Here is a 72,089-nt window from a genome sequence, read left to right as displayed (position 1 = left end):
ATAAGAATAGCAATAATAATAATAACTGAAATTAATGCAGTTTGCAAAATATTATATATTATATTGTGTGTTGTGTGGTTTGTCTTTCATTCTCAAAGAGGACCATGGCATCAGGGAGATGGTGACATAACTTGCATTGAACTGGATTTAAGTGAGGCAGGGCTGTACAAAGTCACCAGCCTCACTTTCTCCTCCAAAGCCATCTGGGTCCAGTGACCAGATATAAATCAGGATGACTGGAGATGGCCCAGGATGTTATAAAGCACATAATTATATGCATGATATAATAATTTATACAATGTATACTTTATATAAATATGTAATTATAGAAATATTATATATTGTATCACACATTGTGTTAAATTATATATTACATAAAATATAGAATACATATTACATAAAATATAAATAGAATATGTAATTATGTAGTACATTATGTATAATTATGTATAATATATAATGTATAATTATGTAATATATTATATAACATATAATATTTTGCAAACCACATCAATATCAGCTATTATTATTACTATTTTATGTAGCTAACATTTACATGATATATATTATATTATTTAAATACTTCTATATTTTATATAATATATAACAATGTAATGTGTAATAGAATATGTAATTATATAGTATATTATATATTGTGTAATATTTTGAAAACTATATCAATATCAGCTATTATTATTATTGCTATTTTTATATAGTTAACATTTATATGATATAAAGTTTGCAAAGCACTTTTAATATATTATCTCATTTGATCCTCACAAACAAACCTGTGAAGTGGATATTATTATTATTTTCATTTTGTTTTTGTTGTTCAGTCATTTCAGCTGTATCTGACTCTTGCGGACCACATTTAGGACTCTTGGTGACCCCATTTAGGGTTTGCTTGGCAAAGATACTGGAGTGGATTGTCATTTCCTTCTCCAGCTCATTTTACCAGATGAGGAAACTGAGGCAAAAGTGACTTGCCCAGGGTTACACAGCTAGTAAGTGTCTGAGGCCAGATTTGAACTCAGGAAAATGAGTCTTCCTGACTCCAGGCCTGGTACTCTGTGCACTGCAACCACATAGATAATATTAAAATGTGGTTTTCTAAGCCAGATGAGTAAATTGAGGCCAAGGGGCTAAGTTGATTGTACAGGATCACGTAGCTAGTAAATATTTGAGGGAGGGTTTGAACTCAGGATGTCCTGACTCCTGGTCTAGCAAACTATCTACCTGGTTGTCATTAGTCATGCCAGACTTGTTTCGTTGCTTCAAAACCATTGTGATTTCATTCCCCCACCAATGAGGGTCGTAATGTCATAGCATTTTTGGTGGATGGCTCTTCATAAGTTGCTGTACCAGCCTGTGCTCACTAGAGTAGCCTGGAAGAATCCAGGATAAGCCAATTTAACAACTGATCATCCGATGCTGCCCTTTTTGTGATGTATGGTGCTACAATCTGGGGACACACAGACAAAAACAAAATTTGTTTTGTTGTAGTTGCCCTCAGGGAGCTTACATTCTGTGAGGGGATGCAGCATTGTAAACAGACACATAGATATGAACAATATACAAAGTCATTTTAAAAAGGAGAGAGCACTGATGGGGTGTGTGTGTGCGCGCGTGTGTGTAGAATACCTTTCCTAGGAGGTGGTCCTAAGGGGACCTTTGAAGGTTGTGCATTCTCCTACTAGACAGGCATGCTTTAATGTGCTGATACATGCAAAAGAAGTGCTGGTGAATTTGGGTAGGAGGGTTGCTGAAAGCCCTAGCAGCTAGGGACCCAGGAAGGATTTTATATCAAATGTGGTGCCAGAGCTGGGGTTTCGTAAAATGCTATCATCATTGATCTAGAATTGAAAGGGGCCTCAGAGTCCAACTCCCTTATTTTACAGCTGAGTAAACTTAGATCCAGGGAAATTAAGTGGTTGGTCCAAGGTCACACAGATAGTGAACCCTAGAGGTGGCATTCGAACCCAGATCTTCTGACTTCAGAGTCATTTGAAAGGAGAAAAGGATTCTAAGACTCAGAGGGAAGAAAAAAAAGTATTCCAGGCATAATAATTCACTTGGGATCAGTGAAGGCCTTTGGCACCTATGTGACTGTTGATCACAGGCATTCCTTACAAGAGGTATGGTTTGAAGTCTTCCCAAGCCTGGATATAGTGCAAGTGCATACGGCCCTGCTCAGGTGTGGTTACACTGGGAGAGGGGGCAGCCTCATTCTTGGAGTACTGCAGTCCTTGCTTCCAAGATGTATGGAAGAGGTATATGGGTAGAATATGGGGATGAGATGGGGAGGGGCTGGGTGGGGAGAGGAGGAGAGACTATGCCAGAGGAGAGAGTCATGCAACAGGGTTGTAAGGTAGGGGTGGAGGCCCAGGGCTGGTGGAAGAGACAAGGCAGACCCATGTTTGCACCATGTAGTACAGGACTGGCAGGATAGAGGACCACTGTGAAGAAGATGCATGCCTCTAGATACGAGGCAAAGCCTTGGGCACTCCATGGTAGTTGCATCTCTGGTGACACCTCTTCCATTCTCCATTCAAAGACTGTTGATAGTGTTCAGCAATCACCCTTTCTTATATTATGGTAGAATACAGTTCTCCTGGGTCTGGAAACTTGAGTTCATCAAGGGCACCTAAATTCTTTTATCTCTCCACTTAGCCTGGGTTTGAACCCCCCGTTTAGTCATATGTATTCTGTCCTTTCCAGTTTCTCTGGGTCATTCTCTTTATAAAAGAAAACAGAAACAAAATAAGATTTGAATGGTTCTGTCTTTTCTTTATTGTCTGTTATCATCATTACCATCCCATTCCCTCTGAGCAATGGTCTTTCCCCTTTTTTCTCCTCTTCCTCTTCTTTCTCCTCCCCTTCCTTCTACTTCTCATTCTTCTCCTCATCTTCCTTCTCTTCTTCCTCCTCCTCCTCTTCCTTTTCCTCCTCTTTTTCCTCCTCCTCTTCTCCCTTCTCTTCCTCTTTCTCCTCCTTTTCTTTTTCATCCTCCTCTTCCTTTTTCTCCTTCTCTTCTTTCTCTTCCTCAGTAGTGATTAAAAATAACACCTCCTTTTATTGGCTTTAACTTTACTTGCCAATGTTAGCTCATTCTGTGCTTTGGCATTTCTGACACTATTCTAACAGAAATATGCCACATTTTTGTATTTGTTCTCTATTACCCACCTACCCTTGCCTCCATCTTCTTCTAAATCATCTTCTAAAAAAGCCTACACTGGCCAATAAATTCCCTGTGTTGTATATCAGATTCTTTATACAGCTCTCCTTTTCCTTCCTCAAGTGAATAGTTTCGTTTTGTGTCTTCAGAATTTCATACTTCAGAATTTCCTATTTCTCCTAGAATTTTGTTTCATAAGGTATTATGAATTCTTTCTCAGAACTCTTTGATATCTGTTCTCCTAAAATCTGTGATAATGTTTAGATTATTTGATTTTTCACTTCATCTCTATCATATATTTTAATATGAATTGGTTGCTTATGTCAAAGGTTATATCCAACTATCAATTTCTTCTTGGAAAAAAATTGGTTCCAGATTAGTACTTTTCTTCATTGGAGTTCCTCTACCAATCCCATGATTAAAATATCATGGAAGTGACCCAAGGAATTGTTTGCTCTACTTTGGCAATGAGGAAGATACAGTAGCCATCTAGATAATTGAAGTATCCTATCCTGCCTCCACACCAACCTTGCAGACTGTGTCCTGAAGACTTTGCCAACAGGCAAAGTGGTCTGTACTACAGTGGTCTGTAGCTCTACTTTTGCTTCTATTGTTCCCTGGAAAAATGCTGTTCTGTTTCCTGGATTTCCTCAAATGTTCACACCTTCTTAATATACAATATTAATTCATATCCATTCCTACCTTTTTTTTAGACCTATTCCCTTTCTTAAGAAGAAGATATATTCATTCATGTGTCTCATGCTACTTAGTATTGGTAATATGTATAATGTCAAAATTCCCTTCTTGAATGACAATTTCTAGTTCATTTGACTATTACACACATTTTGTGCATTTATACCTAAGCATCTGATGTGACAGGCTTTGTTGCTGTCTCCTTTCTCAGATTTTGTCTCCTGTGAATTTCGAATCATCTCTATAGCTATTATTTATTCTTCCTACAGTGTAGCTACTGCCTATGATATCTACCCTGGCAGATAGACATTTTTCTCTTTTTCAGTTAAAGCTCATTTGATGAAATCTGGAAGAATCCAGGCGAATACTTTAATATTTTAGCTATGGTTCAGAAATCTAAAACCCATTATCAGATGCTATCTTCTTACCCAGATATTCACTTCCCAAACCTGCTTTTCACTCAGGACACTCTTGCCTTCAACTGGCAGAGGTGATGAAAACATTACCTGTGTGTCTATTTTTTTGTTTGTTTGTTGCCTATGACTTCATAGTCTCTATTAATGCTTTGTACATTCTTTCTGACAATATCATTTGTGGCAATTTGAAACCCCAGACACAACTAATACTGTCCTGTGATTTGATGAGTTTTGGATGGTTTTCTATCTCATCTTGGATACATGCTCAAGAAGACAGGAGCTGTTCCCATTGTTATTAATAATTGGTCTACCAGTAGTACCTTTCAACAAGACACTACTACCTATTGCCAATGGTCTTCTTTCTCTGGCTCTTTCTGATTGATCTTTTACTTGAGCACACTTTGTAGACACATCATTGACTTTTGCATGATAAACAGCTACTTTTTTTCTCAGAGGGCCTGGCTTACTCCTTCAGCAAGAGACTAGTATTTATTACTTTGTGCCAAGTGTTTGGTGGACATTTTCCCCTCCTCTGTTTCATAATCTTCCATCCATCACCCTCCAAACTAGGTCAGATTTTCCTTTTTTGCCTATGTAGATCTTTTATATTGATTGAAGTTGGGGGCAACTCTTTCCTGGGAGGGTTTTATAACCAGGAGAGGTAGGTAGTTTATTTAAATGCTGCATTCCATGAAAGTTATGCAACTACAACTCACATTTCTGTGTTAGTCCAAACCCCAAGGGAGGGTCACAAAGAGTCAGACACAACTGGAATGATGGAACAACAACATCTCATATTCTACTAGCTTAGTCTGAACCCTTACATTGCCACAGCTATTGCTCTAATGCAGGCCCTCATTAATACCTTCAGCAACAGTTTCCCAAGAGGCCTTCCTGCCTCCACTTTGCCCCCCCCACTCCATCCTTCAAGCTGCTGTCTGACTTCTTCCTACATATGTCTTATTTTGACATTTTATGCTCAAAAATATTTAGTGGCTTTCTCTTACCTATCACGTAAAGTTCAGACTCCTCTGTTAGGTGCTAATGGCCTTCTATTGTTAACTGGCACCCAACCTCTCCAGCTTTATCTTACACTACTCATCTCCATCCACTTTACTCTCCAGCCAAATAGGGCTAAGTTTTAACCTCCCCTGCAAAACAAAACAACACTCTGTCCCCTCCTGCCTCACACCGTTCTTTATGCCTGAAATGTCCTTTTTCTCCCTCTTCATCTATTTCATTCCTACCCATCTTTTAAAATCTAACTCAAATTCATGTCCTCCAGGAAGTCTTTCCTTATTTGCTCCTGTTGGTAATAACCTTACCCATCCAGGCTTTACACAGCACTTTGCACTTGTCTTATGCACTTTTTGTTGTTATTTTGTCTTTTTTAGTCATGTTTGACTCTCTGTGACTCCCATTTGGGGTTTTCTTGATGAAGATATTGGAGTGGTATGCCATTTCCTTCTCCAGCTCATTTTACAGATGAGGAAACTGCGGCAAACAGAGTCAAGTGACTTGCTCAGGGTCATACAGCTAGTAAATATCTGAGGTTGGATTTGAACTTAAGTCTTCCTGACTCTAGGCCCAGTGCTCTATGCACTGCACCTCCTAGCTGCCTATCTTATGCATTTCTCATCCATCATTATTATAGTTACCTGTGTATGTATCATATAATAACAACAATAACAGCTAACATTTATATAGCACTTTAAGGTTTGCAAATTATATTTTTTCTTAATAGATTCTCACTCACATACACAAAGCACTTGAGATAGATGCTGCTTTTACCCTCATTTTACAAATGAGGAACTTCAAAGCTGAGGGTTTGAAGACTTGCCCAGGGCCTAACAACCAGTCAGTGACTGACGCCAGCTTGAAATTAAGGTCTTGATTCTCTCTCTGGTGTTCTTTAAGGTGTGCCATCTCACTACCACCTACTAAATTGCAATGAGCTCCCTGAGGTCAGAATGTCCGCCACGGCTAAACTTGGCAATGTCCCTTATCACCAGCTTAATAAAAATGTGTTGAATAAAAGGATGAGCAAATGTATCAGTACTGCCTAAAACCCTGCATCCAAAGTGAAGTGTACGTGAGGCAATTGTGTGGATGATTTAGGCATTCTTTCTGAATCTGGGTCCTATGGGGGACCAGTTTAATCACCAGATCATGGCATGCTGAGGGCCCCTGGGCCTAGGGTTTCCAGGTATGAGAATGGGCTCTCTGGCTCACAATCATCTTCTTGTAAATGGGAAAGTTGGAGTTTAGCAAGAAGGCAATCATATTTAATTTTCTTTGAGAACTGCCATTGCACTTTAAGCACATACAGGGGTCCTGGATCACCCCAAAGACCTCTTCCTTGTTCTCATTCCCCTTTCATCACATACAAATGGAGAGAGTTAGGCTTTGCTGCCTTCAAAACTCAATATTCATTCTCACTGCAGAAACAAGCTGAAAACTGCCTCTCCCTGAAAGCTAGGCAGAGAAATCTGAGCTATTGTTTTCCAGTCTTGGAGCCTGACAAATCCCTCCAACAGGTCTAAACTCCAAGTGGACTTCAATCCCAACCAGGGAAACAGGCTATCTCCTAAGTCTCTTTGGGCAGGTGGGCTTTGAACACTGCATGACTAGATTTCATTCCTGGGAATAAAATGGGTCACAGATGGCTTGCAGAAGCAGGAGACAGTCACCAAAGATATTTTTTAAATGCTAAGGAAATAAACAGCATCTTGGATTCAGGACTACTTCAGAGACATTTGGCAAGGATGGAATTTATTATTTCAGTGATTTATCCAACAAGCATTCGTTAAGGACTTACTATGTACAAGGTACTATATAAATTATAGGGGAAATATAATCAATAAGTCTTTGTCCTTGTCCTTAAGGAGTTTCTAGTCTAATAGGGAGGCTTAGACTTCGGGTTGGATGACAATACAAACTAAAATATAAGTACATCATATTTTTGAGTCCTTCAAGAGTTATAGTGAACCTCTGGCATGGAAAATCCCTCCATCAATATATACCAGCAGCTCCTCTATAATTTCTAAGCCTTGGAGAGTCTCTTGGGGCACTAAAAAGTTAGTATGTGTTACAGGCAAGGCTTAAATCTGTCTTTCTGCCTTCAAGGACAGCCCTTACTCCACAATGCTGTGCTGCTAATATTAGTAGTAATTCACATTTGCATGGTGCTTTAAATTTTGTAAAACACTTTCCTCACTTAGTCTTATGACTAAGAGGAGTATGAAGTACAATTGGTTACAATGAGGAAGCGATAACAACAGCTCCTTAATTCTGTTTGTTTCTGACCTTATTCTAATTGCCATTTCTAGCCCTAATTCTGTTTCATGGAGGAGGCAGCTTTTGAGTTGAGTCTAGAAGGATGGATAGGATTTCAACAGGCCATGATAGGGTGAGGAGAGGGCATTTTGGGAAGATGGATCAATATGAGACAACCCACTATAGAGATTCTAAGAGACAAACTAATTTCACTACATGCCTAGCAGAGTAAAAAGGATGACAAGAGATGGAAATAACCCATGTTGGAGGGGCTTTAGGAAGACAGGTATACCAGTGTCCTATTGGTAGGCCTGTGAATTGGTTCAACTATTCTGGAAAACAATTTGGAGTTAATGATCCTAGAACAGTTCCTAAGAAATACCTTCTCTTTGACCTAGATCTCTGATTGTTAGGCATGTATCTGAAAGAGATTAAAGACAGAAGTGAAAGTCCCACATGCATCATGATGTTGGCGGCAGAACTTTTTCAAAGCAAAGAACTGGAAACAAAGTAAATGCCCATTGATTGGGGGATATTTAAAGTAATGATGGTGTGTGAATGCAATGGAATGTTTCTGCGTCATAAGTAAAGATGGCTGAATTCATAAAATTCAGAATTCAGAAAAGAAGACATCAGAAAATTCAGAATTCAGATTTCAGAAAATTCAGAAGAATTCAGCAAGAAAATAATGGGAAGATATGAACTGATTCAGAATGAAATAAGCAGAACCAAGGAAACAATTTACAGAATTTATGACTAGCACAATATAAATGGAAAGAACAATAAACTTAAATGGAAAATTATATAGTTATAATGACCATCCAAAGGACAATGAATGAAATGTAGTAGGAAGAAACCTGACCTGGGAGGTCAGGGTTCTAAACCTGGGTTCTAGTCCCAGCTTCATCACTCAACTCATTGTGAAAACTTGGGCAGATTTCTTCCCCAGTTGGGCTTTTTCATCAGACATGAGATTCCTCTCATCCCACATTTCTCTAACTGGTACCAAGAATGTTACATGTAACTGTCTTTCTTTTTTTGTCAGCACCGTAGGGTTTGTAAGGGACTTTAGATATTATTCCAACTTCTTCATTTCACAGCTGGGGACACTGAGATTCAAAGAATGGCAATACACATTGCCCAAAGTCACATAGCAAGTAAATAATGGAGATGGGTCTATAACCTAAACCTCATTATTCCAAGTTCATTGATCATTCAGGCCCCAAAGCTGTTATGAAAGGAAGAGTTTTAAAGAGTAAAATAAATGACCCTCTTTATATATCCAGAAAGACAAGATTTCCTAATTCACTTTTTCTGTATAGACACAATCTCCATGGGGCCTTTCAGTGAGCACATTCTGTGAAATTTGTGATGAGAGTGTTAATCTTTGGTATAGTTGTTAGGAAAGTATTTTATAAGTCTTAAGGTGCCATATAGATTTCATGAATGAGATTGTCGATCGAACAATTGTATGTCTTATAGTAGGTCAGATTATCTGAGTAGGGGATTACTCCCTTTCTCTGACTTCTACTCTTGGGGGAAAAGGTTTTCCTTTCATGACTGCAACAAGAAGAAATAATGAGAAAGTGGAAGGCAATTACCTCAAAATCCCAGCTAACTCACAATCTTTCCTCTCCAATAGTAATAAACTCATTTTTGTTTTGTTTTGTTTTGGTTTTGTCTAGGATAGATAGGAGGCACAGTGGATAGAGGGCCTGGCCTGGAGTCAGGAAGAACCATCTTCCTGAGTTCAAATCTGGCCTCAGTCACTTAGTAGCTGTGTGACCCTGGGCAGGTCACTTAACCCTGTTTGCCTCAGTTTCTTCATCTATAAAATGAGCTGGAAAAGGAAATGGCAAACTATTCCAGTATCTTTGCTTTAAAAAAAAACAAACCCAAATGGGGTCATAAAAAGTTGGACATGATTCAACAGGAACATTTTGTCTAAGAATGGCCTAGTTCTATGTTTTTCTTACTCTGCTTTTGAGAAGCTATAAAAATATTAATTAATAATTCTCTCATCTGTGCAACTTCAAGCCCCCATGCTGGGAAGGTCCTAGAAGCTATAAAATCTATGCACTATATCTTCTTTCTCCCGGGTACTTTACCATCTGTTTCCTTTCCCTCTGTGCCACTACTACAAAAGGACACACACACACACACACACACACACACACACACACACACACACCCCAATTGTTATCCATTTTATTTCAGAGAAACCTAAAGTAAAGCTCTTAAAAAACAGAGATCAGGAAAACAAGTTCATTGCTCTCCCAAAGGAGAGAACAGTGAGAGGGAAGCAAAGAAGAGGAAAATATATTTTCACCAGCTCTGCTCTCAGTATCATGAACAGCTTCAGCCACTCTGCATCTGTTCCACCTGGTTTCTGCATAGCTGGGCCACAATCTTTATCTCAGTGTCCCAGCTTTATCTCCCCTGCTACTTAGCTCTTGATGAGGGTGACGGCCATAGCAGCTTGCTCATGCCTCATCTTCCTCTCTCTCATGTACAATGATGGGCTTCTCTCCAACTCTAGTCCTTTATGCAGCTCTACTGTCTCATATCTTTGCTTCCCTCTCTCTCCCTTTCTTAGGGATGGGAAAGAGAAGATTAGTTCTTCAAGGACTCACTAGGACAATAGTGGGGAATTTCAGTTGGCCAGTAGAGGATAGCTTCCATGTCCTGATGTGCAGCTCAATTGTCATGTAGAAGCATTATAAATTAGTGCGAGAGTGATTTTCCAGTAGTGGGAGAAATGCCAGAACTGGTACAGTGGAAAGATTGTTGGTTTTAGCATTAGAATACCAGGGTATGAATGTATTTGCCATACTACCAACTATCTATGATCTTGGATAAGTCATTTAACTTTCCTTGGGCTATGTTCCCTCATCTGTCAAATGCAGCATTTGGGCCAGATGACCTGTAAGGTCCTTTCCAGCTCTAGAGCTGTTATCCTATGATCTCATTTATGATCCTTTGAAACCCAGACTTCATTTTCCTTTCCTCTCAAATAAAAGGATTGGGTGAAATAACCTCTAAGCCCCCCTTTAGCTCCAAACTTCTGATCCTGCCAGGTGATTGGAGCCATTCCTGAGTGACTGATGGTGTGGTATGAATTTTAAATACACCAACAAACTAAACTCAGACAGCCTGGAGGTTTCCAGACTGGAAGATGATAGAGAACATTAGAATCATAGTTCATAGGGTTAGCTGATAGGATTTAGTGATGGGCTCAGGAGTGTGCTCATAAATGTTCAACAATTGACTTGCCAGGGGCAAGAATGTATACATGATACACTTCTGAATTTAATCTGCATTATTACCATTTTTTCCATCATATTTTTAAGGCTAGACAATCAACAAAACAGTAAGTCAAGCTCCTGTAATGTTTGCTGTGTTTTGTAGTGTTTTGCTGATTTCTGAGATGTAAATATTCATGCTGAAAATTGAACAATGATCCCCTTGTTGGTATGAGTTGGCCCCAGCACACCACAGGTGTAAGGGGTCTTAGAGATAGTTTAGTACAACCAACCACTTTATAAATGACGTCGCTGAGGTTGGGAGCCTCACACCAAAACTTTGAGTTGAACCTAATTATTCTGATGCCAAATCAAATACTCTTTCTGTTGCCTATGGGCATATATGTTGACTCTTGGTGCCTTTAGGAAATGCCTAAGACTTTGAGGACCCAGGCTAGGCCTTATGAGAGGACCTTGTAAGTACTAGAATAGGTAGGTTGAGAGGCCTCCAGTTATGCCTTGGGCAGTTATTTTGTGATTGCTCTGAGTATAATTATCCCTTTTAAAAATATAACTAAATATAATGATGTATATTTTTTAAAAAGATATAGATTTAGATACCTATTTTAAAATATAAAATGTCTCTTCATTAATAAAATGATAAAAGTCAGCTTCATTTCAACAGTAGTGGGGGGGGGTTGGCTAGGAAGAGGAAAAGAAGGGATGCCTGGAGCCATATGTACACGTGGGTTGGAAGTGATTTGGGCAACTAGAGACTAGAGAGCAAAAGCAGGGCCTTGACCACAGCACATTATTTGAACATCGTGGCAGCTTTTGTAGTTTTAAGACTGCCTCCTCTATGCCTCCCATGTCCACCCCAAGCTTGTGTGGCATTGTGTGGCACAATGCAGAGAGTGATGGGTCTGCATTTAGGGATACTCTAGGTTTGATTGAATCTCTTCTCTGATATTAACAACATGAATCATATTAAGCAAGTTATTTGACCTCTCTGATTCCAAATTTCCCCCTCTGTGAAATGGAGATTATATATACATATACACATACACACACTGACATAATTTATAATGAATATTGCTCTCACAAGGCTATTGTGAATATTCATCCTATAATTTCTATAGCATTTTAAGATTTGCAGAATTCTTCCTAGAGATAAGTAGTTAATATATTATTTTTGTAATATGAATGAACATAGGAGGAAATCGAGTCAGAGAACCCATCACTTGCCCTTGGCATCAGAGCTAGTGTCAGAGCTAAAATTAAAATCTAGGGCTCTTGATCCCAGGTTCATTGTTCCCACCCCATTATACCAGGCTGCTTTATCTTACCACATCCTGTTGCCGTACCAGATGTGGGAGGCCTGATAGTCTGGGGAGGGTCATTGACCACTGGTTGAATGGAAAGGTTCCAAGTGAGATCCAAGGGAAGATTAAGAAAACTTGCCTGTCATTTCCACCAGAATGAAACCTCCATGACAGCACTCAAAGATTCTGTGTTGTTGTTTAGTTGTGTCTAACTCTTCATAACCCTGTTTGGGGTTTTCTTGGCCAAGATACTAGAGTGATTGGCCATTTCCTTCTACAGCTCATTTTATAGATGAGGAAACTGAGGCAAAGAGGATTCAGTGATTTGCCCAGGGTTATACAGCTAGTCTGAGGTTAGATTTGAACTCGGGTCTTCCTGATTCCAGGCTTGATGCTCTATCCACTGCCCCACCTAGCTACTCAAAGATGACTAATTAACAAATGGCTAAATGTTGAACTGAAGAGTCATCTTAGGAGAGTACTCAGAGTTGAGTCCTTCCCCTGTTCTGTTAAACATTTTTATTGGTGTTTTACATGATTGTATAGTTAGCATGTTTATTAAATTTTCACATGACACAAAACTAGCTTAGCTAGAGCTTGCGCTTAGAAGGACAGAACGATCTCAGTATATCAGCATTATGGTACAGTGGGATATTTTCTAGGTATGGAGTCATAGCATCTGGCTTCAAATCTATCTCCTGCAAGCTGTTGTTTGTTGTTCGTCCACCCTTCTTGAAGCCGATCAATGACATCAGGAGGGTGATGTCTTGACCTGCAAGTGAATTGGATTTCAGTGTGTCGGGGCTGTGCAAGGTCACCAGCCTCACTCTCTTCTCTGGAGCCATCTGAGTCCAGTGGCAAGACATAGGTCAGGACGAGTGGTGGTAGCCCCAGATGCAGTGAGAGACCTTGGCCTTTTAAAGCTAAGGTCTTTCCCAAATCTCAGTTTGTCTGAGGCAATGCTTGGGCAAGCTGTTTGACTTCTTTTTACCCAATTCTGAAGTGAGTGGGTCTTCAAAGTCTCTTCCAGCTCCAAATATTTGATGCTTTGAATCCAAAGAAATCTTTATCAATAGGGATAAACGTAAAGTCATGGGGTCATGGATATAGAGTGGGAAGGAACATTAGATGTCATCAAATCCAACACCCACCCTTGCTCCCCAATTTTGCCACTGAGGATACTGAGGCCTAGAGAGGTTTAGGGACTTGCCTATGGAACATTGGCAACAAATAGCAGAACTTGAATTCAAATGTAGATCCTCTGCTTTTGAATTCAGCTCTCTTCCCTATGCTTGTACTTGAGTTAAAAAAAAATCAGTGTCACAAGTACAAAATGGAGGTGGCATCACTTGACAATGGTTCATATGAAAAAGACCAGAGGGTTTTTGTAGCTTGCAAGGTCAACATAATTCAATAATGTGACCTGGCAAAGCTAATGGGATCTTTATGCTTCCAGTCATATGGCCTACATCCAGAAGGAAGGAAGGAAAAATCCCACCATCCTTTGCCTAATTATTACTATGATTGGGGAAAGCTGAGTATAGGCACAGAACAGGGGACATTGAGCCAGGTGACTTAAATATGAAAGTTCTGTATAGTGAAAATAACAGGATTTCAAGTCAGAAGACCTGGTTCATTGATAGTCACAGTGTGCCTAGACGAGGTGGCAAGAGGAGGAAGGACGTCTCATGGCAATGGGATCCTAGAGGTCAGAATCTCTGGGTACAACTAATGAGTAGTTGCACACTCTACTGAAACATGGACACCACTGCTAAGTCTGGTGGAAGGAATATCCTGCCTTACTTCAAATGGGGTCTTAGTAATGGAGATGGTACTATTTGATAATTAGTTGGAAGAACTAGAGAAGATTTCAGGGAATATGATCATATGTTTCAAGTATTACAAGAGCTCTCATGTGCAAAAGTAAAATCAAATCAAAAAGAATTTATTAAGGGGTTACCATATACTAAGAGTTGTGCTAAGTGCTTAGAAAACAAACATAAGCAAGAAAACGGTTCTCATTCTCAAGGAAATGACATTCTAATGGGGGAAGACAATGCATAAAAGGGAGCTGAAAAGTGTGTGCATGGTGGTGGGTGAGGGGGAAAGGTGCCCATACAGGGACAAGGTGGTGAGGTATGGAGAGTTAAAAGCAGAGCCAGGAGATGAGTGAAAGATGGTTGCCTGGACACTTCCTTGAAATGGAGAGTACAGGAAGAACTAACTAATGGGAGTAGAGGGATCTTCCAGGGTGAGAAGCAAATCGATGCATGAGGATGAATTCTGGAGAGTCAAGAGTAGACTTAGGAGAGGAGTGAAAGAAGAGGAATTAGATTTGTTCTTCTTGGCTCTAGAAGGTAGAATTAGAAGCAATGGTAGAAATCGCTGAGAGGGAAATTGAAGCCTGGTACATGGAGAAATGTTCTAACAACTAGAGATATCCAAAAGTGGAATGGAATGCTTATGGAGATAGCAGACCCCCCTCTCCCATAAGGTCTTCAAGTGGATGCTGTATGACTTTTTGGAGATATAGAGTAGATTCCTGCTCATTTATAATTAGGATTTCTGAGGTTTCTTCCCATGTGTGATCTGAGGATTCACTTTACGGAAATTTAGTTTACATATAACTCTTGAGGAAGGCAGCTTGATAGCTTGGAAAGAGCCCTGGATTTGACGCTGGAAAGCCCGGCTCCTGTTCTCGGTTCTGCTGCTTGCTAGAGGTGTGATCAGCTGCATGTTGCTGCATCTCATTTATTAAAGTGGGGATCATCATACTTGCATTACCTTACTAGCAGCTTATGAGCCATAGATGGCAAAAATGATGTGCAATATTATTCTAATCACCACTTTGGTTGTTACTGTCCCAAGTGGGGTCCACCTATCTGGGTCAGTGTTTTCCCATGATAGAGCACAAGGAGTTAAAAGTTGGGCCACAAGGACTTTGGCTAATGTCAAAGTGATTTATACTGTACATTTTCAACCAAATGCAGAAAAATTTAATTCCATAACCTAATTGTATTTGCTCTGGCCAGTCAGCCATGCCTGATTTGGATAGAATGACAGACATAGAATTTTTCTGGGATGACAGTTAGGCCTTAGCTGGGCTGCCTTCTAGGATAATTATTCCATTTATATTGAGATGAGGAAGAATCAGCCTGTAGGTATGGGATGGGGGGGTGGGTTGGTGGTGCTGGGGAAGAAGGAGGTCTGAAGAAGAGAAAAAAAGGAAAACATTAAAAACTCTTCCAATGAAAACCCTGGATGATGGAGCTGCTTTTTGTGTTTTTGCTTCCTCAGGGGACCTCACATTAACTAATGGAATTTACATTTCATTTTCCTATACAGACATGCTGTCATTCTTTCACTTTGGTCCCTCACAGGCAGACTCCAAAGAGCAGATAAAATACTCTCAAGATTCTAAGAGGTAGAAAATGAATGCTTTGAAATGCCATTTAACAGAGCTGGGAAAATATTTTACAGGGTCATCCCCTACTTTTTGGGTGGCACCTGGACAATTTTTAAGTGCAATGTTTCATTCACTTTCAAAGACAAAGATCAGTTTCTTATGTATGCTTATGAGGGACTTGATGCCATTGAAACTTGTTGTCTGAGCTTTTGGGATCAAGATTTTATAGAACACAGAGGTGAACCAGGCATGGCTTGCCCTCTAGGAGACCATAGTCTGAGTAAGACAGAGAAGGGGCAGATCTAGATGCTGTTTTATCACATATGTAGCACTTTAAGGTTTGCAGAACACTTAACAAATCTTAGTGTATCCTTACAACAATTCTGGGTGCCATTATTATACTTATTTTACAGATGAGAAAACTGAGGCAGATAGTGGCTAAGTGTCTTGCTCAGGGCACAAGGCTAGGAAGGGTCTGAAGTAAAATTCAAACTCAGATCTTCCTGAGTGCAGGTTCAGTGCTCTATCCTTTGCTCGACCTACTGGTGTTACCGAAGGGATCATTGATCTAGAAAGGGAAGGCACAATCTAATCCAGCCAAATGATAGAAGCAGGATTTGACATCAGGCCCTCTTATCCAAAGCCGCTGCTCTTCCCCCTTTGGACTACAGGTCGGGGGGGAAACAGAGAAAGAGGAGACCCAGGTTCTATCCTCAGGTAGTTCAGCCTGTATGAGAAGGAAGGACTCAGACTTATGGGACAATTTGAGAATTATATGGGAAGAGAATATTACTTACTAGGAGAATATGTTTTACAAATGACACATTCTTTAGAAATTCAAGGAAGAGAGATATTGTATAGATTAAAGTGGTCAGGCAAAATTTTCTGGGGGAAAGTAGAAGGTGTGTGTGCTTGGAAAAGGGCAGGGGAATATTTGTAGACTATTGTAAGATAGATGTGATATGGGCTAATTAATATAAAGACATTAATTAATTAACATAAAATTAATTAAATTAATATAAAGCTTGGCTCTCTTGTGGCACAAGTAGACATTAGGTGATTTGGTCCACCATCTTTCAGGGGAAACTTCACTTTCTGTCTTTGTGAGGAACAGGAGTATGGCTGTGCCTGGATGCTTGCTCCTCACCTTCCCTATCTCCAAGAGAGTTATTAAGTTGGAATTATATTTGTCTGCCACACCTCCAATATTGGTGGACTAGGGATACGATATTTTGGAGCTCAGAGTGAATGGCATTTTCCCTGATTGTTGGGGGGGAAGGGAAGGACAGAAATAGTACTTAGCTTAATATTAATAGATCCCTCCAACGATCATGGAACATCATGGATTGGCAGTACATATCTTTATGAAAGTAAACAGTAAGCAGAAATCAGTAAAATTACACAGGTTAGGATAAACACAAGAATCCAAAAGGAAGTGAGCTCTATAGCTTGAGAATAAGAACAGATACCTCAGCAGAATTAAGGTAAGAGTGATATGTGGAAGGAGGTAGCATTTGGGAAGGCGTCTTAGCAGGTGTTGGAGGGCTGGTGTCCCCTACACATCTGCAGCTCCAAGGGGTCCTGATAGTCATTCTGAAGCTCACACCTTGCTCCCCTTGACCGCCTCTCTAAACATCTTCCAACCATCTGAAGAAATCCCTTCTCCACTCAGGAAGCATTACAGTGCAATGTTCCCTTGGCCAATCAGAAGTCACATTCCCTTATATGTTCTTAGTGAATGGAGGTCCCCGGGCTTCCTGCCCAATTCAATTGGGTGGAGGTGTTAAATTATCAAACAGAAAAAAATTGAATTTATTTGATAGGTAAGATCCGGATAATTGAAAGAAGGGAACACTTCTAGGATGGGAGCATGAGCAAAGATATAGTGGTGAGAATGGGCCTAAGACTGGTTCATTTCCCCTTCCAGATGTCTCTTTCACAGAATCATAATATCATAGCTTTAGAGCTAGAAGGGACTTTAGGAATCAAAGGATGCAACCCCTTTCCTTCACAGAGGTTCAGAATGAATGAATGAAGAAATTATAATATTTGTTAAGCACTGATTGTATTCCAGGCACTGTGTTGAGCACTGGGGATACAAATCAGAAAGCAAGGTTCTCCCTCACCTCAAGAAGCTTCCACAAAGGGGAACGAGAAAGAATGTGTGCAGGTGGATGTATGCACAAGTAGTGAGGAGGCTGGATTTTCTGCAAGGCAAAAGTGCACTCATCAGAATCCAGAGAGGTGAATTGACTCAGGTATCAAGGACAGATCTGCAATTCAAACTCAGGTCCTCTGACTCCATATTCCAGCCCTTCTTCTGGTAGCCCTACCACTCTGAATAGAGTAGCTTGAATAGGAATCAATTGTCTGTGACCTCACTGTCCCAGTAAAATAACCGTGCTGTCAGAAGTGTGCTAAATTGGGTTACATATTTCTGGGACACAGGGGAATGAGGGCATGCCTCCCTTTAGATAAACCTGATGTACAAAGATTCACATTCACACCATAGACTAATTCTTTGGAGCTGGGGGATAATCATTTAGTGGTTTATTAAATGTAGGCTATCAGTTCTTAACTGTTCCCCTAACTTCTGAAATGAGAATCATCTGTCCTGTGTCCAAATAAGCAAAAACGCTTTGGAGGAGTGAGGTAATCACTTACAGTGGAAAGAATCATTTTGTTTTGTGGTTAGTCTATACCTGGGTTTCAGTTATTAGAAAAAAGCGCTGGATTTGGAGTAAGAAGACTCAGTTTCTAGTCCCATCTCTGCAATGGATTTGTTGTGAGACCTTAGGCGAATAATAATAACTAATAGGTTTCCCCATCTATGAAACAAAGATGCAAGACTGGGTAATATTTTAGGTCTCTTACAGTGCTCAAAAAGCAATATACCCAGTCCAAGTATTATTATTATTGTTATTATTGTTATTGTTATTATTATTGTTATTGTTGTTGTTTGGCTGCTCACTCCTACTCCCACTGATCTCTTTCCCTTCTGGGTCTGCTACCAAGGGCCTCTCTTTGAAGACCATGTGTTCCATTCTTGTTTAACTAACTCATTAGCAAGTCTGTGAATGACCCATGGTCAGCACCACATCTCTTCCCTTCCCTGCCCCAGTCCTCTCTCTACAGGACAGCACCTTTCCTTTTCCTTCTGTGTTTCCCCAATCCTGAGCTATCTTAGGGGAGGGGCTTGGTCAGCTCCTTTTCTGTCTCTTTGGACTATGACATTTTTGAGTGAAAGCCCGGTTCCTACTCCTCCTCCATTCTCCCCTGTAGTGAAGTTGAGTTTTGGCCTGAGCATAAAGCAGGCTCCCAACAGGTGCTTGTTACATTGAATTACACTGCCCTGAATTGGTTTGAATTGCTATTAATTGGAGAAGTTGTGTGACATGGTGAATAGAGAGTACGGAGTCATGAAAACCTGGGTTTAAGACCTTCCTTCCATGCAAACTAACTGCAGAGCTGAGAGTTGAAGCCAAGTGTCCTGGCTTGTAATCCACTGCTCTTTCCATCACCCCTGCCCTTTTCCCCCCTTTTTGGTCCAAACCTTTTATTTTATTGGCATAGATAACTCCTGCCAAAGAAATCCCCTTCACCAGTACAGATTGGCCACTTGTCTGTAACACAATCTCAGAGAGCAATCTAGGGCATTAAGAGGTCGAGTCACTTTTTAATGATTCTATAATTAGTGTGTGTGTGAGAGTGAGGTCTTCAACCTTTGTGATCTTGGAGGAGTCACTTCTCTTGTTTCCCCATCTATGAAACAAAGGCACAAGACTGGGTAATATTTTAGGTCTCTTACAGTGGTCAAAACTTCTAATGCTTCTGGACACAAAAGAACAAGATTGTGGCATTCCTTCAGGGAGGCATTTCTTCCTTCCAACCCCATGACTCTAGGCTAAGGTCGCCTTGCTGTTTCCCCTGTGAGAAAATTAATTAAAGTCTCTGAAAAAGGTCCTGTAAGTGTTTACTGGTATTATGTTCTCAGTATTTATTTGGAATACAGTTGTAGAGGGTTGTACTAATTAATTACTTTCTTTGAGTCAATACTTGATTGTTTGTTGTTGTTCATCCTTCCATCTGGAAGAGGACCAATGACATCAGGAGGGTGATGTCTTGGCTTGGATTTAAGTGAGGCAGGGCTGTGCAAAGTCATCAGCCTCACTCTCTCCTCCATCACAGTCCAGTGGCAAAACAGGTCAGGACGACTAATAATGGCACAAGACTTTATACCCACTGGCTGGATACCGGTATAACAGGACAGTTCCTTCCACCCTGGCAATCTCTCCTTTCCTCTTCCTCTACTACACTTGGGTTCCACATAGGGGAAGGGAAATATACTCAGCTCAAGGTCCCATTCCATTGCAGACTCTACTTACAGATGAGGGAAATCTCCAGATTTCAAATAATAAAGGATTTGATAGATCTATAGTAACAAAGCATAGCTAACAGGAAAACCATGGTATGTGAAACCCTTTCTTAAGCCCTCACAAACCAATGGAAAACAACTCTCCACACAAATCTCTTTCCATGTTAGGAGAGAAAAGAAACAAATCCTGAGTCATGGTTGAGATGGGGACATTTCACACTCTGAAGTATCTGGAAGGAAGGCTGCCTTGTATTACTACTGGAATTCTTGTTCAGTCATTCATTCATGCTCATCTCTTTATGACCCTATGGACCATACTGTCCATGGGGTCTTCTTGGCAAAGAAAGTGGCATGGTTGGTCATTTTCTTCTCCAGTGAATTAAGGAAAACAAAGGTTAAATGACTTGCCAAAGGTCACACAGTTAGCAAGTCTCTGAGGCTAGATTTGAACTTGGTCTTCCTGATTCCAGGCCCAGAGCTCTATCCACTGAGCCCCAGATACCTACTGCTGAAATACCTGTAGGTATTTCTTTGCTGGAACAACTCCAGGGAGTTTCTTGCCTTCTCATCCATTTCTCTGAGGAAACAGGAAAAAAAAAAAGGCTTCCATGAGAGGCTTCTAAATCAGTATTCTGAGCTGTCAGTCATAGCCAACTCCTTATCTGTAGTCATTGCTCTGTCCTGAAGTACCACTATGATCCCAAGCTTCTTTTTGGCCACCTGAACAAGTCACTTGAACACTTCTTTTGGCTGATTCTGCTTCTATAGCTATAGCTTTTGTTGTACCAGGATTTTTGCTTTGGGGAAGGGGATGAGTGAGGACCATTTGTTTAAAGTAAATTTTTATTGATAGCTTTTGTTTTTATATTGCCTGTACTTCCAAATCTATGCCTCCTTCATTCCTTGTAATAAAGAAGACAAAAAAGGAGGAAGAAATAAATGTTCAATAGAACTAACCAACTGATCAAAAAAGTCTGGTGTTATATGCAGTGCTACACACCCTTGAACCCCTGACCTCCACAAAAAATTGAGATAATGCATCTTCTCCCATCTTTGCTTTGGGCCAAGCATTTTTATTATAATTTTGAAACATTCAATTTTGATTGTTTTGTTGCTATTGTTATGTCCATTCTCATTGTTGTAGTCATTGTGTATATTGTTATCCTGGTTCTACTTACTTAATTTTGTATTAGTTCATGGAAGTCTTTCTGTGCTTCTCCACATTCATCATATTGATTTTTTCTTACTGCATAGTAACATTCCATTACATTTATGTGCCACAGTTTGCTTAGATATTAATCTAATTTATTTCTAGTTCCTTCCTATCACAAAAAAAGGTTTTTAAAAACCAAGTATTTTAGTGTATGTAGTATCTAGTAGTGAAACCATGGTTCAGCAGGTATGGACATTTAGTCACTTTATTTGCACAATTCGAAATGTCTTCTTAGAATAATTGGAACAATTTATAGCTCCACCAAGAATGCATAAATGTGTCCATCTTTCTGCAACTTTTCCAATTTTGACCATTCCCATCTTTTGTCATCTTTTCTAATTTGCTAAGTGTGGAACCTCAAGGTTGTTTTTGATCTACATTTTTCTTTTTCTTAGTGATTTTTAATACTTTTATGTGATTGTTTACAGTTTGCAATTCTTTTCTGAGAACTTTTTTCTCATATACTTTGCCTACTTCTCTGTTGGGGAATGGATTTTGATCTTATTTATTTCCATTATCTGTCCCTGTATCTTGGATAGATATCAGATATTATTGGAGACATTTGTTACAAAGGTTTCCCCATCTCTCCTAGTCTATTGTTTCTCTTTCTATACAAGTTGTATTGTTTTTATTCATGTAAAAGCTTTACAATTTTATGGACTTTCAGTATCTGCATTTTATAATTACCTTTATCTTTTCTCTCACTAAAAATTCATCCCTTACTCATAACTGTGAAAGGTGTATAATCTGCATCTCTTCTAATTTTTTAAGATATGATCTTTATATTTAGGTCACATTTATTTTGAATTTATTTTGGGATATGGTATAAAATTTTGGTCCAAACCTAATTTTTGTCAGATTATTTTTTCAGTTTTCCAGCAATTCTTGTCAAATGGAGAATTCTTTCCTAAGTAATTCATGTTTTGAGGTTTATTGACTATTGGACTAATTCTTTCTTTTCTGTTCTGTTAGTCTATTAAATTTTTTTTAAAAAATCAATACCAAGAGATTTTGATGATTATTGTTTTACAATGGTAGTTTGGGGAAGGGGGAAGTGTTATTTATTAGGGGCCATTGTTATGTAGCTGGGACCAATAATCTTTTAGAATTGGCCTTATCAAGGTCATTCTAGGAGCACGTACCACAGTGTGATAGTTAGATTTGTTTAGAACTCTCTGGTTTGCCTAAATGTCATCAAAAGGAAACACTTAGGTTTCAGTAAAGTTCCTTCTTCTCTTCATCATTCTAGCCACTTTTATGTTGTGTTTTTCTTTGTTCTTTTCTGTCTTTTGCAATGATTTCTAGTTCTTACTCCCATCAGGGTTAGGATGACTACTTTTTATTTCTTCTTCTCTGCTTCAGGTTACAAAAAGTTTGACCACTCCTGGGATCTTGTATATTCTCTGAGGCTAGCAAAAAAAAAAATCCACTTACTCCTGCTATTCCATTCCTTTGAGGTCTGATCCTAGAATCCCGTTCTATAAAATGGGGATAGTAATAACATGTACCTCACAGGGTTGTTGTACCTAATGAGATAAATTTTGTAAAGCAGTGCCTGGCCCATGGTAGTAACTTAATAAGTACTTGTTTTCTCCCCACATCCCTTTTCTACATAACATACATTTGAAGAAGGATATCATATCCATCCCCTGTTCCACGGTTTCTTTTCTTCAAACTAAACACCTCCATTTTCTTTGATTAATTCTTTTATGGTATGATTTCAAGTTCTCTCACCATCTTGGTCCCATGTCTCCAAACATTATGCCACTTTTCTATGTCCTTCTTAGAATCAGGTGCCCAGAACATAGCACATTACTCCAACTAGGGTTTGACTAAGGTAGAGTATGACAAGGTTATTGCTCCCCATGATCTGGAGACTTCTGTTCATGCATTATTTTTCTGAGCAGTTGCATCAAGCTGTTGGTTCATATTGAGTTTGTGGTCATTAAGCCTCAAGGCCTTTCTTTTTTACATGATTGTATCCTAACCAAAGTCTGTTCCATTTTGCCTCTATTCATGTAATAGATTTTTTGATGCCTAAATGGAATGAGATATAGAAAAATTGTGAAAATGCGGAAGTTCTGTACAAATAGAAGATATTGTTATTATTGTTAATACATTATGCCCCATGAGAGAGATGGGAAGAGTGTTATGGGATGAGTGGTTCTATCTGGAGTTGGAAGGCCTGAGTTTACACCTCAGCTCAGCAGCTTACTGTTTTCATGACCTTCTGTGAATCACTTAACCTCTCTAGATCTCGTGTTCTTCACCTCTGAAAGGAGAGGTTTAAACTAGGTCATCTCTGAGCCTCACTCTGGTTTTAAGGCTAAGCTCCTAGAATTACCATGATAAGTAGCATGGAAAAGTTGAGGAAGCAGTAGAATGGAAGGGCCTTGAGGGCAGGGACAGTGTTTTCGCCCTTCTTTGTATCTTCAGCACTTGGCACAAAACGAGTGCTTAATAAGTTATTATTTATTTACTGACTTTTGGAGGGAGAGTCTGGATCCTGTTCCAGATCTGCCACTAATTCAAAATGTGATCTTGGACAAGTCTCCTCCTCTCCCTGGGATTGTTTTCTCCTCTGTAAAATCATGGGATTGCACAATCTTTTCCAGCTGTAACATTCTATGGTTCTAAGATTTTTTAAAATTTCCAAAATGTAGGAAAAAAGAATCCTAGCCTTAGGATCAGGTCATCTGGCTTCTTCCAGCCCAAGTTTAAGTGCTAACTGGGCAAATCATTCCCTAGTTTCCTCATTTGTCAAATTGGGAGACAAATTCTAGTTCTTTTTTCTTTCTTCCCTTCCCCTCAGTTTTTCTAATGGAGTCAGCTTAGTATAGTAGATAGCGTTCTGGACTTGGAGTCAGGAGGACCCAAGTTCAAATACTGCTTCAGATACTTAACCTGGGCAAGTCACTTAACCTTCTTGGTCTCAGTTTCCTTGTTTTGTAAAATGAGGATAAATATAACAGCCACCTCACAGAGCTGTTGTAAGGATCAGCTAAGATGAGATAGGTGAAATGCTTTGAAATTGTTAAATAAATGTTACCTGTGCCTACCACCTCTCTCTGGAGACATTGTATAAAATGATGAAGCTGTCTAGCTTCCTCTTATACAATGTCTTCCAGCTTATACAATGTCTCTGGAGAGAGGTGGTAGGCTCATTCAGCTCAGACATCCTGTGACTGAATGTTTCTTTGGAATAGTGCTTTGAAAACAGCCACATGCTTGTTTCTGAAGAAAGACACAAACCTTATTTGAGCACATGAATCACACCCAACCTGCCTGGCTTTGAATTCAACATTTATTAAGTGGGTACCGTATACAGACCTCTCTGCTTGGACTAAGGGAGATATAGAGATTGACTAGACAAGACATAGTCCAGAACCCCATGGCATTCGTTGCTGAGTAGGGAAAATATGCCATATTCTAGGTGATCTGTGATTTCCTTGGATGGGTACTCCCTCTACTGTAACAGATAGAAACCTGTGTAATGAATGTCAATTTTGTTCCAACTAAGTCTTCTATATTCCCTCAGAATACTAGGGGTCTTTTCCTTGTTCTTGTTATAGAATCTCAGAGGGGCCACTGCACCATTAGGGCTGTCCATTGATTGTCTGTCATGATCATCAGCCCATCTTCTTTTCCTATGGATACATGTCTTTGCAAATGACTTTCATTCACCTTGCTTCTTACATAAAAGTTGTCAGTACCATGCTGGAGCCTGCTTATACCCCTGCTGAATTTTCTCATTGTTATTGGAGGTGTTTGTAATTCTAATTCTTCTGAGATGGTATTTTTCTGCTAGCTACCAGAAAATACTGTTGTTTCAGATTAGTTTCTGAAGGGGAAACAATTTGAGATCATGGAAAATGTGAGTGCATCTTAGCCTCCTGCTTAGTAGACTATACACACAAATAACTAATACAGAATGGTGCATGATTTAAAAACATTTTATTTTTTAATTTTAATTTTTAGTTTTGAATCTCTCCTTCCTCCATAGCGGTACATGATGAAAACTTTAGAGAAATAGAATGCTATATGACATCTCAGGGAGGGAGGAAAGATCATTCTTGCTTTGGAAAATATGAGAAGACTTCATGGAGGAGTTGGCATTTGAATAGGATTATGAAGGCTAGGCAGAATATCAGCAGGAAGAGGTAGAGAAAAAAGGGTATTGCAAGTATATAAGAAGCAAAGAAAGAACTGCCAGAGCAGGGGTGTGTCTTGGGGACACAAATATATTTATTTGACTGGAGCCTAAGGGAAGAATACAGAGGGGGCTAGTTGTGAGAGATGAGGTTGAAAAGGTAGGTTGTAAACAGGCTGAAGAGTCTGGACTTTATTCAGGAAAGAATGGGGAGACATTGAGGAATTTTGAGTAGAGGAACAGTCACAGGGCCAGATTGTGGCATAAGGAAGATTATTCTAAAAGGAGTGTGAAGAATGGAGTGAGATACTAGAGGCAGAGAGACCAGTTAGGAGGTGATTCCAGTAGCACATGTAGATAGATGGCAATGAAACCCTGTGCCAGGGTGGCATTATTGGGATGTGAGAAGCAGCCCATGGTTCTCCCTTTGTCCGAGATTTTTATTCTTACTGCTCTTCCTTGCACCACTCAGACCTCTTTGGGGAGATTCTCTCCTGCTTCCTCCTCTCTGTTCCCTGGAAATAGAATATCTACATTTAGGATGTGTCTGTGCAGGGCAATTCTCTATTGGGTGTGTTGTCGTTCAGTCATTTCAGTCGTGTCTGACTCTTTATGATCCCATTTGGGGTCTTCTTGGTAAAGATGCTGGAGTGGTTTGGTATTTCCTTCTCCAGCTCATTTTTACAGGTGCAGAAACTGAGGCAAATAGGGTTAAATGACTTGCCCAGGGTCACACAACCGGTAAGTGTCTGAGTTCAGATTTGAACTTGGGAAGATGAGTCTTCCTGATTCCAAGCCTAGTGCTCCATCCACTGGATGCCCCTCTATTGAGTTTAACTCCTTACTAGATATAAACTTCTTAATATCAGCGAAGTTGACATGATATCAATAGCTATTTTCTCAGGACTTTAAAGCCTATTTTATGGTCATAAAATCCCTGTGAAGGAAGCATAGCAGGGAGTATTATTCCAGTTTCATAAATGGAGGAAATGGGATTCAACAAGAGAAGTAGCCAAGGTCAGATTTTTCCAGCTAGTTAGTGACATGGCAAGAATTAGAATTCCTGGCTTCAATTCCAGCTCCCTTTCCACTACCCCACACTGCCTCTTAGTCACTTTGGGATGTTTCTGAGGACCAAGCACATGCCCTTTGATGTGGTAGAGGACTCAGTGAATGGTAATTAAATTGGAATCTATGCAGAGTGATACAGGCATAACATTTAGAGCTGGCAGAGACCTGAGAGCCAATTGTCTATCTTATATATGAGGAAATTGGATCTTAGAGTGTGAATTAACTTGTCTAAGGTCATGTAAGTAGTAACAGGATCAGGATTAAAACCTAGGTCTTCTGATTCTAAATCCAGTGCTCTTTCCAGGCCAAATCAAGTGATTTTCCTAGTACATATGGGAAACAGAATTTCTGATATTGCTTCCAAACCATCCCCCCTCCACAGTACACTTTTTATACTTCCACATAATCCTGCAATATAACTCCAGGGATAGGAGCACATTTTGTAAATATACCTAGAGAGCTGTGCAAATATAAGAGGTGGTTATTCTTCTGTCTCCTCCATCCCACTCCTCCTTCACCTAGCACTTAGCTCTGTGTATAAGAGATGCTCAGTTAAGGGCACTGACCAATTGGCTTTGCCTAGTGATTGTCAATACAACTTGAGACGTTATCATCTTGATTAGAAGGAAGTGATCACAGAGAAGGAATGTGAAGATTTTTTTTGAAAAGTGTTAGTGCTCATTACTGACCATGGTGATTTTGAAAAATTTAGAATATTATATTCTGATTGCAAAGCGACAAAAGTGGACTACTCAACTCCCTACAGTGAAAGATTCATTAAGCGAGATGGCATCCTAAGTATTCATTGAATAACAGAGGAGGAAAGGACATCGGAAGCCCTCTAGTCCAACTGGTGGTGCAGCTAGAGTGCTGGGCCTGGAGTGAGGAAGACTCATCTTCCTGAGTTCAAATCCAACCTCAGACGCTTGCCAGATGTGTGACTCTGGGCAAGTCACTTAACCCTGTTTGCCTCAGTTTCCTCATTTGCAAAATGAGTTGGAGAAGGAAATGACAAACCACTCTGGTATCCTTGCCAAGAAAACCTCAAACGGGTCACAAAGAGGCAGATGTGACCAAAACAACTAAACATAAACAACAACAGTCCAACTGATACCTGAACAATAGCCCCTTTTACCCTATACCTGACAAATGGTCATACCGCAGCCTTGGTCTGGGGTTCTCCAGGAGGGGGCAGCCCATTTGACTTTGGAATAGTCACATTATTCAATCATTTTTCTAGATTTCAAACCTAAATCTTCTTCTTTGTAAACTGTAAACATGGCTCTTAGTTCTGCTTCCTGTGGCCAAGGACAATAAGTCTAATCCTTCCTCTCCTTTGTTGTTGTTGTGTTCAAAAAACTGTGGCTTCTTACGGCTTTTTTTTTTGTTTGGTTGGTTGCAAAGATACTGGAGTGGTTTGCCGTTTCTTTTTTCTCCTACTTTATATCTCTTTAAATATTTGAATACAGCAATCATATCTCCCTTAAGTATTCTCTTCACCAAGTTATCATTTCATTAGGTATGAGAAGTTTTAAGTAGTAAGTGTGCAAATTAACTCTGACAGACAAATGTACTTGATCTGTCTATCCATTTTTCTATCTCTCTCTCTAGTTAGCTATATTGATTCCTCCATGGCTCTGTGTTTTCCCCAAGCCCACTTTTAGGGCTCCTCAGGCCCTAAAAATACCTTATATTTGTTTTGAATATATTTCTATATACTTGCATGTATACATTTGAGAGGCAGGAAGGTAACAAAAGAAAGAAAAAAATGACCTTGGAGGCGAAGGACTGGGTTCATGGCTTACCTCTACTACTGTCCACTTACACTTATGTGAAAGCCAAGTCACTTTAATTCTCTAGATGAAAGTCTTAGTTTTCTTATCTGTATGTAACAAAGAGAGTCCTGGCCACCAAAAGCCCAGTCCTGGGATCATAATGTACCACACAGATACTTATTTCTTTTTTCATTAAAAACATTATTTATTTATTTTAAACATTTTATTGTCTTTTTAAATTTTTTATTTCCAAATTCTCTCCTCCCTCCCACACTATCCCTCACCCACTGAGAAGGCAAGAAATATGAAATTAATTAAACATGTGAAATCATGTAAAACATAGGTGAACCTATTCCTCAAAGTTTGTGATGATGTGGAAAGGAAGGGTGCAAGAACACCTGAAGGTGGTTTGTTACTGTTTCTGCTCTGTTTACTGCATGATGAAGAAAAGACCTGAGCCTGAACTAATGAGAATGTATAAAAAAGGCCCATTGGAGAAATTCTCTCTCTCTCCTTTCTTCTGGCCACAGATAGGCCAATTCTGAGCTCTGGAGGCCCAGTGGGGACCAACCAGAATGCCCTTCTCTCCACTAGGCTGCCCCATAGGCTCATGGCTGCCCAGGAAATCCTGTGTTTGGTATGGGGTGTGTCTTCTTTCCTTTGGCACGGGGCCTTGTGAGACTTTAAAATGGTGGAGAAACAGAGATTCTTGGTGGAAATCTGCACCAAAGTTTGCCTGCAGCTGAACCTAGGGCACTGATATAGCGCTGGGGAATGTGCCTGCATGACCTAGCCAGCAGAACATCCAGTAGCCCAGATATTGTGTTCCACAGGAAGGAAGTGGCTCATTTGGTGGCCAGGACATATTTGGAAGTGAACTTGGTGAGGTGACTGCTTTGTAGCAACCACTTTAAGTTTGAGCTCACTCAACTCAGGGACTGATGTAATCGAAACTGGTGAGTGTACTACCAGTTCAGGAGATGCTTTTGTACTTATGTTCTTGCTTCATCTTCTCAGTAAATGTCACTTTGTAAAAGCTGGTTGATGCTAATTGGTTAAACTAACAGTTGGGCTAACCAATGATATTGACAATATTAAGGAAATATTAACTGCCACTGGTCATTTATATTTTTGGGGAACACAACAGAACAGCATTAAAATATCTCCCCATCCCCTCAGGGATGAACTTTACTTACTATGAGGACCTGACCTGCCAGTGCAAGTGTGAATTGGGATAAGGACCCTGAGAGTTTATGTAGGTTACATGTAAAGTGAAGAGGCTATGCTAAATGGCCTCTAAATCTGCTAAATGGCCTTTAAATCTATAACCCTAAGATGTAATGAATGAATGAGATGATGCTTTAACCACAGGTTTTTTCCTGACTTTATTAAATGCAGGATTGAGTTTTCCCCAAGCCCACTTGAGAAGAGAAGGATTTAAGGGAGAAATAAAACTGACATATAGAACCGAACCCTTCCTTGGGCAGGAGTCAAGGGGACAGGGAGCAACATTTTAGCCAGTAGTCTCAGTAGAGCAGAAGCACTTAAGACATTAGGGAGAAATATATGGCAGTTTTCCACTTTACATTCTTTTCTCCTCCCAGGGCCTCAAGGACATGTGTTTTAGGCTTAGATGTCTATATTGGAGTTTGTGTTTGGCATTTGAGGCTCTTTATAACCTGGTCCCTTCATCCATTTCCAGTATTGTTATACTTTGCTTTCCTGCATGAACAAACCAGTTCCATTAGTCTTCTTGCTGTGATACACGTGATACTCCATCCCTTTCTCTCTGTGTTTGTCCTTCATCCCTAGGATGCTCTGCCCCCTTCCCTCCTCCTCTAAGTTACTCTGACTTCCTTCAAGACTCAGCTCAAATCCCACTTTCTGCAGGAGACCTTTCCTAGTACACCCAGCTGCTAATATCTTCCCCTCTTAGGTGCCTTCTAACCACTTTGCATTTCTCTTGTATGTACCTAGTTATTTACATGTCTCTCTCACTAGAATGTAAGCTCCCCTAAGGCAGGGGCTATTTGTATCTTTCTTTGTTTCCACAGGCTTAACATTGCGTTTGGCATATAGTACGAGATTATTTAATTTAATTGGCTTAAGAAATACTTGTGGACTAACTGCATGCATACACCTGCAAATATGAGTACGTCAACATGAATGTGTTGGTGTGAGGTGTGTTTGTGAATGCGCCTCATTGAATCTGTATCTGTATCTGTCTAAGAGAATGTGTCTGTGTGCACCTGTAAGTGTGTGTTCAAAATGGTGTTCATCTATGAGTGTGTGAGAGCACATGTGTGTGTATAAGGGTCTCAGTTACAGGTTGTAGTCAGCCTCTTCTTTGTAGCCACCACCTTCACCACTGAGACACCACTAGGGAGAGCATCTGTATGTCTGAGTCTGGGAGTGGGTGCTTATGAGTATGTGTAAACATTTGTCCAAGCTGGTGTTTGAATTGAAAAACTACTCCAGGGTACATAGATGTGCCTGGAAATCTGGGCCTGTGTTGATGTTATGATGGTGGCATGTGTGAAAGTGTGTCCACATCACACCATTAGCCTAACATTACATGCCTGTTAGGGATTGCCTTGTACCCTTAGGCTTCCATACAGAGCCAGAACAAGGTTCAGCCAACTCAACAAACTCCCTTAGGCAGCTCTGCAGGCATATACAGTTCCCTGTAGGGAACCCAGCCTGCGTGTGAGTGTGTGTGTGGTGTGTGTGTGTGTGTGTGTGTGCTCGTAGGCATACACACATAGGCATACATACCTGCCCGGGTGTGGAGAGCAGCAAGCAGGTGGAGGCGCAACAGGAGGTTGCCTTGATTTGAGTAATGCAGGATAGCGCCCTGGCCAGTGGAGGTGGTGGGTGGTGGGAAGGGGAGGTTCCGGAGTTGCTCCCAGGGCCCACCCTCAGCCACCAGAGCCACAGTCCATCAGTCCATTCTAATTCCCCCCACCCCCTTCCCAAAGCCAGCGCTGCAGCGCACACGCCACTAGGAGCCACGCTTCCTGAAAAGGAGCTGCCTTAGCTCCCTCCCCCAGTCTCTTCCCCCCCCCTTCTTTTTTGTTCTCCCCCTGTACCCTCCTTCTCTCCCAACACATCGCTATAAACCGAGAGGACCGAGAGTCTCCAGAACAGAGCTCAGCTAGCCCAAGTCTACAGCTGCGAGGGGGCGCGCCAGCCTCGACACCTAGCCATCTGCCTGCGGACCCAGGAATCCTGGAGCCTGCAGAGCTCTGGAGCACCCAGTCCAGCCCAGGAGCCCCTAGAGCACCATTTCCTCGGGGACAAGACTGGCCCGCAAGTTCAGGCAAGTGCGTCGGATCTTTGCTGACTGCCTGATCCTCTCGTCAGTCATTCTCTCTTCCTAAGGTGATCTATTTGCTTTTCAGTCCCTTTGCATCCCTCACCCACGTTCCTCCCGGGTCCCTTTAGGTTTCTTTAGATATCCTTCTGCCCCCGCTTCTCCTATTACCATTCTGCCTGCTTCCTACAGCCCTCTTTGCCTCCCTGGATTCCTTTTCCTTCTTTCCTATTTTCTTTCTTCCTCCTATTTTCACTTCCTTTTTTTTTTCTTCTCTATTTCTATTCTCTTTTCGGTGTTTTATTAGCCTGGCTCCTGGCCAAGCCCTTCTGTCTCTGTGTTTTCTGGGGCGGGAGGGGGGACACACAAAGCTCAGGGTTTGAAGCCTAGTTCCCAGAGGTGTGACAGCCTGCTCACCCCAGCCATCTCCATCCCCCAGTATCAGGAGACATCTCAGGTGTATAGGGAGTCCACCTGAACTTTTTTGGAAGTAGGAGAAATATTGATTGTGTAACACTCTGGAAGGTCAAGCTAAGGGTGTTGGAAGGAGAACGTGCTTTTCCTTCTCCGGCTCCACTCCGCAACACCTCCCACCCCTCCTCAATACCCCCATCTTCCTGAGCCTTTTACCGTGTGGAGCAGGTGGTTTTAAAGGACACCAAACCAAACAGGTGGGAGTAATTTTGGGGGCCGGTGTTGGAAGTGATTGCAATTCCGATGAGAGGGGAGTTTTCTAGGAGAGGGGACCGGCGTGAGGCCAGCAGCAGAACGGAAGAGGAAAGAGGATTTGTGTGCGGGTTTCCATAGGAGTACAAAGTTAAAGGGTGGGGAGAGAGGGGGGAGCAAAGGGAGGGGGAGTGCTGGGGGCTCTAGCTTGAGATCTTGCTGCTGAAATCTCTTTTCCTGAATTTGATTCATCTTCATCTCCCTGAGACCTGCTCCTGCCTGTGAATGGTGATAAGCTAGTCAGCTAGCAGGAAGGCTGAAGTAATTCTGAGTTGGAGGCAGACTGGTAGAGGTTATGAACTTGCACAGGAGTCTATAATTCTATGGGGACACATAAAGATGGTGCAGCAGATGGGTGGGAAGGTCTGAGGACCAGAGTTCAAATGCTACTTACTGCTACTTACTGGCTGGGTGACTTTGGACAAGTCCTTTTTTTCTGAGCCTCCTCAGTTTCTTCATCTGTAAAATGAGAAGTAGAAGAGGTTGGACTAGAAGATCTTAAAGGTCCCTTAAATCCTGTGAAAAGAGATTATATATGTATGCTATGGATTAATGGCAGAACACAAAATATTCCATTTTATACTACACCTGTTTGAATGTGTTTGTTGCATGCTTCTGTTGGCTCTATGAAAGCACAGGCCAGCCCTCCTTTCTCCTTCCTTTCTACCCCTACCTGCCCACACCCCCACAGTAGGCACTTAATAAGGGTTTGGCAAGCTGACTTGAAAATGAGTTTCACTTCCAACTCATTGCATATTAGCTAGAGAACCAGTATAGGTTTAAAGGTGAGACTTTGATAGCATAGCATAGGACAGCCATGATGGAGAATACGTTTCAGAGACTGTTTCTTTTTTATAGAAAATGCCACCAAAGACAGTAAGAGAGGAGGAAGGGAATTTCCCAAGGCCCCCAGATGAGCACTATACTAGAAATCAGGTCTCCTGATCGCCACTCCAGTGCTATTTCTACTATAATATGCTATATTCCTTTTCCTTTCTTCTATCTCCTCTCACTTTTTCTTTTTCCCTCTCCTCCTTCTAACTTTCTCTTCCCCCTCCTCCTTCTCTCTTTACTCTGTCCTCCTTTGCCTTACCCTCCTCTACTTTTTTTCTCTCACCTTTTTCTCTCTTTTGAGTACTTTACTCTCTCTTTCACTCCTCTTCTTTTCTCCTTCTCTCATCCCTTCTTCTCTCCAGGTCCTTCTTTCTTTTTGCTTCCTTCCCTCTGTCACCTTTCCATCCCTTTTCCTTCCTCACCTCATCCCTTTTCCATCTCTTCTTTTTTTGCCCCCTCCTTTTCTCTTTCCTATTCTTTTCACTCTTTCTTCATTTCCCCCCTCTTCTCTCCCACCCTTCTCTATCCATCTTCTACCCTCCTGATACAACCCCTGAACTTTTTTTTTCTTTTGGTAAGGCAATTGAGGTTAAGTGACTTGCCCAGAGTCACACAGCTAGGGAGTGTTGTGTGTCTGAGGCTGGATTTGAACTCAGGTCCTCCTGACTTCAGGGCTGGTGCTCTATGCACTGTGCCACCTAGCTGCCCCAAATCCCCTGACTTTTCTAATCCTGACCTTTCCTTATCTCCTCTCTTTCTGCTCTTCTCACTTGGAAGCCCATCTGTATCTTGCCAGTGGTCTCTGCTAGTTGATTTGTTTGTTGATTTACCCTCTTGTTTGGGGGCTTAAAGCACACATTATTTTGCATTACTATGCCCTTTCTATGTAAACTCTCTTAGGACAGGGACAAGGATGGTGTCCTAGATCTCTTTGGTGCACCCCACAGGGTTCAGTAGTGCTCATGTGGTGAGCACTTGCTGCTTGCCCACACACTAAATAATCTCCTACTGCTGGAACCTGCCTATGATAGAAACATTGCTCTGGGGTGGTCCCCTTCTAGTGTTCATTGGTGAGGCTGGCATTTGGGTGTTTGTTTGGCAGTTCAGAATTCTTAGCATAGATTGATTTTTACCTGACTAGCATTTCTGATTTGGACCTCTCTGCAATGCCAGAGGTGCATCTATTAGACTGCTGAGGAAAGATGTAATTGTGAAGAATGATTATCATTATCTTTGCCATGAATTTCCAGGAAAGCAGTGTTAAAGCTTTCTTACCATATATGTTTAGACTCTATTGTCTTTATTTTTATTTTTTCCCCAATTTTTAAACATTTTTACTTAAAGTTTTGAGTTCCAAATTCCATCCCTCCTTCCTTTCCCTTCCTCCGCCCCAGAGAGTAAGCACTCAGATATAGGTTATACATGTGCAGTTACGTAAAATATTTCCATATTAGTCATTTTGTAGAAGATGACTTGAATAAAAGAAAAAAATGAAAGTGAAAAATAGCATGCTTTAGTTTGTATTCAATCAATATCAGTTCTTTCTCTGAAGGTGGATAGTATGCTTCATCATGAGTCCTTTGGGATTGTCTTAGATCATTGTATTGCTGAAAATAGCTAAGTCATTGACAATTCTTCAATATTGCTGTTACTGTGTATAATGTTCTCCTGGTTCTGTTCACTTCACTACATATCAGTTCATGTAAGTCCAGATTTATCTGAAATCATCTTGTTTGTCATTTCTTATAGCACAATAACATTCCGTTACAATCATATATCACCGCTTGTTTACCCATTCCCCAATTGACAGGCATCCCTTTAATTTCCAGTTTTTAGACACCACAAAAAAAGCAGCTATAAATATTTTTGTACAAATAGGTCCTTTTCCCCTTTTTTGGATGTCTTTGGGATATAAATCTAGCAGTAGTATTGTTAGATCAAAGGGTTTGCACAATTTTATAGTCCTTTGGGCATAGTTCCAAATTGCTCTCCAGAATGGTTGGATCAGTTTACAACTCCACCAACAGTGCACACATCCCCTCCAACCTCCATCATTTCCCTTTTTTGTCATATTAGTCACTCTGACAGGTATGAGGTGGTATCTCAGAATTGTCCTAATTTGTATTTCTCTGATCAATAGTGATTTAGAGCATTTTTTCATATATAACTTTTCGTACATAACTTTGGTTCCTTCTTCTGAAAACTGCCTGTTCATATCCTTTGACTATCAATTGGGAAATGACTTGTATTTTTATAAATTTGATTCAGTTCTCTATATATTTGAGAAATGAGGTCTCTGTCATATACTTGTTGAAATTTTTTTTACCAGTTTTCTACTTTCCTTATAATTTTAATTTTATTTATTTTGTTTGTGCAAAAATTTTAATTTTATATAATCAAAATGATCTATTTTACATTTTATAATGCTCTCTATATCTTCTTTGGTCCTAATTCTTCCCTTATCCACAAATTTGACAGATAAACTATTGCATGCTCTCTTAAATTGCTTGTGGTATACTCTTTATGTGTAAATCATATACTTATTTTGACCTTATCTTGGTATATAATGTGAATGTTGGTCTATACCAGGGGTGGGGAACTTGTGGCCTCAAGGCTTCTAAGTTTTCAAGTGCAGCCCTTTGACTAAATCCAAACTTCACAGAACAAATCCTTTTATTAATGTTCGAGGCTGCAGGTTCCCCACCCTGGTCTACACCTAGGTTGTGCCATTTTTCCAGTTTTCCTAGCAGTTTTTGTTAAATAATAAGTTTTTGTTCCAAAAGCTTGAATCTTTGGGTTTATCACTTACTATAATGGTCATTTACTATAATGTAATTTGTAGCTAATCTATTCTACTGATCCACCACTGTATTTCTTAGCCAATACTAGAGTCTTTAGATAATTAACACTTTATAATACAATTTGAGATCTGGTGTGGCTAGATCACTTATTTTCACATTTCTTTTCATTGATTCCTTTGATATCCTGGAGCTTTTGTTCTTCCAGATGAATTTTGTTGTTACTTTTTTGAGCTCTATAAAATAATTTCTGATAGTTTGATTGGTATGCCATGGAATAGATTAATTTAGGTAGAAATGTCATTTTTATTATATTGGCTCAGCCTATCCATGAGCAATTAACATTTTCCCAATTGTTTAAATGACTTTTTGTGTGAAAAGTATTTTATAGTTGTGTTCATATAGTTCCTGGGTTTGTCTTGGCAGATGGACTCCCAAGTATTTTATTTTGTCTACAGTTATTTTAAATGGAATTTCTCTTTCTATGTCTCGCTGCTGGATTTTGTTAGTAATATACAGAAATGCTGATGATTTGTGTGGGGTTTTTTGTATCTTGCAACTTTGCTAAAGTTGTTTATTATTTCAAGTGCTTTTTCAGTTGATTCTCTAGGATTTTCTAAGTATATCATCATATCATCTGCAAAGAAAGATAATTTTTTTTCTCATTGCCTATTCTGATTCCTCTAATTTCTTTTTCTTCTGATATTGCTATAGCTAACATTTCTAGTACAATATTAAATAATAGAGGTGATAATGAGCATCCTTGTTTCACCCCTGATTGGACTGGGAAAGCTCCTAGCTTATCCCCATTACAGATAATGCTTGCTGTTAGTTTTAGATAAATATTACTTATCATTTTAAGGTAAACTCCATTTATTCCTATGCTCTCTGGTGTTTTTAATAGGAATAGGTGCTGTATTTTGTCAAAAGCTTTTTCTGCGTTATTGAGATAATCATATGATTTCTGTTGGTTTTGTTATTAATATGGTCAATTATGCTGATAGTTTTCCTAACATTGAACCAACCCTGCATTCCTGGTATAAATCCCACCTGGTCATAGTGTTTTATCCTTGTGATATATTGCTGTAATCTCTTTTCTAGTATTTTATTTAAAAATTTTACATCAATATACATTAGGTAAATTAGTCTATAATTTTCTTTCTCTGTTTTGACTCTTCCTGGTTTGGGTATAAGTACCATATTTGTGTCATAAAAGGAATTTGGTAGGACTCCTTCTTTGCCAATTTTTTCCACATAGTTTCTATAGTATTGGGATTAATTGTTCTTTAAAGGTTTGGTAGAATTCGCTTGTGAAGGGCAGCTGGGTGGCACAGTAGAAAGAGCACTGGCCCTGAAGTCAGGATGACCTGAGTTCAAATCCAGCCTCAGACTAAACACTTGACACTTACTAGCTGTGTGACCCTGGGCAAATCACTTAACCCCAATTGCCTAAAAATTAAAAAAAAAAAAAGAATTCACTTGTGAATCCATCTGGTCCCAAGGATTTTTTTCTTAGGAAGTTCATTGATGGCTTATTCAATTTCTTTTTCTAACATTGAGTTATTTAAGTATTTTGTTTCTTCTTCTCTTAATCTGGATAACTTATAGTTTTGTAGATATCTATTTCATTTAGATTGTCAAATTTATTGGCATATAATTGGGCAAAATAGCTCCTAACAATTGTCTTATTTCCTCTTCATTGGTGGTGAGTTCACCTCTTTCATTTTTGATACTAGTAATTTGGTTTTCTTCTTTCCTTTTTTTTTTTTTACAAAAATGAAATTAACCAATGGCTTATCTATTTTATTGGTTTTCTCATAAAACCAGATTAAAGTTTTATTTATTAGTTGAATGGTCTCCTTTCAATTTTATTAATCTCTCCTTTGATTTTCAAGACTTTCAATTTGGTACTTAATTAGGGATTTTTAATTTGTTCTTTTTCTGGTTTTGTGTTTTAATTCCATGCCTAATTTGTTGACCTGCCTTTTCTCTATTTTATTGATGTAAGCAATTAGAGATATAAATGTTCCCCTAAGTACTGCTTTGGCTGCATCCCATAATTTTTGGTATGTTGTCTCATTGTTGTCATTTTCTTTAATGAAATTATCAATTGTTTCTATGATTTGTTCTTTGGCTCACTTGTTTTTTAGGATTAAATTATTTAATTTTCAATTAATTTTAAATCTCTCTTTCCATTGTCCATTATTGAATGTAATTTTTATTGCATTATGATCTGAAAAGGATGCATTTACTATATCTGCTTTTCTGCATTCGGTTATAAGAATTTTATGTTCTAATAAATGGTCATTTTTTTGTGTAGGTGCCATGTCCTGTGGAGAAAAGGGTAGATTCCTTTCTATTCCTATTCAGTTTTCTCCAGAGATCTATCATATCTAACTTTTCCAGATTTTATTCACCTCCTTAACTTCTTTCTTTTTTATTTTTTGGTTAGACTTATCTAGTTCTGAGAGAGGAAAGTTTAGATCCTCCACTAGTATAATTTTATTATCTATTTCCTCCTGTAACTCATTCAACTACTCCTTCAAAAATTTAGATGCTATGCCATTTGGTACATAAGTATTGATGTTACTTCACTGTCTATCGTACATTTCAGAAAGATAGAATTTCCTTTTTATCTCTTTTGATTAGATCTACTTTTACTTTTGCTTTGTCTGAGATTGTGATTGCTACCCTTGCTTTCTTTGCTTTAGCTGAAACATATCACCTTCCTGATGCCATGATCCTTTTCAAGAATGAAGGACAAACAACAACCTGTGAGTAATATAGACTCCCCCACTGGGGACCCAACTGGCCAATTCCAGTTGGGCAATGAAGCTTCTCCCTTCCTTCTTCCTTTCCTTTCCTTTCCTTTCCTTCCCTTCCCTTTCCTTTCCTTTCCTTTCCTTTCCTTTCCTTTCCTTTCCTTCCCTTCCCTTCCCTTCCCTTCCCTTCCCTTCCCTTCCCTTCCCTTCCCTTCCCTTCCTTCCCTTCCCTTCCCTTCCCTTCCTTCCCTTCCCTTCCCTTCCCTTCCTTCCCTTCCCTTCCCTTCCCTTCCCTTCCCTTCCCTTCCCTTCCCTTCCCTTCCCTTCCTTTCCTTTCCTTTCCTTTTTCCTTTCCTTTTTCCTTTCCTTTCCTTTTTCCTTTCCTTTCCTTTTCCTCTCTTCTCTTCTTCTGTCCTCTCCTCTCTTCTTTCCTTTCCTTTCCTCCTTCCTCTCCAATCTGTCCACATAGAGTATTACACCCTTGCCTGCAGGTGCTTGTTCCAAAGGAATATAAAAATTTTGATCTTTGAAACCTCAAAAGATACCTCAGAGTATATAGGCTAGATTTCTTTCTTAAGGACCAAGCTCTCATTGATTGGCCAACAATAAGTCTTAGCTCCAGTTCTACTCAGGGGTTATTGTTTGGGCCCTGCTGGTTCAGAATGAATGTAAATAGTAATTGTTTCTGTTTTGGCCAGAAACCCTGAGGGTTTTCCCCTCCCAGATTGATTTTTTTTTTGACTAGGTACAAGACACCATTCTTTGTCTCCTTTCTTACTTAGCCTTAATCACTGAATGAGTGTTGCCTCAGTCAAAATGAGACCTGGGAAAGACAGCTTAAAAAGGCCAAGGTCTCTCAGTACATCCAGGGCCATCTCTAGTTGTCCTATTTATATCTTGCCACTGGACCCAGATGGCTCCAGAGGAAAAAGTGAGGCTAGTGACTTTGTACAGCCCTCCTTCACTTAAATCCAATTCACTTGCAAGTCATGGCATCACCTTCGTGATGCCATGGTCCTCTTTGAGAATGAAGGACAAAAAACAACAACAGCAATGGCAACAAATTAAAGCATAATAGATTCTGCTCCAGCCTCTTACCTTCACCCTGTGTGTATCTCTCTGCTTCAAATGTGTTTCTTGTAAACAACATGTTGCAGTGTTCTGGTTTTTAATCCATTCTGCTAGCTGCTTGTATTTTATGGGTGAATTCATCCCATTCACATTTATAGCTATGATAACTAACTGTGTATTTCCCTCCATGCTATTTTTCACTTGGTTATCCCCTCCTCTATCTCTTACCCTTCCATCCTTTCCATTCTCACAAGTGTTTTACTTCTGATCATCACCTTCCCCAATATACCCTCCCTTTTATCAGTCTTCCTTTCCCTTTCCCCTTCTATTATTCTTATCACTTTTTACTTCTTTATAGGATAAGATAGATTTCTATATCCAACTGAATATTTATGTTAATCCCTCTTTGAGCCAATGTTTATGTGAGTAAGGTTTAAGTTTTGCCCATCACTCCTCACCTATTCCTCCCTTCCATTATAATAGCTTTTTCATGCCTCTTTTATGTGGGATAATTTGTCCCATTCAATCTCCCCCCCTCCTTTTTCTTCCAGTGCGTTTTCTTTCTCACCACTTTATTTTTTGGGGGCATCATATCATCAAACTCACCTTATATCTATATCCTCTGTCTACACATACTCCTAATTGCTCTTATAGTAACAAAGTTGTTAAGAGTCACAAATATTTTCTTGTAGTATAGAAATATAAATAGTGTAACCTTATTGAATTTCTTTTATTTTCTCTTTCTTGTTTCTTTTTTGCCTTTTTATGTTTCCCTTGAGTCTTGTATTCAGAGGTTAAATTTTTTATTCAGCTCTGTTCTTTTAATTAGAAATGCCTGAAAGTCACTATTTTGTTAAATGTCCATTAACATGGAAGCAACAAAATCCTGTGTAATCCTGACTGTAGCTCCACAATATTTGAATTGTTTCTTATTGGCTGCTTGCAATACTTTTTCCTTGATCTGTGAGCTCTGGAATTTTGCTACGATGTTTCTAGGAGTTTTCATTTTGGGATCTCTTTCAGGCAGTGATCAGTGGATTCTTTCAATTTCTATTTTGCTCTCTGGTTCTAATATTTCAAAGCAGTTTTCTTTGATAATTTCCTGAAAGATATTGTCCAGATTTTTTTTGATTATGGCTTTCAGGTGGTCCAATAATTCCTATATTATCTCTGCTGGATCAATTTTCTAAGTCAGTTGTTTTTCCAATGGGAAATTTTATATTTTCTTCTATTTTTAAACTTTTATAAATTTAGTTTTTATCATATCTTGATGTCACATAGCATCATTAGTTTCCACTTGTTCAACTCTAATTTTTAAGGAATTATTTTCTTCAGTGAGCTTTTGTACTTCCTTTTCTATCTGGCCAAAACTCCTAGGAACATCATAGCCAAATTCCAGAGCTCATAGATCAGGGAAAATGCTCTTCCTACTTTTAAATTCAATGTTTATGATACTGGTATGTCATTAGTAATAATCATAATCTTAATAACTCATGAGAGGTAGTGCATGGCTCAGCCTTGGAATTAGGAAAGCCTGGGTATAATGTTTACCCCTGACAAAAACAATTATGTGACTATGGACAAGCTACTTGTGGACTCTAAGATTTCCAGTTGGAAGGGACCTTAGAGGTCATCTAGTTCAAACCTTATTTTGTAGATGAGCACACTGAGGCTGAGAGATGTTCAATGCCTTGCCTAGGATCATACAGCTAGCTAGTGGGTCAGTATTTAAACCTAGGTTTCCTAACTCTAAATCCAGAACTCTTTCTACTACACCATCTTAATTTCTCAAGTCCCTACCTCCTTTCACTCCTACCTCTTTTGACTCTTTATAAACTATAGAGCAATTTCCATGGTATGTGTATATATGTGTGTGTGTGGATGTGTATCTATCCCTATCTATCTATCTATCTATCTATCTATCTATCTATCTATCTATCTATCTATCTATCTGTCTATCTGGAGTTTCCACACTGGGAGTACTACATAGCAAAAAATACAAACAACTCACATTTATACACTGATAAAAACATCTCATCAACAACCTGAAGGTAGGCAGGCAGTGCTATTTTCCGTAATTTACACATGAGAAAAAAGACTCTGTTAATAATATGCCTGGGCTATATATTATTTCTCAGGGGGCAGATAGGAAGGGATACTGCCAGCCCTCACTTATGAGCACACGGCTGTCATAAGGATGAATGGGGTGCTTAGAAAGCATGTTGAGCCTTGGGAGAAGGAGAAGGATAATTGTGAACCCCTAGCATCTGAGCTTAAACTTGGTTTGGACCTGGTGTGTGATAGAGTAGAAAGAAGACTGGATTTGGACTCAGTGGACCTAGGTTTAAATCCCTGTTCTGCTACTTACTGTCTGGATGGCATTGGGCAAGTAATTTCTGTGATCAGGTCCTCAATATCCTCATCCATAAAATGAGGAGGTTGGATTGGACTATTTTTAGGTTCCTTTTAGATCTAACATCTGTGATCTTGCAGTCCTTAGCCTCTATGGTCAATAAAACAGACCAGACCTTGCTGAATTGGCTCTAAGGACTCCCTTGAAAATTGTATTCCTTCCCAGTGGTCTCTAAGTTGAGTGGGAAGGAGGAGAGAAGAATAGAAGGGGAGGGGAGGGAAGAAGAGAGGAAAAGAAAAGAAAGGAAGGAGAGGAGAGACAAAGATAGATATCACTCTGTAAGAAGAAACAAGTCAAACAGATGGGCAGGCAGCTGAGAAAGACAGAGGGAATTTTTGTATTACGAGTGAGAGAGATGTTAACTAAGGAGATAGCCTAGGGAGATAGGATGGATCTAAGGGCACCAACTTCAGCACTAGTTGAATAAATGATGAGAGGGAGAAAATTTTGCTCTCACTGTAGCTTTGTGCTTACACTAAGTGGTCTTGTTTGTTGAATGAATAAAAGAGATGATGAAACTTGAGCTGGATTTGTAAGAGAGAAAAGATATTTTCTGAGTCCCAATTTACTGTTCAGTCTCTCAGTTCATCAAATACAAAAATCAGTTGCACAAACACATGCAAATATGGTGCTCAGTGCTTCAGCACAAAGGAAAGTATATGAGACACCCTCACTGCCCTTAGGGAGCTCATGACTTGATGAGATAGGCAGGACACACATGATGAATAGAAGGATCTGGAGTATGGGGACTTGAGTTTAAATTCTAGATCTATAACTTAATACTTGTATAACAATGGTGAAGAAAATTCCTTTCTCCTCTCTGTGTTTTAGTTTCCTCACTTGTAAAATAAAAGGATTAGAGAAGATGATGTTCAAGGTACCTTTTAGGTTCAAATTTCATGGCCCTATGAATTAACCATATAGGACAGAGTTGTTAAATGAATGGGTGGATAGTACTGATGGAGGTATGTGGAGGGAAAGACTGTTCAGGTTTACAATGGGAGTAGAGAAAACTTTATAAGCAAGATAAAATTAGGCCTGGGCCTTTGAGGATAGATAGTTGGAAAAGAGAGGAGAGGGAAGAAATTCCAATTCAGGTACAAAGAACAGTGTGAATAAAGGTATAGATGCTGGAAACATATGCTTTGGCAAAAATTGACAGAGACCAGGTTGGATGGCACAGAGGATTTGTCTTGGAGGACAATAGGAAATAAGATTGTGAAATTAGAGTGGCACCAGTGTGTTTTGGATCTTGGATACCAGGCTGGAGGGGTTTGGACTTGATCATATAAGCAATGGAAATCACTGCAGATTTCTGAGCAAAGCTTGGAACTGTACATTTTTCCTAAGGAAGGAACAGATAAACAGGCTATGAGGGATAAATTAGAGTGTAGAGGAAGGGCTAGCTAGAAGACCTATAAGGAAATAATTGCAATAGCCCAGACTGATCATAAAGGCAGGAATTGGGGTGGTGGCAGTAAGAATGGAGAGGAGAATTCAGATGCAAGGGATGTTGTGAAGGAAGAGCTAGCACAGCCTGGCGATTGGACGACTGGGAGGGGAGGAAGGAAAAATAAAAGGTAGAGTATTCCTGATGATTCAACTATTTTGAGCCTGAAGTGACAATATGGATAGTAGTTTGATAGACATTGGGAATTCTCAAAGGAAAGCTGGTAGAGGAAAAGCAAAGAATTTAATTTTGTGTATGTTGAGTACAGATTGCTGGCAGGGTTTACAGGTAGAGCTGTCCAGCAGAGAGTTGGTGTATGGAAGCAGAACTCAAGGCAGCGTGGGCGTTGTGAGGTATCTATCTATCTATCTATGTGTATGTATATATGTTTACATGTATATATATGCATGCACATCTATTTTTACATGTATATATGTGTATACACACACACACACACACACACACACACACACACACACACACACACACACACACACTGGATTAGGACCCAGAAGATCCCAATCGCAGTTCTACTACTTACTTATCTGTGGAACTTTGGACAAGTCACTTAAATCCTCTGAGCCTCAGTCTCCTCAAATGTAAAATGAGATATTTGATCTAGATGATCTCAGAGGTCTCTTCTATCTCTAAATCTATGATCCTATGATCACTGTCTGGCTTATCTAACCTAACTGCTGTGAGGAGCAATTTAATTAATATGTATAAAGCACTTTGTAATTATTGACTATGATATGGTACCACATAAATACTCTGGTATACTATACAGTATAGTATAATACAACAGAAACTATAGTATGATACAGTATTACATAAATACTCTAGATACAGTATACCAGATTCATCTTTCTTTCTTTCTTTTTAATTTTCAACATTCACTTTTATAAGATTTTGAGTTCTAAATTTCCTTCCCTCTTCCCTCCCCAAGAAGGCATGCAATCTAATATAGGCTATACATGCATGATCATATTAAACATATTTTCACATTAGTCATATTGTGAACAGATTCATCTTTCTGAGGCGTAAGTCTGGTTATGTAATTCTCTTGGTCAGAAACCTTCAATGGCTCCCTATTTACTACCAAATAAAAGTAAAATCCCTCATGCTAGCAGCTAAAGTTTTCCATGATCTGATTCCAACATGAGTTTCCAAATTCATCTCACACTACTCTTTATTGTCTCTAGAACATTCCAAAGCTTAGTGACTTTTCTTAGTAATTCTGAATTGTTTTCCAGAAGGATTGAACCTATTCCCAGTTCCACTATTAATGAATTAGCATGGTGTTACTTCTATTAGCTCCTGCAATTGCTGGAGGTGCTAATTTAATAAGTAGCACCCTGGTGAACTGAAAGAGTTAGCGATGAATAATTCCCACAATAGGGGATATGCATGTGTGTTTATATACGTATATACATATATGTGTGTATATGTATGTATGTGTGTGTGCATGTGCATGTGTGTGTGTGTGTGTGTGTGTGTGTGTGTGTGTGTGTGTGTGTGTATACAACTGTGAAGAACACTCAGGACCAGAAATGACCTCAAGGCACTGGGAAGGCAGACTAGAGGCCCACCATGGGAAAGAAGCAAACTTTTCTTGGAAATACATTCAGATATTGGCACATGGGTCCAAGCTCTGATTTCCTGTCCTTAATGATGATTCTGCCAAAAATCACCCTCCATTTTATCTACCCATTTCTCTACTATGCATGACAAGGAGCCTAGACTTCACTCTTTTCCTCTTCAAAGGAATGTTTATTTGTACAGGTTTTCTTCTCTGAGGATATTTCTCTCTTGTTTGTGGCAGAAAACTCACATATCTTAGATGTATGTTATTCACTATGTATTCTTTCTGAGTAGAGATGTTCCATAACCTTTCTTATCTACTTTTTTTTCATTCATTCATTCATTCATTCATGTGGATATGTATTAATTGCCTATTTCATACTTAGGAGTCAACCTAGAAACCACATAGTCTAAATCAGACCTGACCAAGAATCCCTTCTTGTTCATGGCCCTGAGGTAGGTATTGTAGGAGATAGAGTATGATAGAGTATTACATAAATATGAGTTAATTATTTATTAATGTTTTTATAATAACAGCATCTTGCCCTCTATACTGAAGCCCTCTGATGTTCTATGGTAACCTCAAGGTAGCCTGGGATTCTTGAAGGCTACATAATAGAGCATGAGCCCTGGCAGGTCTTAACCAGGTTGGAAAGCCTTTGATGTCTCTCATCTTAGGACCAGCCTAGTTCACTGTGCAGAGTGTTGGTCTCTGAGTGATGGTGTCCTTTGTTTATATCAACTCATTAAATCATCTAACCAGACTTGGGGGATCTATGATCTAGGTTCAGGGGAAAAAGATCTGTGATAATGAAATGGATGCTTGAAATAGGTATGTCATTAGACTTTATCTTCGTAGAGGATCTTACAATACAGGTAGCCATCCTAGCACTTCTGATTTCTCATCCTGTGTGCTTTCCCCTACTGTGTAACTCACGGCCTCAACTATGCAAGACATTAGTTATCTGGACACCATGTGAATGCCAAGTTGTTTTCCTGTGAGAATGTAAACTTCTCATTCTTTATATTTGTATCTCTGGTGTCTAGCAGAGTACATAGTAGGTGCTCAATAGATACTTGTTCCTTGACTAATTGGTACATTGAATGTAAGAACTCTGGTTACTCTGGGTTTTAGAAGGCATTTTTAAAATCTAGGAATCTTATTTTTTCTTTCCACATTTAATTCTATTTTTTTTCTTAATTACATGTAAACAAAAATATTAACATTTAGTTTTTAAAATTTTGAGTTTCAAATTCTCTCCCTCCCTGTCCCCTCTCCTTGAGAAGACAAGCAATTTGATATAGATTATGCATATGCAGTCTTGCAAAACATTTCCATTTTAGCCATATTGCAAAAGAAAATACAGATAACCCCCCAAAATAATGAAGTTTAAAAAAGTATGCTTCAATCTGTATTCAGACTCCATCAGTTCTTTCTCTGAAAGTTAGATAGCACTTTTCTTCTTAAGTCTTTCAGAAATATCTTAGGTCATTGTATTGCTGAGAATAGCTAAGTCATTTAGCTGATCATCGTACTGTATTGCTGTTACTGCATACAATGTTCTCCTGGTTCTGCTCATTTCACTTTGCCTCAGTTCACATAAGTCTTCCCACATTTTTCTGAATCTTATTAAATCTTACTAAAAAACAAAACAAAATGAAACGAAATAAACCCTAACCTCAGAAGAGCAAGTAGTTTCATTCTCTTCTTTGTACCAATATTAGGAATTTTGGTGGTTGAGTCAAATTCATTTTGGGGAGGGAAGAGGTATGCAGTCATAGGGAAATAGAACAGAGAGTGAAGAATGGCTCTTTGGATAAAGACCCTGGGACACTGCCTCTAGGAAGACTTCCCAGGGTAGATAGCAGAGTGGGACCACATTGGGAAAAATTCAGGGATGATGGGTGTGCTCCAAACACCGCTTGTGATTCCAAAACACTACCTCCCACCTTGCCTTAAATGCATAACATCTGTCTCCAGGCCTGGCAATGTTATGTGGGTGACAGAGTACATTCTACTTTTCTAGACAAGTGGAGGAAGTTCCTCTCCCAGAGAGCTCTGCCTAAGTTTCTATGGTATGACTATTACCCTTGACACTCAGCTCCATAAAGAGTAAGAACAGAGGAGAAACACAGTAGTGGGGGAAAATAAGCCCAAGGAAATGGTCACCATGGGACATTGGGGGTGGTGGCTTAGAGTCAGACAAAAGTTAGGATGGTCATTTCTTATGGGATAGAGATGGTCGATGACCTCAAGGCACTGGGAAGGCAGACAAGAGACCCATCATGGGAAAGAAGCAAACATTTCTTGCAAATACATTCAGATATAGGCACATGGGTCAAAGCTCTGGTCTCCTGTCCCTAATTATGACTCTTCCAAAAATCACCCTCTACTTTCATTACCCATTTCTATAATGCATGATAAGGAGTCATGACTTTAACCGTTTCCTCTTCAAAGGAATGTTTATTTATGCATGTTCCTTTCTTCTCTGAGGATATTCTTTTCTTTACTGTGACAGAAAACTCACAATATTAGATGTATATTATTTACTATATATTCTTTCTGAGTAGAGAGGTCTCATAACTCTTGTTATCTACTCTTTTCTCACTATTCACTTATTCATTTATTTGTCTGGATATGTATAATTGCCTGTTTCACAGAGTCAGAGTTAGGAGGCAACTTAGAAGCCACATAGTCTAAATCAGACCTGACCAAGAATCCCTTCTTATTATTATATGCATGGCCCTCCTCTAGATATTGCAGGAGATGAAAGATAATTAAGGCATGGTTCCTGCCCTCATGGAGTTACAGTATGGTAAGGGAGATACTGACACAGAGAACTCTAATACAAATTATATGGGATAAGTATATAAGAAGAGCACAAAGTTGTTTTTTTTTTAGGCTATTGGGGTAAAGTGACTTGCCCAGGGTCTCACAGCTAGTATGTGTCAAGTGTTTGGTCTGAGGCTGGATTTGAACTCAGGTCTTCCTGACTTCAGGGCCGGCGCTTTATGCTAGGTGTAGCTGCCCCAACAAAGTTCTTAGAAATAAGAGAAAGGTAGAATAATTTCCGGATAGGATATCATAGAACTTGGGGCTGGAAGAACCTTAAAGATTATTTTGTCCACCTCTCTTATTTTACACATACAGAAACTGAAGGCCAGGGTAAGTGACATTTGCAGGGTCGTACAGGTAGTAAGCAGTAAGGCATGAATTCAAAGGCATGAATCCATGTCCTGGACTACATATTCAGTGGTCCTTCTATTATATCAAGCTTTGTGGAAGGGGTGGCCCTTGCATTTTGGCCTTGAAGATTTGCTACAATTTCATATGGTAGAGAAAGAGGGAGGTGGTCATTTCAATTATAGGGAATGACATAAAGTCACCAAGGAGGGAAAGCATAGGGACAATTCACAGGACAGTGAAGAATTATGTGAAATGAAGTTGGAAGAGCATGTTGGAGTCAGATTGTGGAAGATTATAGTTGCTTGTGTGAGCACCTTGACTCGTATTGGTAGGAAATAAGGATCCATTGAAGATTTCTGAGCAAGGGAGTGACATTGATCAGACTTACGCATCAGAAAGATGAATCTGGCAGTGTATGTAGAATGGATTGGAAGGTACTCGGGGCAACTTCAGCTTGAAGTTCATTTCCTTGGTCTAAATGTATGAGGGAGAGAGGGATGGAAATGGGAAAAGTGATGGAGCCCCTAGATTGTGGGCTTTAGTTTTCCCACCTATAGAATTAGGGGAAGAGGGGGATGACTTTGGATGGCGGAGATGACTTTGAAGATAATCTCCTTCTAGCCCAGACATTCTATGTTTCTAAGAGTCTGTTGACCACCAGCAATGCTTGGGGTTGTACTCTCACACACGTTTTCCTGAATACCTTTCAGAATGGGCTTCAGAGGCTGCTTTGTTGTGGCCATGGAGATTGCCAGTTTCAGTTAAGTGGCTTCCTGCTGGAATCAGGAGCAAGCAGGTGGGCAGGCAGGCAGGCAGGCAGATAGAGGAAAGCACGTTGCTCATGGCCTTCAAAGATCAGAGGGAAGAATGGAACACACAAGGCTAGATTTCTTCCATGGACAAGCTGCTGTCTGCAAGAGAGAGAGGACACATTAACCCTTAAAAAAAGGTAAAATAATTGGTATTTTGTTTTTAACATAATAGACACTCCCCGAGAAACAAACAGCAACCTTCCCTTATAAAGTACATTCCCTCCACACAGGTAAAACCCCTTACTAGACTGATAGCGACAAGTGTTAATATCCAAGTGGCACAACTGATAAAGACCTGGGCTCAGAGGCAAGAATTCCTGGGTTCAAATGCGGTCTCAGATACTTACTAGCTGTGTGACCCTAGGCAAGTCCCAACTTCTTTCTGCCTTCTTTTCCTGGATGGTAGAAAGGGGGTCATAATAGCACCTACTTCCCAAGGTTTATAAAGATCAAATGAGATAATATTTGTAAAGTGATTAGCATGGTGCCTGATACATAATGGGTGCTTATAAATGCTTATTCCCTTCCCTTCCCTACTGATAGTTAACAGAAAGAAAACATGTACTTTAACCGGGATAGAATGGTACAAGCATTGACCATTCACTTGACCTGAATTTTGTTGCCTTTTGGGTTGTTTTTTATTGACATTGCTGTAGTGCATACTGTTCTTTTGGCTCTGCTTTCTTCACTTGGGAACCTTCATTTAAATTGCTCCATATTTCTCTGAATTTTTCATATCATTTTGACTCCTTATAATGTAATAATATTTCACTGCATTCATGTGCCAGAGTTTGTTCATCCATTTCCCAGTTGTTGGGTACATATTTTATTCCTAGTTTTTATTATCACAAATAATGTAGCTATGGATATTTTGGTAGGTAAGAGTCTCTTCTCACTTTCAAACATCTTACGTTAAAGTTTAAATACTAGAGCCTCTGGGTTAAATCTTAGTGACTTTTCTTGGCAATTCCAAATTGCTTTACAGAAGGATTGAACCTATTCCCAGTTCCACTACTAATCAATTAGCATGTTGTTACTTGTATTAGCTCCTACACTTGCTGGAGGGGCCAATTTACCAAGTAGCATTGTGGCGAAATAAGAAAGTTAATGATGTGTTCATCATGATATTCCCACAATGGGGAGAACCTGGGACGTTAATTAGTTGATCAGGCTCTTTGATGACTCTGTTTCTGCTTGGCTCAAGGGAGATAGAGCACAGGGGCTGGTGAGTGTATCAAATGGGATACTCTCTGTAAGGGTCTTTGTAAATTATACTTAGATTCAAAAGATGGAAGACTCCATCAATATATATGCTTACTCTAACACAGATGAGCATCCACCTCTCCCCTCACTTCCCACCCCTATATCCTTACCTTAAGTGGTCTGTGTACCATATCTCACCTAGTTGTTCGTCTTGGCCAACTTACTATCTGCCATGTCACTGCTCTCCTTTTTCCCTTCTAGAATAACATCTCCAGATCAAGCATCTGGAAAAAAGCCCCCAGTCTCTGATACAGTTAATCTACTCAGCTTTGGGACTCCTGTGGAGGGCTAAGCTGCCATGTTTGATATATTCAAATATATTCAAAGTCAATTAGCCCGCTATATCTCACTGACCCCAGGCCATTAGATGAGACCATGCTACCAGGCATCTACCTTGTCCATCCTGATGCCATATGCATACCACTTCTTCCCTTTCCACTTCTTGTTCTGAGTTTAGAAATCAAGTTGATATTACCACTATCCCTGGAAACTACATGTCATTTAACTGCCCTTTGGGCCAACCCACCATCCCTTTGTCTTCCTAGACACTTCCTTCCCACCACTCCAATGTTGTCTCTTTTTTTTGGAATGTAGGTTCGCTGAGAACAAAGATTATCTTTTGTGTTTCTGATCCCTGTGCTTAACATAGTGCCTGGCACATAGTTATTGCTTAATAAATCTTTTTCATTCACTCATTCATTTATTAATAATTCTCATTAGTTGCTGTACTCCTTAAGGTCATCACCTGTGGTAGCTACTCTTATCTCTTACAATGATCCTCTTTGAACTGAGTTAGGCTGGTCCTCAGATGGCAAACTTTCCCTCTTGGGGAGGTCCTTTCCAGCTTGTAATGCTTACTAGGACTTTCTAGAACAAAAAAACCCCACAAGTTTGAGTTTGACCCCTAAAAGGTCATGAGAATCATTCTGGTATAGGAGAAACAGGATACATCCATGTATAAGGGCTTTGGAGGAAACCATGGACAATCTTCAGACTGCTTTTTGGGAGGAGTTTCCAAATTCAAATAGAAAAAGAATTAGTGGTTTATCATTTACCCCATTCTATTCTCTTCAGACTCCCCCCAACCCAACCCTGCTGCTGCACTGTATTAGAAGGGAGGGGGGAAATCACAAAGGAAATTTTTTTGATGAATGTGTCATTTCTGTGACTAAGAACAACGGCGTTTCTGAATAATGGCTTTTACCAGAATGTTTTTCCAAAGAGGTAGGTGCTGTAGTAATGGGTTATTATTATTGTTGGCTACTCTGAAGTCTTAAAACAAGAGGCAAGGTGTTCATAAAGTGGGGAAAGTGTGCAGACAGTAGTGAGATTAAGAGCACACATTATGCATTTTTAAGATGACAAAGGACAATCAGAGCTGCAAAAGAACCTTTGAAATCATTTAGCCCCACCCCTTTCCCTTACAGATGAGAAAATTGAGGGCCAGAGAGGTTAAATGGTCATAGTCACTGGTAGCAGAGCTGGAACCTCAAACCAGGTTTCTGACTCCAAATCCAGAGTTCTTTCCACTGCACTGTTTCAACTCTTCAGTATTTTTGCAGATTGAGAAATCTTTGACCCTACTCCTTCAAGGAAGTCATAGGATTTAGAGCTGAAGGGACCTTATAGATCATCTCATTCACTATCCTCATTTGAAAGGTGAGGGAACTGAGGCTCAGAGAGGTAAATGACTTTCCTGAAGTCACCTAGGTTAGAAGCAGAATAAGAATTCAAACCCAAGTCCCCAGTTTAATGCCCTTCCGATTATACCAGGCTTTATGCATGAGGTAGAGAGTTCTAAAGGGAGAAGTGATGTTAGGAATGGGGCTGGAACCCAGGTCTCCCCACACACTAGTATAGAATTCTATGTTCTCCTGAGGCTGCTTCTTATGATTAATGGTAAACAGTTTTGGTTAATGGGAAAATGCAGCCCTATGGAGTTGATAAAACTTTAATGGACATTCTAGTGAGGTGAAATGTGGAGTCTGAATACTTCACACTTCAAAAGAGCCATGAATTCATTGATCTAGGTACTCTTTCCACCAATATAGATCACAGTTCTTACAATCTTTTTATTTCTGTCTCTGTAATATCTCATATATATTTTCTCTCTATTCACAGTCATAATTCTATTTTAGGCCCTAATAACTTCTATCCAGACTATTAGAATAGCCTCCTAATGACTCTTCTTGCCACCATCTTCTCCCCTCTCCATTCTATCCTCTACTTGACTGCCATATTGTTTTTTCCTAAAACATTGATTTGACTATGTCATCCCCTCTACTAAATAACTCGAATGGCTCCCTATTACCTCTAGTATCAGACATAAATTTCTCTAGTATGTCTTTCTAATCTTCTTACATTTGAGCAGCTAGGTGGCATATTAGATAGAACTCTGGGCCTACAGTCAAGAAGACCTAAGTTCAAATCCAGCCTTAGACACTTGCTAGCTATGTGGCCCTGGGCAAATTCCTTAACCTTATTTGCCTCAGTTTCTTCATCTATAAAATAAACTGGAGAAGGAAATGCCAAACCACTTCGGTATATTTGCCAAGAAAATTTCAAATGGGGGTCATGAAGAGCTGGACACAACTGAACAATATCGTCAAATTATAGTAACATATTACATTAACAATACCAACACACTTGTCTATTTGCTATCCCTCACACATATTCTATCTTTGTGTCTTTGCAGAGACTGTTCTTCATACCTGTAATTCTTTCCTTTCTAACCTCTGACTCTGTGAACCCCTGTCTTCTTCCAAGGCTCAGTTCAGATGCTACCTCCTGTAAGAGGCCTTTCCTAATTTCCCTGGTTGTAAGTGACTTCTTTTAGGTCACCTTCCAACTACTCTGAATCTATTTTATCTATATACATATGGCTTCCCTTATTAGAATCTAAAATCCTTGAGGGTGAAGACCATTTTTTTTTTGCTTTTTCTTGATATCCCCAGCATTTTGCACAGTGCCCTGACACATAGTAAATGCTTGATAAATGCTTGAGTGATTAATTTCTTAGTATAGTAGATTAGCTTTTTTGAATTTCTGCAACATTTCAGAACTTGCTAACCAACTCTCAGGTGACCAGTGTCTCTGACATCTGCTGGCAGGGTCTCCAGGTTCATAGTTGAAGCCTTTCCTGTTTGGTAGGGGTCTGCTGAATTTGGGCCTGGCATCTCTACACCATGATAATGTGTGAAAAAGAACCTTAGCGAAGGGATCCAAGTTGGAATTCAAATAAATGTACCAAAAATATTTTAATAATTCTTATTCCTTTTCCACAGATGGTGAAATTAAGAGTTACAGAGAGGGAATGATGTACCTAAGGAGTAGATACAGGATTTGAACCCATATCTTTAGATTTCAAGTCTGATATTCTTTCTTCTTCACCACAGCTAACCAGTTAGAGATATCAGAAACTTCATTTAGATCTCAAAAACAAAGCTTCAGTTCTGCTCAGCTAATGAGCAATCTCAGAGGCATATTCTAGTCATCGTATAATAGCTACACACCAGGCTTTATTTTTCTTTTCCAGCTGATGAGGACAGCAGAATCATCTGAATCTTCCCTGGGCTATCTCCATTAGGCCAATCATAGCAATTATATAATACAATGACCTCCTCTGGAATACTGTATGGGCTGGCTTTTAGGTGGATCCAGCTGAGTAGATCTGAGATCTAGCTACCACTGGAGCTTTCTAGAATCACAGAATGACAGAGTGTGAAAGGAATTTAGAAAATTTAACGCAGGGTGTCAGAGTAACAAGAGAATTTAAAACATGGCAAGTCAAAGCAGAATGGAGACTGCAAACACAGAACAAAGATTATTAGAGAAAAAAGGGAACTCAATACATAGAACGTCAGGGCAAGAGGAGATCTTAGAACGTAGAGCCCAGGATGTTAGAGCAAGAAGGGACTTTATAGTTCTTCTAGTCTGAATCCCTTTTTACATTTCCTGAATGGGAAAACTGAGGCCCAGAGAAGGGAGGGACTTTTCTAATATAACACGAGAGGTTAGTAGCCAAGCCATCTCTCAGATTTTAGATTTCTTGCCTCTTTTCATGACCCTGTACTTCAGACACAGTAATGACAACTAATTTGGCAAAAGCTACAGTCATTTTTAGAAAACCTCCCGAGTGGGCCCTATACTCATGGAAACTTCTCTCCACCAGTGTTTTTCATCCCATATAATTTTCCTTCCATTGGAGGTCAGCATCTTTGTAATCATCAGGCTTAGATCCATTTAACCTCTGGCTTGTGTGCAATATTTCCTGACAGCCTTGTTGCTGGAACTTCTAAGGAGCACAGCTTTGCAGAGCTATTTATACCTGGTCTCTATCTTTTTTTTCTGTTGATTCTGAAGGCATGAGAAGCTCTAGAGGGTGGGACCAGAACTTGACATTTGTTTAAGAAATTTAGGCTGGGGAGAGTGTTGAAGATAGGCAAGGGTGGGCAGATAACATCTTATTGCTTCCAAACCAGCCATATTTTCTCTTCATAGAAAGACTGGAGGATTTCTAATTCATTTTTCTTAAAATCTGCTCAGATATAAAACAGAGTGACTCTATCTTTTAAGCATGTGTCCAACTTCAAAGAATAAATGATAATGCAATTTCTTTTCTCCTCTCTCTTTTCCTGCCTCTGATCTTTCCCCAGCCTCCTCCTAACTTGCATTAGGCACAGACTTTCCCGTAGCCAATAAAGAGGTCACAGTCACCTCCCTGCAGCAATAGAATTCTGATGCATTAGAATTGGTGTAGAATCAGAAAGGGCCTTAGGGATCTTCTAGTTCATCCCTACTCATCCTTCTCTTTTTACAGATGAGGAAACTGAGAAATGAGTCAATTTCTCCCAGCCAGCAGCAGAGTTAAAATTTGGGTTCAAATCCTACCTCAAATGTTTAGTTGTTTGACCTTGGGAAAGTCACTTAACTCTCAGCCTCAGTTTTCTTATCTATAAAGTGAAGAAGCTGGGACTTAAAGAACCCTGAGTTACCATCTAATGTGGCCTATTGCCCTATCTAGCACTGTTATTACAAGGCACTATCTAGGCCATGAGGCTGATGAGTAATACATACTCTTTGCTTGGAGGGAGCTGACAGTTTTTTGGAGGAGAGGAGAGATAAGAACTATAAACAGAGAGAAGCAGCAACAGTGCATGCCAAGTACCAAATGAGTGATTCAGAGAGAAAAATCTTTTCCTAGAAGAGAAAGCTCAGTGTTAGGCTGGAGTGGTCAAGATGTGCTTCCTGGAGGAGGTAGCACTGAGATAGAACCAAACCATAGGAAAATCATCTCTCCTGCGCCAGTGATTAGATCTTACAGATGAAGAAACTGGGGTTCAGAGATGGTGAGTGAGTTAAAATTTGCAAGTAGAAAAGCTGATATTTACACTTTGGCCCTCTGACTCCAAATCCAGTGTCTTTTCTCCCCATCATGCTGGACCCCATTACATCTTCCTTGATTAATTAAATACAAATGGCCAAACTTCTAATCAGTCAACTAAGAAGTTTTCATGGAGACATACCCTGTCCTAGGCACTATAGAATGATCAAAAAAAGATGATTTCCCTTGAGGAGATCATGGTCTAGTTGGAGAGATATATGAAAGACTTAGGAAAGTGCTAAACTGCATTCTAATAGTTGACTTCACAGGCAAGAAGAGTAGAAACAAAGGAGAGAATATCATAAATTGGAGCAGTCAAGTCTAACCACGTCATACACATACTCAAGAATCTTCAGTGGCTCCCTATTTCCTTGAAATATAAACTCTCCAGCTTGGCATTTAAAATCCCTCACACAATTGGCTGTAGCCTTTTTTTCAGACTTATTTCATACTACTCTTCACAAATCCTGTATTGCAGCCAAAATGGTCTATTAGCTGTTCTCTGACCTTAACATTTTATTTCTAATCTTGTGCCTCTGCATGTCCCTCATGTTTGAAATATGTTCCAATTTCTTCTTGGCCCTGTAGAATCTTTAACTTCCAGCAGGGTTCTGCTCAGATGGCATTATCTTATAAGAAGCTTTTCCTCATCCTCCTATTGGTAAATGCTCTTTTCCTTCTCAAATTATCTTGTATTTATATGTCTGTTTATGTGCATGTGCCTCAGTAGGATGTCAACTCAATGAGAGAAAGAACATTTTTTTCCTTTGCATCCAAAATACCTTGCATAGAGCACACATTTTCTGTTGTTGAGTCATTTTTCAGTCATGCTTGACCCTCCATGACCCCATTTGGGGTTTTCTTGGCAAAGATCCTGGAGTGATTTGTCATTTCCTTCTCCAACTCATTTTATGGATGAGGAACTGAGGCAAACAGGGTTAAGTGACTTTCCCAGGGTCACACAGCTAATAAGTGTTTGAGGCCAGATTTGAACTAAGGAAAATGAGTGTTTCTGATTCCATCCCAGTGTGCCACCTAGATGCTCCTAGAACTTACACATAATAGATACTTACTAAATGGTAGTTAAAAGGAATTCAGGGTTGGAATTATAGATTCTATATATCGCCATTACAGAATGGCAGAGCTGGAAGGAATTTTGGAGATTATTTAGCATAATGCTTTCATTTTACAAATGGGGAATAGGCCTTGAGAGGGAAAGTGATGCACCTATGCTATGTCAATAGCAGAGGCTTGACCCAAACTCAGGCCTCCTGATTCCCTATCCAGGGTTTTTCCCTATTAAAATGTACTAATTTATTTTTCGAGGAGGTAGGGATTGAGCTGAGGCTTAGAGGATAGGTAGGTGTCAGACAGGAAGAGAGGAGACAATGGGAATGAATTCAAGAAGGTGTGAACATGATGGAGGGCGGGAAGGGTGTAAATGAATGATAAGCTTGTCCTGGATGCACCTGAGTGTGACTTTTGGGGAGTGATTAGGAAAAGGTTGGTCTCATAGGGTAGAACCAGGGTGTAGGAACCTGTGAAAGTTATGCAGAGGATTTTTACTAGATAAGGTCATTAGCAATAGGGAGCCATTGAAGATACTTGAGCAGGAGTAGGAATGAGAAGATGACATTATAAAATTGGTATTCTGGGAAGATGATGCAGGCAAAATACATTATATGATATTATATGTTGTATTATATATTATATATAATAACATTACATATCATATTAAAAATTAAATGTATAAATTATATATATTTACATATTACATATATTACGTTATATATTAAAAATATTAAAAGAAGAAGAAACCAGAAGCAGAGAAGCTCTTGTAGTCATCTGGGGGGGAGGATAGGGATGGGAAATAAGAAAATATTCTTCAGAAGTAGGAACTGATTGAATTTAAAGATTTGTACTTCCTCCCTAACTTCAACTTCCCAAGAGTGACAGTTCATTTTTTATCAATTTATTTGAGTCTTGTTTTCAAACAATTTGCTTAATGTAAAAATCCTGGCTGATACCATAGCTAATTGCTTTATGGTACATTGAGTAATCTAGCAGTTACACAGGAGATTTGGAGTGAGGTGGGGAGAAGGCAGTGAGTGAAAAGGGACATGATTCTAGAATATGGTTAGCTTAATAAAAACACTTTCAATTTTCCTCTCATTAATTTATTTTCTGGCTTTCACTTCTTTTTTTTTTCTTTTTCTTTTAGAAACAAGATGTCTGAATTGTAGCTCTTCTCAGACTTGGGGAAAAACAAAAGGAATGAAACCATGGATCCACTATACTCGCTGCCAGGTGATGGGCTGGATAGCCATCTTCGGGGAGCAAATTTTTCCTGTGCTTTCAATAGCAGTGAAAATACAACAGTGGTCATACCACCAGGTCCTGTGTCTGCTGTTCGCACAGTAATTATCCCCATCATCTACCTCCTTGTGTGCATGGTTGGGCTCAGTGGTAACGCACTTGTCATTTATGTGGTCTTGCGGTATGCTAAGATGAAGACCGTCACCAACATCTATATCCTCAACTTGGCTGTAGCTGATGTCCTCTTCATGCTGGGCCTGCCCTTCATTGCCACCCAAAATGCCATCTCCTATTGGCCCTTTGGCACCTTCCTATGCAGGCTTGTGATGACTGTGGATGGCATTAACCAATTCACCAGTATTTTCTGTCTCACTGTCATGAGCATGGATCGATACCTGGCTGTCGTCCATCCCATCAAGTCCACCAAGTGGCGCCGCCCAAGGATAGCTAGGCTTATCAGTGCTGCTGTCTGGACCTTCTCATTACTCATGTCCCTTCCAGTCATCATATTTGCCGATGTCCAGGAAGATTGGAATACCTGCAACATCAGCTGGCCTGAGCCGGTAAATATCTGGGGAGCAGTCTTCATCATCTACACCTCTGTCCTGGGGTTCTTTGGGCCCCTGTTGGTGATCTGCCTCTGCTATTTACTTATTGTGATCAAGGTCAAATCGTCAGGGGTCCGGGTGGGCTCCACCCGGAGGAGGAGATCAGAGCGAAAAGTGACCAGGATGGTGGTCATCATTGTTGTCGTCTTTGTGTTTTGCTGGCTGCCATTTTTCACCCTGAACATTGTCAATCTGGTTTTCATCCTGCCTGAAGAGGCTGCCTCTGCAGGTATATACTTCTTTGTGGTGATCCTCTCCTATGCCAACAGCTGTGCCAACCCCATCCTGTATGGGTTCCTGTCTGACAACTTCAAGCAGAGCTTTCAGAAGGTCCTGTGCCTCCGAAAGGGCTATGGTGTTGAAGATGGTGACCCCACCGACCATAAGCTGGAGAAGAGCAGCCGCCTGCAGGAGGCCATGCTGTCCTCCAGAAATACAGAATTCAATGGGCACATGCAAACAAGCAAGGTGTAAAGGAACTCCTCCAGGAAGTGTAAATATGGTGGCTTGCTGGGATGAAGATTTTGAGAGATCTGGATAGGAGTTAAAATTGGGGAATTCTCAATCTACATACTTCATTTACTACCAAGTCTAAGAACTAAGCTAATGGGATTATGGGGTCCTCATTGGAAGTGGAGGGTGGGGAAGAGACAAAACTCTTGTGAAAGCTATTTATTGTACATTGCCAACCTTGTCACCGTGGTGTATTCTAAAATTCATCTGATGCTTAAAAGTTGCTCCCTCTGAAGTTTATGTTTTCTAAAGTATAGATCTGGCATGACAGCTACTAATAGCAACCACTTCATTGTTTTGGAAGACTTGTGAGGGGGGATGGGGAAAAGTGAAGACTTCTCCTCAACCTTCCTTTCACATCCATCATATTCTGTGACTCTATGACTTTTGTCAAGTCTCTGGGCCTTTGTTTCTTCCTCTGCAAAATGAGGGGGTGGGAGTGGACTGGATGATCTTTAGGGCTGCTTCTACCTTTAAATTTGATACTGCTTTCCCAAGGAATAGTGATGGGAAGGGAGTTTAGTAGACAGCTCCCTCTCTACCCAATATCAGATAAACCTGTGTTCAGAGCACTAGTTGGGATGGGGGTAGACATGGGTACATTCAGACTTTAGCTAAGAAATCCCTATTCTCATTGGGTCATGGGTTTTGCCCACTCCATTCTCCTCAAAAAGGGAAGGAATCTTAGACCCACTGTTATGGTTAATGTGGTCAGTAGCTTTTTGTACCTTCATGAAGAAAGGAGCCAAGCCAAGCATTGGGTAGTCTCCCAAAGAATCAAATTTGGGCATATCTTTCCTTGATTCTATTTTTGGCTCCTCCCTTTTATCCTTTGGAGAAACTAGGGAGGTGGAAATTTAGAGACCAAGTGTGACTTGTTTCAAAAATAACATTTGATGGGGAGCAGAAATAAACAAATCTATGACCTTTTAAACAATGTTCTTAATGAAGCTGATGGTGCTTTAGGATGTTTGCTGATAACTCCCAATGGCATAAAATATTGATTATTATCCAGTTAACAAGCCGCTGTCACATAGGCCCTGTGTCTGCTTCAGTTCTGTGTGTCTACAGTAGGGATTGGAATTAAAAAATGATTTAGTGAAATGAAAGAAAATTTGAATTTCCCCTCACTGAGCCAGAGGAGTCCCTGTCTTTCCTTGTCATTGACACAGCCAAAGGGAGACAAGATGTCTATCATTTCATCCTGGATGCACTTTAATCCTGTTTGACTGTCAGAAGCTAAGGCAGTACCTTGGGGTGGGGTGGGGAGCAGAGGGGCATCTTCTGCAGCTGTGAAGAGGGAGGGCTACAGTGGGATTCAAGAGCGGACCATGCAGAACTCTCTACTCCCTATTGCCTCTGGCTTGCTGGATAATTTTGAGTCACTGTTAGCAAATACAGCTTCAGTGGAACCGCAGCCCCTGGACCAGAAGCAAAGGTGTGTGCGAGCCTCTTCCTGAGCTGGCAATCAGTACCCAGGTCATGTCTCCCAGCTCAGCCTAGAGATCTTTCTCCCACTACACAATCAATAAATGTTTGTTGATCAAATGAGAGCTCGGGTTTCTTCTTTAGTCTTCACATGTACACATGTACACAGTCTTAGAGAGGACACAGTTTCTTTCCCCTTCCCATATCACAAAGATATTCATACTCAGCATCCCTGTGTCCCTTTCCAGTGTCTGTTTTGGTTGTATATTTGTATAAAACTTCCTTATTTAAAGAGTTGAACAATTATAGTTGCCATTTACATGGAATAAACCATGCTGAAGCAAACCCTTCCCTCAGGAAGCTTATATTCTACTCAAATTTTTTTTCTTTTTAAAAAAAAATTTAAAAATTTATTTATTTTTATTTTTATTTTATTTTTATTTTATTTTATTTATTTTTATTTATTCATTTTATTTACTATTTATTTTTAGTTTTAGTTTTAACATTCGCTTCCATAAGATTTTGAGTTTAAAATTTTCTCCCCCTCCCACTTCTTTCCCCCACTCAAGACAGCATACAATCCGATATAGGCTCTACATATACATTCATGTTAAACATGTTTCCCCATGGGTCATGATGTAAAGAGCAATTACAACTAATGGGAGGAACCACGAGAATGAAGCAATAAAACAAAACAACAAAGGAAAAGGAGAGCAAATAGTATGCTTCCATCTGCATTCAGACTCCAAAGTTTTTTTCTGGGTGTGGATAGCAATTTCCATCATGAATCTTTTGGAGTTGTCACTTAATCCTGTTTGCCTCAGTTTACTCATTTGTAAAATGAGCTGGAGAAGTAAATGGCAAACCATTCTAGTATCACTGCCAAGAAACTCCAAATAGGGTCACATTTGAGTCAGACATGACTGAAAAACAACTGAATGACAAGATCTCTTCAATTCTTTTTTTTTTTTTTTAATAATTCTTTAAAAAATTTTTTTTGGTCTCTTCAATTCTAACACTTTGTTAATAATAATTGATTTTTATATGGTACGTTAAGGTTTACAAAGTGTTTTACATACATTCTGTTATTTGATCCTTAGAAAAACAGGTAGATACAGGTATTATCATTATCCTGACTTTCTGGATGAGGAAAATGGCAGTCAGGGAGGTTAAGTGATTTATTTATAGTCATAGAGCTAATTAAGTACCGAAGGTAAGATTCGAACTGAGAGTCTTCCTGACTCCCAAGTCCAGCACTAGCACTCTATGCAACATTATACCACCCATATCAAAGGTGGCACAGATGTTATATTCTAAATCTCATTCTGGCTCTGACCTTTTATTGTTTTAAGGTCCCTTTCAGTTCTATCATTTTATGTTCTAAGATTCCTTTCATCTGATAGTCTAACATTCAATGCAGGGCACTGAAGCTCCACGTTTTAAGAACACATATCCATATTCATTCTATAATGGATTTTCCATGATAGTTTCTGAGGAAGACACAAATAATCATAAAAGGCTATTCCTGTTATTGGGGAGTTGCGATCTACTAGGGGAGACATCTTACATAACACTAAACATTACATAAAACCAGGAAAGTATGACTAATCAAATGAATGACGCAGACAGCAAGAATTTGGAGAAGGGAGGTCATTGGGGGCTAGAGTGATTAGGGAAGGCTTCTTGAGCTAGGCTTAAATGACTAGTATACAATTATAAGATACCACAGCTGGAAAGACCCAGCAAGTGGTCCTGACTTAAGATCACATGAAAAATGAGTGACTAATCTAGGTCCTGAACCTAGTTCTTTGGACTCTCAACTCAGCACTCTTTTTCTCAAATTGGCTGGTCTCTTCTCTCTGTAGGAATATGCCAAGAGGAAGGGAATATGACTTTACATGTGATTTCCCCATCTCAAATTTGCTACACTAAGAAACAAAACAAAACAAAAACAAAGAACACATGTAACCTTGCTTTATTCAGAAGAATGTTAATATAGGTTGTGCTAGATTAGTAATCAGGAGCCTTTGATTCTATTTCTTGAGTCTACAACTAATGGGCTATATGACATTGGGCAACTCATTCTCTCTCTTTGGGCCTCAGTTTCCTTCTCTGTAAAATGAGGAGTTTAGGCTTGATCTCAAAGGTCCCTTCCCATTTTGACATTCTTTGATTAGGTAGTTCTAAAAATAGTGGGGTAGTCTGTTTAAATAAAACCCAGAGAAAACTGGATCTAATCAAGTGATTGGGCTATGCTATTGTTAGCCTCATGTAGCTATGGAACAAGAATCCACTTCAATCAAGGACCCTTCCTCTTATGTTCTTTCCATCATTTTGCACTTAGAAAAACTTTGCTTTCTCTGTGAGATACCTAATCCCTAGCCACTCTTTCCAGTGTTGGCTACTCTTTCTGTGATGCTTCCTAACACATGGACTGGGAAAAGTTGGAATACTTGATACCCCACCATTTTGAGATCCTCTTCCCTTTTGAGTTCCCAATCCATCAGTCTCTATCATCTGTTCCAGATTCTTATTCTCATCTACTGGTCTTCATCAAACTCTTCCTTATTTTTCAAGGAATTCAATACTTAATCCACAGTTTTCCTCTAGATCCCAATGCCTGCTTTCATCTTGATGACTCTTAGAACACTAATATCTCAGTTCATCAACTACCTCAACTCCTGTGAGCTCCATCATCACTCTACCTCAGCCATGCACATGAAAGCATAACACCTTTAATCTCGCCATCATCCTAAAATGGCCTGCTTTCATCCCTCCATGATCTTGAATTTTGAAATTCTTTCTTCTAATGTTCTGTGCATTAAAAAACCCCCCAGTGATAAGTTGGCCAGTGAGATCCCTATACATCCACATTAATCTCTTTAGACAACTTTCCCATTCTTCTTGAAATTATTTTCTTCATGTCTTGAAAATTTTATTCTTGAAATATTTCCTCCTGGTCCCACTTCCTCTGTAGAATTTCAATGTGTGCTATCTTACCTAATTACCTACCCTTTCTCTGAACCCTTTGAAATCTAATCCAAACTTCTGGTACATGTCAAACTGTGCCAGTCTATCCTTTGCTTCTTGATTCTAAAATGTCACTATTCTCCCAGATTTCCTTCATATATCATCTATAATATTTCAGTTAGCAGTGCTTTTCTGTAGATGAGAAATAGGTCCAGAATAGCAGTTTCACCTCTTTAGTTCACTTGCCTTTTGGAAGATGATATTATCATTAAGAGAAACAATTAAGTTTTTAGCTTCTGGATCTATAACAGAGGGTGAGCTCTAATTGATGTCCAAATAATTGAAGTCCTCTATCACTGCTTTTTGCCTCTCGGTAAGGTTCATGATCTGAACTCTTTATTTCCTTTTTTCTTTTCAGATGGAGTATAGTGTAATAGTACACTTTGATGACAATATTGCTTCTCTTTGTTACTGTTGTTTTTTTTTTTTACCTCTATTGATTTCTAGCTAATTGATGTCCATCATGCTTCCTGTCCCTGGTTCCTGGATTTCCTCACATGCATGTATTTTCTTAATATATGCTGTTACTCAGCCACTCCTACCCCACATTCCCCTTACTTACCCAGATAATTTTAATAAGATGTATCTTTTTAAGCTATACTCTAGTAACATGCCATATTCCACAAAATTTCAGTGATATGTACCTATTGAGTCAAATCTACCTCCTTGATAGAAGATATACAGTTCACTTTGCTTTTACTTATACTTTATGCATTGGTATATAAAGACATGAGGCAATGGATTTCACTTCTGTTTCTTGGGTTACGCCTCTTGTGATTCCCTGGGAATCTCTACTACTATTCTTCCTATGTTGTGGCTCTTCATTATTCTATCTAGGCAACTTTTAAAAAGTCTCCTTCCTTTTCAGTTTAAAACAATTTTGATTAGATTTTTTAAGATTCTGGGAAAATATTAGCTCTTAATAGGTATATTCTGTCCCCAGCCAAGAACTCAGCATTCTGAAATTTTAAGCCAAATTTCCTTCTCAGACACTTTCTTAATCAGTTACTCATTTCCCAAATATGCCCTTCTCTTCTAAAGTGCTTACCTTCTACCACTGAAAGTGGTGAAAACACTGTCTGTGTTCATCAGATCTTCGTTTTCTTGCCCAAGACTGCCTTAATAATGCTTTCTGGAGTCCTGGTAATATAACTTTGCTAATATGAATCAAAAGAGGTCAGTGGTAGCCATCAGAAAGAAAAGTCTTGGTTCTCAGTCATGCCAAAGATACCACATACACTAAGAAAGTAGTGGACTGTTTTCTTGTCATCATCATATCAATGATGATCTCTTACCTGATGGCCATTGTGTATCCATATCATCACTTATAAGATAGGACAATGCCTTCTTCTCAAAGAGTACAGCTTAAGGCTTCTTTGGAAAGAATTTTATATCTATTACTCTGTTCCTAGCCATTAGTGTTGGTTCATTTTTTTCCCTTCACAATTTTGATCCTATAGTTCAACTTTTTACCATTCTCACCCTTGATATTTTTCCTTGCCTCTTCAAATCAATCAACCAACATCTAACTTGACAATTCTTCATTATGGGTCACCCTCAGATCTCACTTTTCTGTTCCTTCTCCTTAGCTACTCAAAATTGATAACTAAAATCACACAACCCTGCCATTGGGTCCTTTACAAAATCATGTTATCTGACCTCAACTGGGCCCTTCATTTTGTTGTTCAGTCATTTTTAAGTTGTGTCCTTTTCTTTTGGTGAGGCAATCTGGGTTAAGTGACTTGCCCAGGGTCACACAGCTAGTGTCAAGTGCCTGAGGCCAGATTTGAACTCAGGTCCTTCTGACTCCAGGGCCAGTGCTCTATCCACTGCACCACCTAGCTGCTCCCATTTCAAACTCTTTGTGACTCCATTTGGGGTTTTTATGTCAAAGATCCTAGAATGGCTTACCATTTCCTTCACCAGCTCATTTTACATATGAGGAAACTGAGACAGAGTTAAGTGACTTGCCCAGGGTCACACAGCTAGTAAGTGTCTGAAGCCAGATTTGAACACAGGAAGATGAATCTTCTTGATTCCAGACCCAGTACTCTATCCACTATACCACCTAGCTTCTCCAGGGCCTTCCATAACTTTACGGCAATATTTTTATTCTTCCCTGACTGATTCTTTATAATACCTCTTGAGGTAGCTGTTGTAAATCTTCTCTCTTTTCATGCTTCTTATGTCCTCCTGCTTCTCAGGGGATGACTTTTCCAACCTACTTTACTGAACTGCTGTAAGTTCTCTTTTCTCATCTTTATGTCTTGTAGTCACACATCATTGATCATTCTCTTCTCTGCTCATCTCTTAACAAAATGTCTTCCATTCTTGTCAAGGTCTCTCCCCCCTCCCCAACTACTTGTGTCCCTGTCCCCATTCCCCCACTTCCTTTCCAGGAACTTGTCCCATCATTCAATCCCTCTTTATTTTTTTGATCTTCAACCTTTCTCTATTTATTAGCTTCTTCCCTACAAGCATGTTCAATTGTGCCCCATCATTAAAAATTTCACCTGACCCTATGATCTTCTAAAATGCTTGTCCTGTACCTCTCCTTCCTTTGACTGCCAAACACCAAGTAAAAGTGATCTCCAGTTTCTCTCACTCTTTCTTCATGTTTACACTTATTCTCACCCACCTGAAATCTTGTTCTTAGCCTCCATAACTGTTGAAATTCTTTCTCAAAAGTTACTAATGACATCTTACCTTCTGAATCCAAAGGTCATTTCTCAGTCCTCATCCTTCTTGACCTTTCTGCAGCCTTTGACTATGGACCTTCTCCTCCCTAAGTATGGATACCCCCAAAGGCTCTGTCCTGAGACTTCTTATTCCTTTACATCCTTACCCTTAGTTATCTCATGGGTTCAAAGATCACCTTTGTGCAGATGACTCAAAAAAAAAATCTCAAGATACAATCCTATTTTTCCCCCCTCAACTCTACTTCTACAACTCTCACTGCCTCCTGGAAATCTCCATCTGGATCTCCTGACTCAACCTGACTTAAATGGTCCACATCACTACCCCTCCCTGCCACCTCCTCTCCATGCATACTTTACCACCTTCTAAGTTTCCCTTTTTCTGTTGAATTCATTGCCATTCTCCCAGTTATCCAGGACCATTACTTCTGAGTTGTCCTTAACTCTTTCTTCTCCCTCAGCCTTTATAGCATAATGGAAAGAGTCCTGGACTTGGCATCAGAAGAGACCTCAGTTTAAATTCTGCCCCAATACTTACTACCTATATGACTCTGGGCAAGTCCCTTAACCTTTCTAAGCCTCAGTTACCTCACGTGTAAAACAGAAATTATAACGTTTCTTCTAACCACCTCTATGGATGTCATGAGTATCAAATAAGATAACTTTTTAAAAAGTCCTTTGCAAAAGTTAAAATACCCTACACATGCGAACAACTACATTTATCCAACCAGTTGTCAAGTTTTATCAGTTGGACCTCCATAGTCATCTCTGGTGTCTAACTCCCCAGTCTCTCATTTTTCCAATCTATCTTCCACATGGGTGCCAGAATAACATTCCTAAGGCATAGTAGAGGTGACTGGATCACATCCCTGCTAAAGGACCTTCCTTTTTTCCTCAGTGACAAAATTATAGAACTTCTCATCCTAACTTTTAAGGCCTTTCATGATCTGGCTTCCACTTACTCTTTGCATTCACATATCATACATTCTTGACAACTCCCTCTTTCCTGAATGTGGCACTTCTTTTTCTGTCTGTGTGTGCCTTTGCACAGGCTTTTCCTAATACCAATGGTCCATCCCCTATTCACCTCCATATTTCAGAAAGAAAAAAAAAACTTAGAAAAAGAAAAGAGAAAGAGAAAAAAAGAGAAAAGAGAAAGAAAGAGAAAAGAAAGAGAGACTTGGCCCAGAGAGGGATCATAGCTTTAGGGCTAGAAGGTATATGAAAGTCCACATAGCACAAACCCGCATTTACAGAGGAGGAAACCGAATCAGAGAGAGGTTAAAGTGCCTTGCCCAGTCACACCACATTTACACCAGTAAATGTCTAGGGTGCTACTTGGTTCCAAGTCTTTCTGACTCTATGACCAGTGCCCTGTCTACCACACCATCAGTCCTCAAACTTTTCACAGTGGTAGAAGCCTTCAGTTTAACCAGGGGTGGGAAACCTGTGGCTTTGAGGCCACATGTGGCCCTCTAGGTCTTCAGCTGTGGCCCTTTATCTGAATCCAAACTTCACTGAACATTTGTTCTGGGGTGCACTTGAGGACCTAGAGGGCCACATGTGGCCTCAGGTTCCTACTCCTGGACTTTAAACACAACACATGTAGTAAAAATCCTGTTAAAAACAGTCTTTTTAATGCCTATTAACAAACAACATACAGTTTGTTTTTTTTAATGGGGTGTTTCAGAGTTCCTTGCTGCACAGTTGGAGAAACAGTGCACTATACTGTGCTACTGTACCATGTACTTGCCTTAGGTCACATAGGTGGTTAATGGAAAACAAAAACAAACAACCTTTACAGCCTAGGTTTCTGGACTTGGAAAAGTACTTTAATTGGGAGAGAATAATGACCCATGGGGAGATGCTCAAGCCTGTAGCCCCTACTGAATCTTCTCTGTGGCATCTTGAGTCATTCATTGTCCTGCTCAAAACCATTCCATGCCTTTCTATTGCCTTCCAAATAAAGTCCAAACTCCTCAATTTGGCATTCAAAATTCTCTAGTCGGCCTCCCATCCCACCTCCTCCCCAAACTGTTAAGTCCAGACGCTATGATCTCCACAATCTGGGCTTTTTCAACTCCCAGACCATGGCTTACTTTGTTCCCTGTTCTAGAATACACTCCCTTATCCTCATCTAGGTGAAATAACACTGATCCTAAAATCTTCAACACAGGTACCGTCTCTTCCAGGTAGATTTCTTTATCTCCAGAGGTGGCAATTATCTTTCCCTCCCTAGACTTCACATAATTGTTTTCTTTCTTTTGTTTTAGCTTCCTGTTTTCTACTCTTTGTATATTTGTCATGTTTCCTCTACCCTGAAGGCAGAAATCACGTCTTAATTATGTTGACATTTTCCCCTGTACACAGCACAGTGATCTATGTTAATCTCAAGAATTCACCCCTCTTGTTTTTCCATCAGTGTGTGTATGCCCTACATTCTTGCAGATCATAGCCCCTCCTCATCTTTGTGGATACTTTCTTTTATTTATTTATTTCAACACTTTTTGATATTTTATTTTTCTTGGTTACATGCAAAAGTAATTTTTAATATTTGTTTTTAAAACTTTGAGTTTCAAATTCTCTCCCTTCCCTTCCTACTTCACCCTGCCCTTGAGAAGGCAAATAATTCAATATAGCCTATACGTGCATAGTCATGTAAAATATTTCCATAATAGTCAAGTTGTGAAAGAAAACTTAGACAAAAAACTTGAGAAAAAAAAAGCAAGAAAAGAAAAGTATGCTGCAATCTGTATCCACACACCATCAGTTCTTTATCTGGGAATAAATAGCATTTTTCATCATAAATCCTTCAGAGTTGTCTTGGATCCTTGTATCACTGGGAATAGCCAAGTCATTCACATCTGATGATCTTACAATATTGTTGTTACTTTGTACACAGTCCATTTCACTTTGCATCAGCTCATACAAGTCTTTCCAGGTTTTTCTGAGAGCATCCTGCTCATTATTTCTTATAATACAGTAGTATTCCATCACAATCACATACTAAAATTTGTTCAGCCATTCCCTATTTGATGTACATCCCCTTAATTTCTAATTCTTTGCCCTCAGAAAAGAACCACTATAAATATTTTTGTACATATAGGTCCTTTCCTTTTTTTTTTTTTGTCTCTTTTGGGATACAGACTTAGTAGTGGCATTGCTAGGTCAAAGGGCATGTATAGTTTTACAGCACTTTGGGCAGAGTTCCAAATTGCTCTACAGAATGGTTGAATCAGTTCACAGTTCTACCAATGGTGCATTAATGTCTCATTTTTCCCACATCCCCTCAAACATTTGTCATTTACTTTTTCTGTCTTATTAGCTAATCTAATAGGTATGATGTAGTACCTCAGAATTGTTTTAAATTGCATTTTTCCAATCAATAGTGAGTTAGATTATTTTTTCATATGGCTATAGATAGCTTTGATTACTTCATCTGAAAACTGATCATATCTCTTGATCATTTATCAATTGGGGAATGGCTCTTATTTTTATGAATTTGACTCAATTCTCTATACGTTTGAGAAATGAGGCCCTTATCAAAGAAACTTGCTTCAAAATTTTTTTCAAAGTTACTAGTGCCAACTGTAGTGCCCTCCATCCTATTCCCCCATTTTTTCTACTCTTTCTCTCCTTTTACCCTGTCTCTTCTTAAAAGTATTTAGCTTCTGACCACCCCCTTTCCCAATTTGCCCTCCCTTCTATCACCCCCCTTATCTCCTTTCTTTTCTAATTTCCTGTAGGGTAAGATAGATTCCTATACCTAATTGAATGTGTATGCTATTCCCTCTTTGAGCCAATTCTGATGAGAGTAAGGTTCACTCACTCTCCCTCACTTCCTCCTCCTTCCCCTCCACTGTAAAACTTTTTCTTGCCTCTTTAATGTGAGATAATTTACCCCATTCTACCTCTCCCTTTCACTTTCTCCCAATACATTTCTCTCCCACCCCTTAATTTTATTTTTTAGATATCATTCCTTCATATTCAATTAACAGCTGTGTCCTCTGTCTATATACACTCCTTCTAACTACCCTAACAATGAGAAAGATCCTATGAGTTACAAATATCATCTTCCCATGTAGGAATGCAGTTTAACCTTATTAAGGCCACTATGACTTTGCCTTCCTGTCTACCTTTTTTTTTTTTGGCTAGGCAATGGGGTTAAGTGACTTGCCCAGGGTCACACAGATAGTAAATGTTATGTGTCTGAGGCTGGATTTGAGCTCAGGTCCTCCTGAATCCAGGGCCAGTGTTCTATCCACTGCACCACCTAGCTGCCCCCATCTACCTTTTTATGCTTCTCTTGAGTCTTGCATTCGAAAGTCAAATTTTCTATTCATCTCTGGTCTTTTCACCAAGAATGCTTGGAAGTTGTTGATCCCATTAAATGTGTATTTTTCCCCCTGAAGGATTATCCTCAGTTTCGCTGGGTGAGTGATCCTTGTTTGTAATCCTAGCTCCTTTGCCATCTGAAATATCATATTCCAAGCCCTCTGATACTCCAATGTAGAAGCTGCTAAATGCTGTGTTATCCTGACTGTGGCTCCATGATATTTGAATTGTTTCTTTTTGGCTGCTTGCAATATTTTCTCTAGAAATTTGGCTACAATATTCCTGGGAGTTTTCATTTTGAGATCTCTTTCAGGAGGTGATTAGTGGATTCTTTCAATTTCTATTTTACCCTCTGGTTCTAGAATATCAGGGCAGTTTTCTTTGATAATTTCTTGAAAGGTGCTGTCCAAGCTCTTTTTCTGATCATGGCTTTCAGACAGTCCAATAATTTTTAAATTATCTCTCCTGGATCTTTTTTCCAGGTCAGTTATTTTTCCAATGAGATTTTTTATGTTGTCTCTATATTTTCATTCTTTTGGTTTGGTTTTATTGTTTCTTGATTTCTCATAAAGTCATTAGTTTCCATTCGCTCAATTTGAATTTTTAAGGAATTAAGTAGATAGTTTCATGAGTTGTTGTGACTGAAAAATCTCATCACTGGTTGACTAAATCTCTGAAGTTGAGCCTTTCCACCTTAAGCTAAACTTGTGTTGTTTAGTCAACAAACCATCCATGACCAGACCGACATTTCATTCATTTTATGAGTAAATGCTACTGACTGCCTACTCTGTGCAAAGCAGCAAGGCATGCTAGATGCAAAATTTACAGAGACACAATACCAGTTCCAGTCATCAAGGGACTTACATTTATTGGAAAACTTGAAACCTTGAAATCTAAAAAGCTTGAAACAACATGCCATCGTGGAGATTGGAGGAGGTAGGCTAAAGGCAAGGCAATAGGCATTAATTTAATCGGTATAACAACTCTGCAAGGTAGGTACCATTCTTATCCCCACTTTACAGTTGAGGAAACTGAGGCAAACAGAAATTAAGATGCCCAGAGTCACACAGGTAGTGTATGAGATCTCATTTGAATTCAAGTCTTCCTGACTCCAGGCCCAGGGTTTTACCCACTGAGCCACCTGATTGCTTTAATAGATGGATGACTTTATTGGAGATACTGTATAACGTATAGATGCATTGTGCCATAGTGGATAACCCGTTGGTCTTGAAGTCAGGAAGATTTAGCTTAAAATCCTGCCTTGGGCAGTTACTCACTGTGTTATCACCAACAGTCGTACTTATCTTATGGGATTGTTTTGAGGCTCAACTGAGATAACATATGCCAAGTTCTTCACAAACATTACACTATGATATAAATGCTGTTATTGCAGGTACTTAGTATATGGTTGTTGAGTGAATATGTGAGAAAATAGAAGCAAAGTCTCTACACTAAG

The 72,089-nt window shown here is 39.5% G+C and overlaps 1 protein-coding gene across 1 annotated transcript; it reads left to right on the top strand.

The window, feature by feature from the left end:
* Window positions 1-30,933: 30,933 nt before the first annotated feature.
* Window positions 30,934-60,686, top strand: SSTR5 (somatostatin receptor 5). The gene is made up of 3 exons (XM_078152595.1): window positions 30,934-31,495; window positions 38,497-38,559; window positions 57,929-60,686. Exon 3 carries the CDS (start codon window positions 57,990-57,992, stop codon window positions 59,103-59,105), a length of 1,116 nt encoding a protein of 371 aa, XP_078008721.1. The 5' UTR covers window positions 30,934-31,495; window positions 38,497-38,559; window positions 57,929-57,989; the 3' UTR covers window positions 59,106-60,686.
* The last annotated feature ends 11,403 nt before the right edge of the window (window positions 60,687-72,089 follow it).

This window comes from Phascolarctos cinereus, unplaced genomic scaffold (assembly GCF_003287225.1).
Source record: "Phascolarctos cinereus isolate Bilbo 61053 unplaced genomic scaffold, phaCin_HiC Scaffold_4;HRSCAF=312, whole genome shotgun sequence".
NCBI lineage: Eukaryota > Metazoa > Chordata > Mammalia > Diprotodontia > Phascolarctidae > Phascolarctos > Phascolarctos cinereus.
This window is presented reverse-complemented; position numbering and strand designations above follow the sequence as displayed.

Coding starts and splice junctions, on each gene's coding strand:
- SSTR5 (XM_078152595.1), top strand. CDS start 57,990: ATGGATCCACTATACTCGCTGCCAGGTGATGGGCTGGATAGCCATCTT.